This window comes from Trematomus bernacchii, unplaced genomic scaffold (assembly GCF_902827165.1).
Source record: "Trematomus bernacchii unplaced genomic scaffold, fTreBer1.1, whole genome shotgun sequence".
In the NCBI taxonomy this organism is placed as follows: domain Eukaryota; kingdom Metazoa; phylum Chordata; class Actinopteri; order Perciformes; family Nototheniidae; genus Trematomus; species Trematomus bernacchii.
Genome location: NW_022987683.1, coordinates 16,558 through 88,646, shown reverse-complemented (window position 1 = coordinate 88,646; position 72,089 = coordinate 16,558). Strand labels below are relative to the sequence as shown.

Sequence of the window (72,089 nt, the reverse complement as noted above, 5' to 3'; positions counted from 1 at the left end):
CCAATATTTTTAAACGATGTTGGTCATATTCACCCCTTCATACAGTATTATAATCCTCTTTTTCTTTCATATCCTCAGGTCTGTTCCACAGGGCCATAGCTCAGAGTGGAACAGCCATCTCCAGCTGGTCCGTCAACTACCAGCCCCTCAAGTACACAAAGATCCTGGCCCGGAAGGTGGGCTGCACGTACACAGAGACGGCCGACCTGGTCGACTGCCTGAGGCGCAAGAACTTCCGGGAGCTGGTGGACCAGGACATCCAGCCAGCCCGCTACCACATCGCCTTTGGCCCCGTGGTGGACGGAGACGTGGTGCCCGACGACCCTGAGATCCTCATGCAGCAGGTGAGGGTCTACCATGCAAAGAGAACATGGAGAACTTGTTGAAAGAGGTGTGACCTTTCCACAGAGTTAGGGTCTGGCTGTGACATTTAGCAGCTGGTGTGACCTCGCATCCTAAAACGCTGAAACACACTGCCTCGGTGGTAGATTCTATACCCATGGCTCACCACTTATTTGTGCTTGTTATCCCATACATACAAATCATTGTGTACTTGCAAATCCTTTCTTCACAGGTCGTGTGATCCGTTCAATCCACGACTGATTTTCTTTTTCAGCTTAAATGGAGTCATTTTAGGAGGTAAAACCACCCAGTATTACACAAGGACACAGGAAAGATAAGGAATAGTCCAAAAGATACAAATAAAACGTTCTGATTTCATATTTAGTTATTTATTTGTCATTCTTATTTTGCTATTCTTAATTGCTTTTACTTGTAAGCTCTATAAGTTCTTAATACTCACAATTAACGTCAGTTTGTTTACATTTCTATGTCAGACTGCTGCTGCCCCTATTTTAAGTGATACTCCTTCACCTTGTCCCTGTTTTTTACTGAGCTTGTAGTTATTGTCCCACAACAAAAGCTATACATCAACACTATTGGCATAGATATCACATACAAGTAGGAAAAAAGCTGATTTGACTTTACAAATGCACAAAACAAAGTCGTGTTTAGCAGCCTTCATAATTGTACTGAATTCAGCCCTCAACATGTTCTTCCCCTCTTGCACCACCAGGGGGAGTTCCTCAACTATGACATCCTGATAGGAGTGAACCAAGGCGAGGGGCTGAAGTTTGTGGACGACAGTGAGGACAACGACGGCATCACAGCTGCTGCTTTCGACTACACCATCTCCAACTTCGTGGACAACCTCTACGGCTACCCTGAAGGTAGGGACTGTCGACATTGTACTCCATCCAGGCTGTAATGTACTCTCTCTGAGTGTACCACCTCTAAGATGACACCCCCATGTAATGAAACCTTCCTGGGGTCCACACACACACAACTCAAATGAAAGGATAAATTGCCAAAATAAAAATAACTTAAAGTTCTAAAAGTATCAGTTACAGAATAAATGATTAGCACAAAAGTGACCTAAACAATTTAATAAATACTGTACTATTCCCTGGTAGATGAGTGTGTTACACACTATGAAAAAAGGGGTTCATATTCTGTTATTCATCATTACAATGTAGGCTTTCTAAAAAAATAAAAATACAAAAACATCGTCACAACTCCCATTGGAATCAAATGTTTTTAAACACAATATGTGGGCAAAGAATGAGGAAAAGAGATACAATGTGAGCCCGGCAAAGAGCACCAACCAAGACAGGCATGCTAAAGAGATTGCCTATCATCGAGATGATCTTTCACCGTGGTGGGTCTGTGCTTTGGCCTTTGAGACTCCGTGGGCACTAATGCCGTCTCTCATCATCCCCCAGGCAGCTCCCAATCACAGTGCTGTTGTTCTCCACAGATCAGCCTGCAAAGCCCTCACAGCGGGCCACAGTCAAAATACAGACGCATTTTGATAATGCAGTCACGCTTCCTCTCAAGTGCCTGTCACTCATTCTTCTCTACGAGAGGCGTATTTACGCTTTTGCCCTTTGTGTCACTATTTGACTCAGTTTTATCTATCACACATGCATACAAACACTCTTTACCTGTCATTCCAGTTCTTTGTACTTCTATGAAAATCTTCTATCCATGTCAACACTTTTCTCTCAACTTATCACAATTTTCTCTTTTCCCCCCTTCCCCTTGTTTTTCCTGTCCCTTTCCCTTCCCGCGTCTTATCCTCCAGGCAAAGACATCCTGAGGGAGACTATCAAATTCATGTACACAGACTGGGCAGACAGAGACAATGGCGATATGCGAAGGAAGACCCTCTTAGCGCTGTTCACAGACCACCAGTGGGTGGCGCCGGCAGTGGCCACCGCCAAACTCCACGCCGAGTTTCAGTCTCCGGTTTACTTTTACACATTTTACCACCACTGCCAGACGGAGACGCGCCCCGAATGGGCCGATGCCGCACATGGAGATGAGATACCGTACGTATTTGGCGTGCCCATGATCGGTGCTACGGATCTGTTCCCATGCAACTTCTCGAAGAACGACGTGATGCTGAGTGCCGTGGTCATGACTTACTGGACCAACTTCGCCAAGACTGGGTAGGTCTTTCTGATGATTTTGATTTCATAACGGTATATTAAAATGTCTCTTTTTGCGTTGTAGTGCAAATGCAGGATAGACTAGCTAGGGCTAGGGCCTCTTCAGTTGTAGAGTAGTGTCTTTCTTTCTTTCTGTTTACTAACCAGATGTCGGTAGAGTTTCTAAAAGCTAAGTGTCCTGAGTCTGAAAGGTTTTTTCAGATGTCAACACAATTATTACATACTTTGAACCAGATTGATTAAAATATTGACGATATGTCCCCTCTCTCCTCCACTAGGGACCCCAACCTGCCAGTCCCTCAGGACACCAAGTTCATTCACACAAAGCCCAACCGCTTTGAAGAGGTCATCTGGACCAAGTTCAACTCCAAGGACAAGCAGTACCTCCACATTGGCTTAAAGCCTCGTGTTAGGGACAACTACAGGGCCAACAAGGTGGCTTTCTGGCTGGAGTTAGTCCCCCATCTCCACAGTCTACATGAGGAGCTCTTCCCCACAACCACCCGTTCTCCGTCGGGTCCTGGCTCAGGCAGCCAGAGACCCTGGCCAAGAACACCGGGCCCTCGCACCACGCGTCACCCCTACCCTACCTTCCCCTCTGATCCGGAGCCTTATGGTTCGGAGCGTCCGCGGCAGGAGCTTTTCCCCGGAGACACCCGGGACTATTCGACTGAGCTGAGTGTGACAGTCGCTGTGGGGGCGTCACTGCTCTTCCTCAACATCCTGGCCTTTGCCGCACTTTACTACAAGCGTGACAAGCGGCACGAGATGCGACGACACCGGCTGTCTCCCCAACGGGGCGGGCCAGCCAATGATCTGGCTCACAGCCAGGAGGAGGAGATCATGTCGCTGCAGATGAAGCACTCGGAGCACGACCCTCACCACGACATGGAGCCTCTCCGGCCCCACGACATCCTACGACCCGCCTGCCCGCCAGACTACACGCTGGCGCTGCGCCGTGCCCCCGACGACGTGCCGCTGATGACGCCTAACACCATCACCATGATCCCCAGTACCATCACTGGCATGCAGCCTCTTCATGCCTTCAACACGTTCCCCTCCACCGGCCACAACAACACCCTGCCCCATCCCCACTCCACCACCAGGGTATAGTAGGGACTAAGGACCAGAGATACTGGCTCGAGAAGGGAGGCCTCTGGATTTGGGCCTTTGTTCTGTTCTCTTATACTCTCTCTCCAAAAACAACTCCACCTCCTCCATCATGCTGTCAAACTTAGCAGCTCCACTGGTGGCGTGTGGAGAAGCAACTGAACTGCATGGCAGCAGATGATCAGTTAAGGGGTGACTCAGATCTCTCAAAGATACTTTCTTCAAAGGTCTGCTCTTTCTAGACTGAAGCCCCCTGACATTTGTCAGAAGGACGAATGCTTTTTTCGACCCATGCAGTTTCCATCATCTTCTTCTTTTCGCTCCCTGGTGTGTTATGTGCATATATTGTTCTCTTTTCTACATCTGTGTCTCCTTCCCTGCTTTGTTCCTCTCATTCGACATGTGGTCCTCTCCCTCTCCCTAGCGCTCCTTTGCTCTAAGGACTCACAAGCAGCTGAGCTGTAGGAGTGGGCATAGAGTACATACAGTAATCACATAGCTATGAAAACATTGATATCTGATACTTTCATTACTACCAGCATTCTTTGTGCCAAGTATGTACTACTGTGTTTGCATCGAGGGAGAAAAAAACTAAAGAAGATTCTCCAGTATTCCTATTTACTGTCAATGAACAGATGCTGTGTGTTCTCATGACAAAGTGCCAAACTGGCCCTTGATTGTGTTTTATTCTTTCTCACATCTTCTGTTCTCTTTTTTTTTTCAAGCATTTGTTTAATTGTTGTTTTTTTGTGGAAAGATCTTTTTGCTGAAAATATAGATATAGAGAAATGATATTATATATAGTTATATATAAATGTGTACAAAGGAGAAAGTATATAAATGGGTTTTCTCAGTGGGGATCTATGCATGAATTATTTTTAAAGAGGATGACGGGGGCGGGGGGGCGGGGAGGACACTGTATCTGTCAATGCACGTTTCCCAAATCTAATCAAATCATATCGGTCCACTCTGGATATCTTGTTTTATCTCACAGATCAAAAGCAACACAGAAGATCCTGTAGTATCCCTTCACGTCCAAACATTTATTATTAAAAAAAAAAGTAATCGCCACAAATCTCATGAGCTGTTGAACAACTCTTCCAATCATGTTCTCCTATATGACGTTAGTTAGAGGGTTTTTCTCCCACAAGGTGTGAAACCACGCTAACCATCCTACAGGAGCTACTTTTTCTTCCCATCTGTATGAAGACGATCGTTTTTTAGGGTACCAAATCTGTCGTTGTAGCTTGCCTGTACAGAATTATTTTTGTATTTCAGTAAGGGTGAGAAACAAAACAGAAACAGGCAGCCTTTGCTCTTTAGCGTACACCGTCCTCCTGTCTGCACCCCTATTTCCAGCACATGCATATTCTGTTTCATTTGTGCCTGTTGTCAGAACTGTTTAACATGGGCGTCAGTGGGCCCTAATTAAACAGCAATGACATAGAGAGGCAGACAGGCCGGATCCCCCCTGTGGTAAAAAAACGTAGAGCTCCGTCCTGCTGCGTACGCCAACATCCCGCTCCATATCTACAGCACTTACTCCCCTCCCACTGATTTCTTGCACCCATATTGCGGTGATCGCCCGCGACCGACTCCCTGCCGTGACCGCAAAACTCAGAAACACCTGACTTCACTGTGTCAGCTGCGTTCCACACAATTTCTGACCTCAGTTCAGCTCTCACATTCAAGGGTTAATTCACTAAGCGTGTGACTTTTTTGTGTTGTAAATTAAACTTTAAGCACACTGAGGGTAACCGTGGCCTGCATCGCAGAGCTGCAAGATGAAAAAGGGGTTTGGATCTCCTAAACAGGGTAAAAAGCAACACAGTGGACAGCTGCTGTCTCTGATTCTGCTCCTTTCTTTGGAGTAAGAGTGTGCAGGCCAACAGCGATTCCCCTCACCTCCTCCAATTCTCTGCTGGATCTCAAAAATGGGTCATCTCTGGTTAGTACAGTACGTTAATGAACTGTTGTTTGAGCCCACAGGAACACATGGTAGCCTACGTCTAGTATGGGAGAAGTCACTGGTGCTGTCTTTGCTTGTGCCCTAGCTTTAGCCTGTTTGTTTGTTTTCTATTTTATTACTGCCTACCAGGGTAGCGGGGAGGGCTGGAGAGGAGGAGATATACCTGGCTGCTCCTGTCAGAGATTTTGTAAGCCCGCTGAAAAGGAATTGTGCACAATGTAAAACACAAAACAACTGACTTGGGTGTGCTGCCCGTGGATAAATGCTGTGGAACAGATGATGGACAGCGAGGGGAAAGGTGCACGCTGTGGAAAATAAACTTCGGGAGGAAATAGGAAAAAGACTTAGCAGCCTTAAATGTAGAAATCACAGGAGGATGAACTAATCATTAGCAAATAAAGACATTCAAAGGCATGACCATCTTTCTACCCACAATGTTTGACAGGAGGATACCCTGCTCATCGTCCCATGGAGGGACTGATGGGTGTAATCAGACCCATATGAACCCTTTTCTACTCACTGCTGCAGATAATGAGGCAGTGAGTGGTTGTGAGGTTAACCTCACCACAACACAGCTACAATGACACCATCAGAGGTGAAAACAGCAACAAGGTCTTCAGTTTGTCTGTTTTCCCCTGTCTATTTTATAAGCTAACACTGGAGGGCAGCGTTGAGGCGGCTTCACTGCAGTCAACCCACTCTGAGGAAACTGGATGTGTGAAGAAAAGCGCCCAAACTGGACAGCAGGACAGACAGACACTCAACATCTGGAAGAAGATCAAAACTGTACATTTTTATGTGTAAGAATCAAACAGACAAAATATTTGTAAATATTAAGTTTCTTGTTTGTTTTTTCTTTTTTTCTTTTTGAGTGAATGAATGAAATGCTTACTTTGTGACAACAAAAAGACAACAGGTGCAGTTTGCAAAAGAAAGGGCCACCAGCTTGAGGTTTCACATCGACTGCTTGCCGACATCCCTTTCATGCCATTCAAAAATGACCTTTCCCTTTACTTTGTGTCATGTCGCCCATTATCACGTGGGTATCCTGTAGCATCCTGATTCATTAGCAGGAAAGTCACTGTAGCAGAAATTCATCTCCACTGCAGCCCACACACGACAGAGGGCCCCAGACTCTGTAGTTAGTTTGAATATTACAATTTAAAAATATATATAGTTTAAGTCTTGTTTATCTGAGGTTGTAGTAGAGGGGGTCAATTACTCTGCATTTTGTTCTTCTCTTTTTGGTTTAAGCTTTAGCAAACTATTATTTAGGGATATGATCCAACTATTGTCCTGATGAATGTGTGAGGGATTTAACTTCAAAGTATTTATGGAGGCTAAGAGCACTGATAAAAGCAAACTAACCTAGGACCTGGCGTTTGAACAATGGTCAAGACACTAAACACAAAGACAGTTCAATGTTAGCTCACTTCACATGTAGCAGTGTTAACCTGTGGCCCCTAAACACGTGGGCCCACATGAGGGCTTTGATACCAAGATGCCTCACAGAGTAATGAGATCACACAGCTGGGCTGACCTTTTCCCTACACTCACTGTGTTGCATTGTGATCATGGAGGTTGTGTGGACCATTTGATGTAGCAGTGAACAGTTTCATCTTCATAACCGTGAAGAAAGGGAGGACATTTTAAGTAAATCTCAAAAAGGCCAGTGCACTTAGAGAGGTTGAATGTGTGTGTTTAGCGGTGGATCAGACTGGATGTATGTGGACACACCTAGACTCAACAAACTGCAGTCAGCCAAGCAAACCAAAATGACTTCATATGGCCCACGGTAAAGACAGTGACACACACACACACACACAACCTCCATTGCGGAGTTGCACCTGTTGTCTTGTTTTTACATTATTTGTTGAATTCAGAAACCCAAGACTTGAGATGAAGAAAAATGTTAAATAATGGAATTTAAAAAAAGATGATTATTAAAAAAAAGTATAGTAAAACTATATAAATAAATGAGGTGATGATATTTCTGTTTACTTTAGAAGTTATTATACACTGTATGCTGTGATTCTGATCTGGGAAACATTAAAGACATTCATAGCCAGTCTGCAGATTTGGTCTCTTTATTGAAATAGTAAACAGTAGTAAGTATACATGTTAACAATATATGGAATGAATGCTATTATTACGTAAATATGTAGAATCAGATACTTCACAGAAACAAAAGATTATACTTTCTGAGTAAAAGACATATCATATATGATGCTTAACTTGATTAAAACCAACATTTTCCTGTTGGAATTCCAAAATAGATCGAGAAAATAGCCTTGTTACAAAAAATCAGGCCATTTGCACCAACATAACCAAAGTTATTGCAAAATGAAAAGTGAAAAATGACCCATATAGACAAAAACGCCCACAGTGATACCGGAGGGTTAAGTTATTAAAAAATGTAAACATGTGATATCAGATACTTATGTAACCCACATTAAAACGTAGTAGCATAAAGTCATTAAAAAGGTATTTCATTAAAAGATAGTTTAAAATTGGTCAATGATATCATCCTTTAAAAATATAATAAATAAAAGTAGTAGGCCTATGACAAATTACAAGGCAAGGCAAGGCAAGGCAAGTTTATTTATATAGCACCTTTCAACACAAGGTAATTCAAAGTGCTTTACAAAAATGGAAGACATTTTAAAAATGGCATTTAAAATCAGTCATTAAAAAGGAAAGATAATAAAATAAACATTAAAAGAAAAAATACATGGATAAAAGTTAAAAGTTACAGTGCAGTTTAAGATGTGAATAGTTCAATTAAAAGCAGCGGCAAAAAGAAAAGTCTTCAGCCTGGATTTAAAAGTAGTAAGAGTTGCAGCGGACCTGCAGGTTTCTGGGAGTTTGTTCCAGATATTCGGAGCATAATAACTGAATGCTGCTTTACCATGTTTAGTTCTGACTCTGGGGACAGAAAGTTGACCAGTCCCTGAAGACCTGAGGGTTCTGGATGGTTCATAATTTAGCAGTAGGTCAGACATGTATTTTGGGCCTAAACCATTCAAAGCTTTATAAACCAGCAACAATATTTTTGAAATCTATTCTTTGACACACAGGAAGCCAGTGTAAAGACTTCAGAACAGGAGTGATGTGATCCACTTTCTTAGTGTTAGTGAGGACTCGAGCAGCGGCGTTCTGAATTAGCTGCAGCTTTCTAATAGATTTTTTAGTGAGGCCTGTAAAGACACCATTGCAGTAGTCGAGTCTACTGAAGATAAAAGCATGGACAAGTTTTTCCAAATCCTGCTGTGACATTAGTCCTTTAATCCTAGATATGTTCTTTAGGTGATAGTAGGCTGATTTAGTAACTGTTTTAATGTGACTGTTGAAACTCAGGTCAGAGTCCATGACTACACCTAGATTTCTGGCTTTATCTGTTGTTTTGAACATTGCAGACTGAAGCTCAGCGCTAACTTTTATACGTTCTGCCTTGGCTCCAAAAACCATTACCTCAGTTTTATCTTTGTTTAATTGGAGAAAGTTCTGACACATCCAGTCATTGATTTGTTCAATGCACTTACTCAGTGTTTGAATTGGAGCATAATCTCCTGGTGAAATTGTTACGTAAATTTGTGTGTCATCCGCATAGCTATGGTAACTTATTTTGTTGTTTTTCATTATCTGAGCCAGTGGTAGCATGTAGATGTTAAAGAGAAGAGGCCCCAAGATGGAGCCTTGAGGTACCCCACATGTCATATTTGTCAACTCAGATGTGTATTTACCTATAGAAATAAAGTTTTTTCTGTCCTTTAAGTAGGACTCAAACCAATTTAGAACTGTTGCCGAAAGTCCCACCCAGTTTTCTAGTCGGTCTAGTAATATGTTGTGGTCAACAGTGTCAAATGCAGCACTGAGATCTAATAATACTAACACTGAAGTTCTGCCACTGTCTGTGTTTAAGTGGATGTCATTGAAGACCTTTACAAGAGCAGTCTCAGTGCTGTGGTTTGGACGAAATCCTGACTGGAACACATCCAAACAGTTATTTAAATGCAAGAAGTTACTCAACTGTTGAAATACTACTTTTTCAATGATTTTACCTAGAAATGGCAGGTTTGATATTGGCCTGTAATTGTTCATTACTGAGGCATCTAGATTATTCTTTTTTAAGAGCGGTTTAATGACTGCAGTTTTCAGGGCCTCTGGAAAAATACCTGAGTGAAGAGATGTGTTTACTATATGAAGTAGATCTGAGGCCATGCAAGGAAAAACATCTTTGAAAAATCCTGTTGGAATAATATCAAGGCAGCAGGAGGAGGATTTCAGAAGTTGAATAATGTCCTCTAAGTTTTTACCATTAATCTGATGGAATTGTGTCATGGTGTTTGAATTGATATTAGGTGGACATAGGGACAAAACATTTGCTGTACCTGATGTAGAGGCACTGACTGCTTGTCTAATTTTCTGAATTTTGTCAGTGAAGAAGGAGGCAAAATCATTGCACGCCCTGGTGGATAGAAATTCAGAGGCTACTGACACTGGGGGGTTAGTTAGTCTGTCGACGGTAGCAAACAAGGCACGTGCGTTGTTTTTGTTTTTGGTAATGATGTCAGAGAAGAAAGACTGTCGTGCGTTTTTCAATTCCAAATTATAAAGGCCAAGTCTCTCTTTATAGATTTCAAAGTGAACCTGGAGATTTGTTTTTCGCCACCTACGTTCAGCTTTTCGACACTCTCTTTTTTCTGTTCTCACGGTCATGGCCTTTCTCCATGGAGATATTTTCTTGCTAATCACTTCCTTTAACTTAGTTGGAGCAATGGTATCTATAACATTTTTAATTTTTGAATTAAAATGATCTACTAGCTCATTTACTGAGATGTTAGCAGGGGCAAGTGTGGATGAGAAATTATGAGTAAACATTTCCCTAGTATTTTCAGTTAAATATCGCTTTGTGGTTACCTCTTTCTGAACATTTTTGTGAACAGAAATAGAGCTCTCAAAGAAAACACAGGAATGATCAGAGAGTGCAACATCAGTCACCACAACCTTTGAGATATTCAGACCCTTTGAGATAATTAAGTCCAGAGTGTGCCCCTTATTGTGCGTGGGCTCCGCCACATGCTGAGTCAGTCCATAGTTATCAAGAACACAAAACAGTTCTTTAGCCCCTCTGTCCTGGGGGTTGTCAACATGGATGTTAAAATCACCAACAATGACTAAACGGTCAAAGTCAATACACACTATAGACAGCAGTTCAGTAAAATCATCAAAAAAGCTTGCACAGTATTTGGGTGGTCTATAGATATTTAGGAACAGAGCTCGAGAGGAGCATTTCAGCTGAAGGGCCACATATTCAAAAGAAGCAAAGTCCCCATAAGATGTCTTCCTGCATTGAATGGAATCATTGAACAAAATAGCAACTCCACCCCCTTTCTTATGCATTCTTTCCTGACTCATAAAACTAAAGTTGGGAGGGGTTGATTCGATAAGAACAGCTGCACTGTTATTTTGTTCAATCCAAGTTTCCGTTAAAAACATAAAATCGAGATTGTGCTCAGTGATAAAATCATTGATTAAAAATGTTTTTCCTGCCAAAGACCTGACATTTAATAAAGCTAGTTTAAGTTTGTTAAATACACTATCAGTAAAACATTTTGTGACAAGCTGTGGCTGACATGGAATCACTGCTAAATTTGATAACCTCACACAAACGTTTGAGCACTTCCTGTTTCTAAGCTGATTTACCGCTCTTAATCTATTACCTATCAACACAGATATCGGCAAAGCTACTGGCAGGCAGGGCCCCGGCATGTGCTGGAAAGAGTTGAGAGTGCCATATGCCCTTGAGCCTGGACCCAGCACATATCAGTAAAAGTTTGTTGCGTTTTGTACACACACATCCTTATCAGGCTTCGGAGACTGCAGATGCTTTCTTGAAGGGATGGGAGGTGGTTGACATAGGCACAGTGATGAAGACGGGGGAGATGGTGCGCGTCTCTGCTTCGGTGATTTTGGTGGGCGTCGTTGAGGGGCGGGGGTAAAGGACATGCTGCCAACCCTGCATCTCGCCTTCATGCGGTCATCGAACTCCAGGGGGGAGGGCGAGGGTGAAAGGGTGAGCGGAGAGTAGAGAGAGCTGGGAGATGAATGAAGAGTATCCTCCAAGGCGTTGACAGGGGGGGTGACGGGCAGTGGAGACTCCTCCATTTGTGTCATAGGTCTCCCATAATCAGAACATTCCTCAGGCGGGTGCAGTGATACTTCTTCAGGGTTTTCTGCGCAATGTGTTGTGTCTTTCTCCTGTTTTGATTCCTCTTGCCGCTTGTCCTTGGCAGAGGGAACAGATTGCTGACGCAGGCAGTTGAATATGTTAGAGATAAACAATTTCACTCCTGACTTGTTCAGGCAAACTCCATCTGCCTTAAAAAGATGTCTGCGATCCCAGAAAAAGTTAAAATTGTCAATAAAATGGACAGAATGGTCAGTGCAGGCAGCTGAAAGCCACATGTTCAATGCAAACAGTCTGCTGAATCTCTCCACTCCTCTTCTGACTGGCGGTAGAGGGCCACTGATGAACACCTCCGCATTTAGAGAGCTGACAGTTTCCAACAGACATTTAAAGTCTTCTTTCAGCGCTTCTGACTGTTGTTTCACAACATCATTTGTTCCAATATGTAGTACCACATTCTTCACAGTCGGATGTTCAGCCCCAATATGCAGGATCTTCTCAGCCAAGTCAGAGACCATATCCTTGGGAAAACAGAGTACTTTGGTGTTGTTCTTACTACACAGACCTTTTACATCTCTTACAGCAGAATCACCCACAATCAGAGTTTCAGGCCCAGCCGTTAGCTTTCCCTCTAGCCTTTTACTTTTGGAGTAGCTATTGGTCCTTACCCTGCTGTGTGAAGAGGACGGGTTATCCAGGTCATCAGAAAGAGATCTCCGGTTGTCGGTCAGCGGAGCGTATCTGTTCTGGATTGGCACACTTGGTGGTTTAGGAGGATTGTTTGTAGTTCTCCCTTTAGCAGCTGTACAAGGTAGGCCTACTGTTCCTTTAAGGATCTCTGCTCACTGGGCACGTGCAGCGCAGCGTAGCAGGAGAAAAGAGGAAAACGAGCAAGAAGCAGATGAGGAGCAGAGTAAATTATATTAAAAGTGATTCAAGTTTATTTAAAAAAAAAAAAAATACCATCCACACGGTCGGGAAACCCAATAGACGGTATAGAACATTAACCAACGGTGTTTTGGTGAGTCAAACCTTTTCATAGAAAAGTTTTGTAAGAGTGAATAATGTTAGCTTAATTGTTAGCATTTCATGTTGTTGAGCTGTAAGGGAAGCTATGATGAACACAGGGTTGCCAACTTTGGGTACCTGGCTGGAGTGAGATTTTGATATCATGGGTTTAATTTGGTTTAATTACACATATGCGCACGAAATGACTGCTATCGTGTCAGCAGCGGGACCTTGGCATATAGGATATATATACAATATATACAAATACACAATAATGGACACAGACTATAAAGGGCACACAGTTTCATTCACTAATGAAAGTCAAACATGTTTGTTTCCACTGTTTTATTGTGTGCCTGTCGCGATAAGCAATTAATTGACTTATCGTACGATAAATAAAAATGAACTCGATAACTTTTCTGACCTCGATAAATTGCCATTTTCATGAGGATGTGACTAGCAGTTTGAAAGGATGTACTTGAATTATTATTATTAGGGCTGTCAGTCGATTAAAATATTTAATCGCGATTAATCGCATGATTGTCCATAGTTAATCGCGATTAATTGCAAATTAATCGCACATTTTGTATCTGTTCTAAATGTACCTTAGAGGGATATTTTTCAAGTTTTTAATACTCTTATCAACATATGAGTGGACAAATATGCTTTATATGTTTGTTTATTATCATTTGAACAATGACAAATATTCTCATGAATATTAAACACAACAACCTCTGAACATTACAAATATTCGCCTCAATTCAACCTGGAACCTCTCTCATACAATAATACAATACAAAGTGTGTGTGTGTGTGTGTGTGTGTGTGTGTGTGTGTGTGTGTGTGTGTGTGTGTGTGTGTGTGTGTGTGTGTGTGTGTTGTGTGGTGTGTGTGTGTGTGTGTGTGTGTGTGTGTGTGTGTGGAGACACTGTGATGGATCGTTGGAGCTACAGTATGTGCAGCTCAAGGCATATATGCTCGAACGGGAGCTGCAATCATGTTGCGCGTACTATCCGTGCTGAGTGTGCTGACTTTTCGTACAATGTCCCACTGTCTGGCTGCCTGCATAAAGTCAAGTGCTCGGCGCAGTTGTCGGCGAAATGTCATTGAAACAGCTCCTTATATCCGTTAGCGCAGCTAGCTAGCACCAGATGCTAACAACAACAACAACAACACGTAAGGTGTGCCTCGCTCGCGCGAGTCGCCCCACACATACACACCCTCCCGGTCCTCCCGATGGCCAGTCCGGGCCTGCCGGTGAGCGTGGAAGTGTGGTCTGCCACAAGCGGCAATAATTTCCGGGAAAATGTATCCAACAAAATTAATTATTGTGAGAGGCCTATACATGAAACACACACACACAAACAAATCTACAGACTTACTCCAAACTGCCAAATATATTAATTAACACACTCTCACTCTCATATACTCTTTGACTCTATTTTGGCCTAGTAGAACAATAAGCAGCAGACTTTTACTTTTTTATCATTTCTACTGGATCTTAGATCTGCGCATGCGCAATACGGGTCGGCAGTTGCGGCTCCAGAGTATTTTTGTTGTGTAATCTATGGTAGGGCTAACCCATACAGTGGTGGGGCTCAAATCAGTATTTGCAATGTAATTACATACACGCTCCCCCCGACAGTGAAACGCCACGCGTGAGGTTTAGATTATTTCCCTGTCTCAATCCGAATAGAACTGTATGAAATAAAAAGGCACATTTGTCTTGTCGTAAATAAAAAGGGCGACCTGGAGCCAATCCTGCAATTTCCCCACAAGTGAAAGAGTTGACATGCTGAAAACCCAACCCCTGCAGGGGGGTCTGGGGGGATTCTCCCCCAGGAGATTTTTTGAAATACTAACATAAAATACACATTCTGGTACTCTCTTGAGAAGAAAATAAATAAATCTATTACTACACGACATATTTAAAAAAATTAATGCCATTTTAGTTTTTTGTGACTTTGTTCTGAAAGCTGAACCTGCTGCTCCTCACAGAGAGAAGAGGGAAGAGGCTGTGTGAATTACTTTACATTGTGGATAAGGGTGGATAGCCCCCATTGTTCTGTGTGTCAAAATGAAAGACAGCCCACACACCTATCAATCATCAAACCGTGGGGTCTTATTTCATTACGTGTTGATTTCTATCAACACGTAATGTTGTATCGATGTATATAGAGATGTACTACCGCAAAAGTATTCTCCGTCGGGACTTCCTGCAACAACACCACGCCGTTATCGTGATTCTGATTGGCCAGAAGACATTATCAAAGATGTTCTATTGAGAAGACGATCACTACGTGACAAAAGTTTTCAAAACCGTTTCTAGTCTTCGGTATTCTTGTTTTTGGCGTGAGAATAGTTTGGGCAGCGTGAGATTGAGAGTGAAAGCGTGTGTCACACGCCAGATGCGTGAGAGTTGGCAACCCTGTGAACATGGCTTGCAAAGTCATGTATTTGTTATTTTGTTTGGCTGAAACTACGTGGCTTTAATGTGTGTTTTACAAGGGGAAATATGTGTTATTTTGTGTGAACAGGATAAATGAAACATTTAGAGGAGAGTAAAGCTGCCATTTTGAGCCTCATTGTAAGCTGTATTGACAAAAGAGCTAAGTTTACAGTAGTTTTGAAAATGTAATTATGTAATTTATATTGTTAGTTTATATTATATTTATATTCTTTCATGACCTGTAGTACAGGTCAGGTTTTTTGGACTGGATAAGAAAGTTGATCGATCGAGTTGTGCTGCGCAAGTGAGAGGAAAACACACACGTGCTCTGATACAAGATGGTGAGCCAGACCCACGGACTGCGCCAGTGAGAGGACTTGCTGGTTTCTCAAGAGACAATTAGCGCGTTCAGACCGGAGTACTTTTCCCACAATAGTTCATCAGAACTACGATATATTTGCGTTCACACCAAAAAGCCCCAGGAACTAAAGTAGTTCAAATTAGTTCATCTGACCCGCTTTTCAGTCCCTGCTAGAGAGCAGGGACTGTCGTGGGAGAAAATAGTTCATACGTCTGATTGGCTGTGCGGAATGCAAACAACGCCCCGTGAATCTCTAGAATCTTTTTTGAAGGCCGCCATTGTATTTGCTCGCATTAAGCTCAGCACAGCGCACCAACGAGTGGATTACTTTTAATAAATCATCGGAGCGGTGGAGTGATGAGGATGTGTCGGCGCTTCTGGCGATTTACTCGGAGGACGCGAAGCGCCGCATTCAGAAGCTTCTACTGAATGCAGTTTCCGTGGCTCAGCAAAGTTAGCAGACCTGGCAAAGTCATGTCGGGACCAAGGTAAACTAAAATACATGCACTGCACTGTTTTAATCTGCACAATACTGGTCTCAGATGTACTTTTATTTGCTCAGTAGATCGAGCTAGCCATGCTAGAACTGGCTAACATAGGTCCAAGCTGGCTAACAACATCTAGCTAGCTAGCTATTCTCAGCCGTGCCCGCTATGAACACGTTTTGACTTGTGAATAAGTGTGCAATGTTCTGTAATTGCTTCACTAACTCATGCCACTAATCGTGTGTTTCAGGCGAGGTGTTTCTCTCTGGATTGGAAATTAGCTTTTCCCTCCGGTATAAAACGATAATATAACGTTAGCAATTAGCATGCTAGCTGGACATAATGCTACCCCTAACAATACATTGTAGTTGCTATAATTTCATCATTTGCAACATTCATTCTACATGTTAATGGTAAAAGCTTAAACAGTTGATTACCTGCATGCCACAAAGACTGATGTTCTAATATTTTGCACATTTAAGCAAAAATGTAATTGAAATTCAATTTATTTTTCCTTTTTTTTATTGATTGTTATAATTGTCCTCAGCCATGTTATGTTAGATGTCAATCTACTTACACTGTTACTACTCTGGCCTTGAAAGAAGGCTACGCATCTAACTGACAAAGTTCAAGCATACATTAAGCACAAAACAATAAATAAGGGCACTTTGATATTTATTTGATCCTATCTTATCTTCTACTTTACACCTGCATTTTGTACACTGTCCCTGCCTGCACCATGTCCAATGTTGTCTCTGTTGACAAACTACTAGGCGATTAAACTGATCTTGTATCTTGCTTATTTCTCCTTAGGAAAGCAGGCACGGGATGACAATTTCCTTGACACCATCATGGCGATGGACCGCCGTGCCATGGTCAGCAAGGAGAATGAGGACCTGCGTGCCAAGGAGATGCACGACGAACGGCTGCTGCATTCACACAAGGCCCAGGAATCGGACGACCAGCTGCTCATGGTGCCAGGTGGAGCAACAAAATACCTTTCAAGCTGGGCTTCTGGCAGTGCTAAGCGAGCTGATTAAATCCAACAGGCCTTCAATAAAAAATAAATAAATACTTGTCGTCGTTGATAAACTGTACAATGACTTGTTGGGAGGCGTGTTGTGCAGTGGTCTGGTGCGTTGGTGTTCGGATCAGGGGAGCACAGGTTCAAACCCCACTGCAGTCAGCATGTCGTTGTGTCCCTGGGCAAGACACTTCACCCCAAATTGCCTACACCTGGGACAGTTAATTTTGTATTATTGTGATTATATATATATATGCCACTGTTATTAATACTGACACTTCACTTTGCACTAAGGTGTGTCTGCTGATCCTACCTATTGTTATTATATTGTTATTATATATATATATATATATATATATATATGTTTTGATACTACTGACACTTTATTTGATATTGAAAATGTTAACTTCTATTTACATGCATACGACACACCTGGGACAGCGTGATGTTGTTATTCAAAAAGATAATTTCATTGTATTTCAAAATGGTGTCCAACACAAGCACTATTTATTTATAGAAAGAGAAATGGTTAAGTTTGTTATTACCAGTGTTGTGAGTTCAATATTTTAAATTAATTATAGTAAGGGAACATCTTAGGAGTTAGTGTAGTGAGTTTCAGAGCAGTGTAATAATTATTTGACCTAAAACTAAATGTTTTTATGAACATGACATGGGGATTTGCTAACTTTTGATTTCCCCCATTTTACACGACACAAATGGAGGCCACTATGGGCCAAAACTAACACGTAGGTTTCTGTAGGGTTCATGGCAGACGGATGCAGTTGCTCTCAGAAGGATATATAATAAAGGTGTGTTAGCTGCTGAGCCTATTTAGTGTGCATACGACACACCTGGCACAGTTTATTCATTTCTCACGCATGTCGTCGTCCAATCCTTTTGTCAATCCTTCTTAACCGCCTTCGCTTCCGAATCAGCATTGCTATTGTTAGCAATTAAAATCAATGTTAAACAGCATAATTCAGTCTAAAATATATCGTCAGTTTAAAGCTGTTTTATTGTGGAAAAACCCGGAAGTTCTCAGGAAATCAATGCCAAGCTTTTATTCTGAAAATCCTTTATCCGTTTAGCATGTGACTAAATGTTACGTTTTCTGAATGTAAAGTGAAAATGACTTGGAGTGTTACGCACCAAATCGTACGGACTTTAACACTACATCGATAGACGTTAAGATATTATTACTGCTGAATATTAAATGAAGGAACAGTTGATCATGGAGTGTTTACACATTACGTGAGGAGCTATGACGTGCCATAAGAGGTGTTTTTAGGACTTCTAAACTAACGATTACAGCTGTTTATAAGGTATTAAATAGAAAGTCATGACAGAGATAAGGAGGCGAAAATGCTTAAGGAAGTAGGCAGAGAAAACCAAATGTCGAAATCATCTGGTCTCTCGCGATATCGAACCCACAGATGAGAAGGAAGGTCCCACTGTTTGCACAGCGGGGGACAACGAGACGTGCATAAAAACAGAGGACAGAGGACAATTCAGGACTCCTTCTTCGCTGCAGCCACTCTGAAGACAACACCGGCTTTGTCTTTTCCTTTACCCTCTGCTTGTTGTATCATCGTGCCATTTAATTAAACTCACCAATTTGAACCTTTTCGGAGACTCCATTAGTCTCTTCATTCTAAGCTCCTCTCCTGGGCGCGAGAACATCGAATACTTCTAATAGTTGGCAACCACGCACAGGACCTCGCCGAACCGGGAGAACCAACCAAGCCAGCTGTTCGACGGATCCGCAGCCCTCTCGTCAGACAACAAAGAGCTCACACACAGTGGTAAGAAGAACCGGTTAAATCAAATCTTCACTAGCTTATGCAGGAAACTTTAAGTTTGTGTGTTTGATGGAGGCCAGCGGATCCGGAGAATAACTGTGCATTTAATGTTAAACAAGCTAAATTAAGAAGCATAGACAACACGTGGCGCTATTTTAGAGCAAGCAGGGTGAGTCTATTTTTTCTTTTCTTTGTTCACTAACACTGCATGCTTCTAACAAAAATTTGAAAACACTACGGGTGTTAAAGTTGCAGTGATTATACTATTGTGTGTTTTTCCAAGACATTGCGGGTGGTTTACGAAGGGAAGTGCGTTAGATATTAATAGCGTCCCATTTGGTCCCATTAAAGTGCGTGTTTAAACAGCAAAAGATAATCACCAGGCAATAAAGTTGCTAAGGGCAATACATTTGAAAGCGCTAGGGGCGTTAAAATTGCTTAAAAGGGCAATAAAGTTGCTAGGGGCAATATTTTTGCGCTAGGGGCGTTAAAATTGCTTAAAAGGGCAATAAAGTTGCTAGGGGCAATATTTTTAAAAACACTAGGGGTGTTAAAAGTCGTTTCGGACGGCAGTGATTATACTATTGTGTGTTTTTCCAAGACATTGCGGGTGGTTTACGAAGGGAAGTGCGTTAGATATTAATAGCGTCCCATTTGGTCCCATTAAAGTGCGTGTTTAAACAGCAAAAGATAATCACAGACTATAAAGTCAAATATTACGTCATTGGCCGATGATGTAAGGGCTCCTCATGTTAAAATAGGATATTTCTAGGATAAAGCCCATATTCATAGTAAACTAGATAGAAATGTTATTTTGTATATAAAGTGTAGTTTTGTGTTGTATTTTTAAACTTTGCTCTCCTACACCAGTGTTTCCATTATGTCCATTTAAAGATCACTAGCCATTATTTAATCTCATCAGTGAGAACCACATGGTGTAATTTCAACATCTCTTTGTTCTGGGGGTCAGAGTTTGAAATAATCAGTAGCCATCTTGTTTTGACCTCATTTCAAGGAAAAGACAGGGCAGTTGCCATTTCGTGAAATGCAAATTTCAGGACTCCTTTGTTCTTTGTAACCCATGTAGTTTCACTCCCATGAGGCCAAGCCCTTTATCTGACCTCCATCTTGTGAAGAACAAACCATTCTTCTTGTCTCAGTTGGATTTAGTCTTTTGCTAAATCAGGTTATCTATACATATTGTTGTTGGACTTTGGTGGTTGTAAACAAAGATTATTGTATTTTCTCAGACTGGAGTTAAGCTTTCCAATCTGATTTTTTGAAATATTTGTGTTTGCAAATGTGTTTTTGGCTTGCTTATGCATTACTGTTCAAATCATATTGTGTTTTGCCTTCCAATCTGATTTTTTGAAATATTTGTGTTTGCAAATGTGTTTTTGGCTTGCTTATGCATTACTGTTCAAATAATATTGTTTCTCCTTCCCATTTCAAAGGTATTTTTTAGAAAAATAACCTTGTTACATAGAAGTCAGTTTCAGAACAGCTACCCCTGCTGGCAGAAACTGAAAACTACAACAGCGCACTCTGCTGGTTGTACAGAATTGTTGCAGAATTACAATTATATGCCAAAGTTTATTTCCCACGTGTTATAGATAAACACATACTTCATCACACACAGATAAAATTACAGGTGGTTCCTGATTTTAAGATAAGAAACCTTACATAATAGTCTTTCAACCTAGACTATAGAATATTCAACCACCATATTTTTGAAGTAAACATAGATTATAACATTTGCATAATCTCATGCAAACACATTTTTTATCTTTCTACACTTTATAACATTTGCATAATCTCATGCACACACATTTTTTATCTTTCTACATTTTATAACATTTGCATAATCTCATGCACACACATTTTTTATCTTTCTACATTTTATAACATTTGCATAATCTCATGCACACACATTTTATTTTATAATTTTAATTATTAATTTACTTTATTAATTTAAAAAAAAAAAAAAAAAAAAAATGATTTAAGGTTAACTACTGAAGACATAGGATACTTTTATAAAGGAATACAAAGGTACTATTCAGAGGATTAGTAATACATCTTTGATAATTTAGTAATTTCATCCTAGTATTTGAGAAACATGTCACCAAAAGACACTAAGTTAAGAGCATTCGCAGTTCCAGGCTCAACTGCAGATATCAAGGAAAGGGTAAACATCAGATCAGATGCTACAACACATCCAAATGAGAGACAGAAGAGCTGGAAACAACAACAGGAATTGTTGACACAGTGGCAAACAAGAGGATTGATTCCAGCAGATAATCAACCTGGACCAACAAAGGCCCATAGAAGAGCAGTACTAGACTATGAACATGAACAATGCCTACAACAGCTAAATGTATGGAGGGAAGCTGAACAAAGGTTTATAAGAGTTACAAGGCTGATACTCGATCTGGAATATGCCAGCCTATTGACAGACAGCATAAATGTGGTCCGAATAGCAGACCTGCCAGTGAGAGTAGAATTCGCAGAAGAAAGACGACGAGAAAGAGAAACACAAAAGACAGAGCAGGAAGCGCTACAACTAAGACCTTTGAAGATACAGGTAGCGGAGAAAGACACAGAGGCTTGTAGGAACAACACAAGGAGAAGGGAGGAGAAGCTTTCAGAGATAACCATAGAACCAGAGAAGGCAGGCCAGACACCTCCAACAGTTCAAACTCAGGTAGTGCCTGAGATTCAGGTGCAGAATCAACGAAGAGGTGGAAGACGTTTCCGGTTTGAGGGATGTTACTGTTGCAGCCAAATGGGCCATTGGTCCAGAGATTGTCCGCAACACAAGATGCTACAATTACTGGAACATTGCACCACACAGCAACAAGCCCCAAGCAACGGCCCTCCACACAGTTACCCCAGAGAAGGTTTCCATGACTACAACAGAGGCAGGGGGTCCCAGGGATATCAAAGAGGAACAGGATGCCCAAATATGAAGAAGGACATTTTGAAATCCAGCCACATAGAGCCATATCTGTCACCACAGGGAGGAGAGGTGGAATGTTATTTAAAAAATCATGACTAGCATATTGCATTTCAATATAAAACATCCACAGATCACCAGAAGAACATTAAAACATAGTAGAACATTTAGCAGACTATTTTTTGTAATTATGAGAAGGAAAGACATTACGAGTGATGTTGTTCCCCCACACAGAAAACTATTGTGTCCACACAGCTAGTGAGGTCAAGACGATGGGTTTAGCACCAAAAACATGAAGAGGAAAAACCTAGCACTCGCCCAAGAGGGAGGGTCTTTACCAAGTCCTCCTGTTTACACCAACTGCAGTTCAAGGGGCGAAGATACACCTGATGTGGAGCTGTTGAGACCTGAAAACAGAAACCCGATTCTGCTGTGGTGAAGTCTGGCTACAAAGGGAGGTGTTTCGATAGGAACCACTTGTCTCAAACCAGTGAAGAAGTCAACCAGAACCCAGCAGAACTAGAGAGTGACTGTTGGCGGGAGAACAGTGACAGGGCGACAGAAACTGGCACAACATAGATAGACCCCGTCAGAAGACCGGGGCTGTGTTTAAAGGGGGAACTTCATTCATTGTTAGTTGAAGTATAGTTTTTATTTATTTTTTATTTTTTTATGAGCCAAACAATTATGTGAGAATAGTTCGTACTTTCCCTCTAGTTTAAAGAAATATTATTTTGTCATGATATCTTTGTCCAGCAGTCTCAGCCAAGCCTCTAATCCTAGAGCTATTGAGACGCATTAGCAAAACCAAGGGTGTTGTTTTTTCCGCAGCAACAATGATACAGAATACCATGACAAAAGCCATTATAGAACTAACAAGTAAACTATTTTTGTGCTAATGGAAGATTGTTAGTGAATATGCATTTATAACATAGGAAGACGATACATCACACAACATCTTTGTACGCCTTGTGGGGCACACGGACAATTTATATTTATTTACTACAACGTTATGGGTTTTCCATGTCCTATTCATAATAGAGTAATCATTGCAATATTAATTGAGCATGTTATGCTCAAAGGAGGGAGCGTCATGATTATACAGATATATTGATTTCGGTGACGTTGTAGTTAATAAATAACATGTTGTCAACAATGGATCTCATAACAACAAAAGGTATACCAAAGCTTGGGCCTCCTCCAAGGAGTGGAGTGGTCCAGTTTTAGATTTAGACAAATAGAAGTGGATGAATATGTCAGACCTCTGAGTAATATTTTCCAAGTTTTGTCTACACAGGCTAGGAAAAACTGCACAGATACCAGACGAGACATCAGAAGAGACTCCTGTTCGGCCAGGTGATTGGGTGAGGGTGAAAGTTCACAAAACACAGTGGGCTGATCCCCGGTGGTCGGAACCGTGACAAGTTGTAATGAACTTCACACGCTCTCCGGTTTAAAGGTAAAGAAAAAGGAGCAAATTGACACCACCTCACACATTGTCACCCTTCACTGGCAACTTCCAGAAAATTATTGGAAGCTAGGACTGATTTGGCAGAGCTGGAACAAAACAATAAATATAAATACGATTAAGATAGCAACAGCTCAAAAGACGAATTGTCTTTAGATTTTTATAGATTGTACACTAAGTGAAAACCTATTTTGTTTTTTCACCTGAAAAAAGAGTCCAACGTTTTGTTTCTGTTTTCGTATACGTTATTTTTGTACTCATCATTTACATTCTGTAACTGACAAAACCATGGATAAAATAGAGATTATGTCAAGAACAAAGCCAAAGCAATTATGGGGTCCCCTAAGGATAAGAGTCAGAATAGCATTGTTGATTGTGCTCATTACACTTGGCACCTTTCTGGTTGGATGGGGAGTACAATATCATGAAAGACATGGATCCATTAGTTCACTCGTAGAAAATGCCCACATCACTAACAAAACACCAGCTGTGTTTCAGAGACTTTCACTTATCCCCAGAGCCAAAAGATCAGTTGAGCAACAAGAGGAGGAGTTAGAAATACTCGTTCACAAAGATGAGGAGGTTACAATCAAGATCATTCACCCCCCCTATATGCAGTTCTTGTACCAAATGATGAGATGGGTTTAAGTGATCGGAATATTTAAGTGATGGGGATTTACAATTTAGGGGAATCTCCAAATACACTGGATCCATGTTTTAGTCTGTACCAGAAACACCCCCGTTAAGACTATGGACAACCGACTGGTGACCTGAGCACAATTATTGAAAAGTTATTACAGTAGAAACAGGGTACTAACCCACGAGGACAACTGTATGTACAAACTCTATGAACAAAATTCCCCAACAGATTGTGGCGACAGTGCACAGATGTATCCAGTCACAAAAGTTACTATTGCGCTAAGTAATAGTGAGATTTAAACATTCGAGAATATATGGAGACGTCCTTTTATAGTGTGTGAAATATGTGGTGCTTGAAACATGTAAGTATTTCAATTTATAGAAGAAGATGGTTTCCTGAAAGAGTTATTTGGAGTAGATGTGTTACGGTGGCTGAAAGCAATGTTTAGGGATTTAGTAGACATTAATTGTGTTTAGATGGCATTTAACAACTAAAACAGATGGTATGATTAGAAGATAGAGTGGAGAAGGTTGGATTTACTTTACCTCAGTGTGTTAGAATTTCTATAGGTAATGCGTCCCGAGACCTGGACTCTCTCTCTCTGTCTGTCAGACAGCTACGACCCCTATCAGACAAAAGACCTCACTACAGGAGACTCGTCCTCCTTCTCCATCGAACAGACAGAACCAGAGCTGAACCAACAACGACAAGACTGCATCCAGAACCAGAACAGCATGCTGACATAAAGAGGCATACTCTCATCAGGACATGAAGTTCCAAGCTGAGCCACGAGATATGGCACAAGAGCAGAGTGTGGGACATGAAAGCAGAATACGCCCTCCATACAACAGCGAAGAGACTATAAAGAAGGAGATGAAATGCAAAGCAGTTGGGCCACTGAAAAGAGTACCAGCGGAAGGGTTCAAGAGCTGGTGGACTGAGGAGAAGAAGGAACCAGAGGAGAAGACGGAACCTGAGGAGTTGGCATGGTCTAACAGAATGTGAGGGGGTCGTGGCTTGAGACAACATGAGGAGGAGAAAAAGGAAAACGGGAATTAGTGAGTTTATACATAAACACACTTATTCACAAACAAACTTGAATTGACTTTGACGTAAAGACAAAAAGATTTATTAGCCATGAATTAATAGATTGGGAAATTAAAATAGCAATAAAGAGGAAATAATCCTAAAACACACTGAGGGTACTATGAGAAAAAGGGGCAGACATGATGGAAATATTCACTACACTTTAAACAGTGAGTGTTTTGGGACTTAGGAGTACAGAGTAGAACATATTCTTCAATCTTTTCATCATGTAAACGAATTATTCCCTAAGAGATACTTATTCATGGGTGAATTTGGTAGAGATCTAATGTGTTATTATGTCAGTTTTAGTGACCACTCTATAAGAACAGACACATCTGTGTTTGTTGGAAAATGTTAAAGGGGACTTAGTACCAAGCCAAATATAGTATCCCAATCTAAAGTATTGTTTTCGCCATTGTAGCATAGTTATTACCATAGGAGAACTGCTTGTCTCCAAGATGGAGAGTTGGAAAAGACACTGGGCAAAGAGCGATTGAACATTTAATTTTGGAAAAAGCAATATCATTGGGAGTAATACATGCGGGACCTTGGATCACTCATTGCAATGGTGCATATTATTGACAACCCATATCGTTTAGGGAGAAGGGGTCACTCAACCCACCCAGCAGTTGTTTTAAATCTTACTTGCAGCTACACAGGGAGCGCACGGCACCAAATTATGAGTTTAAAAGACAAGCGTCACCACCTCCTAATGGTCATCCATTTAATCAGGGATGACCTGAAATGTAGAGATGTTATTTAAAGTAGAAACATATCCGCCATAAGTGAAAATTCCTAAATTGAACTACAAACCATTGATGAAATAACTACTGTTTTTAAAATCCTTGATAAAGGAGGGAGTAACTGTTACATGCTCGGACACCCAGGGTTCCACACACTGTTAAAGGGGTTAGCATAGTTCTTTAAGTAGACCAGAATTGAAGATAAATTAGTATAATGAGTTATTGATATTCCACCGGTTTTCACACCATTTAAGGAACTTTATCACTGCATTAGAACAGACCACCAAAAGGTAATGAAGTAGGAACCATAAGTGATGAAATTCTCCAATTGTTGTAACTGACCAAAATCTTCTCCCAGAAATGACTGTCTGAAATGCCGTATCCCAGAGTAGATGTTTGATGGTATCATGGAACTAAAACCTTGTACGCAGTCTTGCCACAGGATTGGACGGGGACCTGTGCATTTGTACAGCCAGTGATGTTTTATATGCAGTACCAATGACAGTGGGGCAGTTAATCAACATGGCGAAACACCCCAAAACCAGTAGGGCTAGGAGACCAGTCAAAGGAGGGAGTTTAGGCTCCACAGTGTACAAGGATAGCATAGGGGAGTGCTAGGGGTTGTAGTTGCATTCCATGTACCCGCACCCTAACGTACCGATTGATCACCACGGCCTTTTCTAGAGAACATATTACTTTCATACTTTAAAAAGTATGAAAGGGGGGAGGGTAAATTTCTCATAAGGGAACCGTTTCAATTACTAGCAGAACAAGAAGACCCAACCCATATACAGATATTGATGAAAATGATAACAGTGTGTAAATGATGTTAAATGATATGGATGATAAATGATGAGATTGTTCAAAGAATGTCCAAATGATGTAATATTTCAAATGATGAAATCATTTGAAAGAAGAACCAGCTACAATGCTAATATGAAGGGAATCAATGAAATGTACTATACTATTCCAAGATGGTGTATTCTTTATTACTTTATACTATTCCAAGATGGTGTATTTTTTTATTTACTTTGTACTATTCTAAAAAAAGTTTGTTTCTTTTATACTTTGTAAAAAACAAGTGCCTTAACACTGAATGTAGTATGAGAAGGATTTCTGTGAAAGGAGGGAGTAAGAAATGTTCTGATACCAAGCTAAGTGGTGCTATTCATGATATTGAATGTTAACACTAGAAGTTATGCACAAAGAAAACTTTTATGATTGAAGACCAGCCAAAGTATATTTTTTATTTGTTGTATTTTTTGTATTTTAACGACGGTTACTTAAACCATTCCATTCTGATTGTATGTTTTTGATATGAGTTATGTACTATGCAAAGTTCAGATGAAGAACTCATTAATTTCAGTATTGTGTTCACACCTTAAAAGGTGTGAAAGGAGGGATTGTTAGAAATTTAAAATCAATGTTTACAGATGAAGAACTCATTAATTTCAGTATTGTGTTCACACCTTAAAAGGTGTGAAAGGAGGGATTGTTAGCAATTAAAATCAATGTTAAACAGCATAATTCAGTCTAAAATATATCGTCAGTTTAAAGCTGTTTTATTGTGGAAAAACCCGGAAGTTCTCAGGAAATCAATGCCAAGCTTTTATTCTGAAAATCCTTTATCCGTTTAGCATGTGACTAAATGTTACGTTTTCTGAATGTAAAGTGAAAATGACTTTGGAGTGTACGCACCAAATCGTACGGACTTTAACACTACATCGATAGACGTTAAGATATTATTACTGCTGAATATTAAATGAAGGAACAGTTGATCATGGAGTGTTTACACATTACGTGAGGAGCTATGACGTGCCATAAGAGGTGTTTTTAGGACTTCTAAACTAACGATTACAGCTGTTTATAAGGTATTAAATAGAAAGTCATGACAGAGATAAGGAGGAGAAAATGCTTAAGGAAGTAGGCAGAGAAAACCAAATGTCGAAATCATCTGGTCTCTCGCGATATCAAACCCACAGATGAGAAGGGAGGTCCCACTGTTTGCACAGCGGGGGACAACGAGACGTGCATAAAAACAGAGGACAGAGGACAATTCAGGACTCCTTCTTCGCTGCAGCCACTCTGAAGACAACACCGGCTTTGTCTTTTCCTTTACCCTCTGCTTGTTGTATCATCGTGCCATTTAATTAAACTCACCAATTTGAACCTTTTCGGAGACTCCATTAGTCTCTTCATTCTAAGCTCCTCTCCTGGGCGCGAGAACATCGAATACTTCTAATACTATTGCATTTGACTGGTCGACGATCTGTATTTGTGTTTGCTTAAATAACTCAGGTGAAGCTCATGTCTGAGGTCGGAAGGTAAACAGACGCCTCATTTACAGCAAGTGGGCGCGGGAGGTTTTTCTTCTTCTTTTTCTCTCGTTTTTTTGCGGATTGCAACTTTAAGGTGCATACCGCCACCTACTGTACTCGCCGTGAAGTTGTTTGCGGCCTGCCAGTAAACCCAAAGCAGAAGAAGAAGTGACGTCAGCGGTTCATTTGCCTAATCCACCCCCAGGAACTCATTTTGGTGTGAACGCAATCTGCTTTAGTTCATCAGAACTAAAAGAGCTCTCATGAACTAAAGTTCTCATGAACTATTGTGGGAAAAGTACTTTTAGGCCTATTAGGCGCGTTCACACCACAGTACTTTTCTCACTTTAGTTCCGATATAGTTCCGAAATGTCGCGTTCACACCAAAAAGAGCCGGAACTAAAATTAGTTAATGAGAACCTTTTTACCCCCTCCGTCCCTGCTAGAGAGCAGCCAGGTACTTTCGTGGGAGAAAAGGGTTCCTATGTCTGATTGGCTGGGCGGGTTGCAAACCACGCCCCGTAAAACTCCCAAAAAGTTTTGTGAAGCCGCCATTTTATTATCCTCGCATTAGCATTATTAGCATTAACATTAGCCCAGCGCACAAACGCAGAGAGACTAACTTATGGCAACACAAAAGAAAACATGGGAGCGGTGGAGATGAGGAGGTGTCGGCGTTCTGGCGATTTACTCGGAAGGCTTCAGTAGAAGCTGCTGGGAGTCCCAGCAGCTTCTACTGAAGCCAGTCCCCAACTCCGGGGACTTCCGGCCGGGGACTTCGGGTGGCAGTATACGCCGTGAAGTTGTTTGCGGCTTCCAAAGCAGAAGAAGAAGAAGTGACGTCAGCGGCTTTATTTGCCTAATCCTCCCCCAGGGACTTATTCCGGTGTGAACGCGATCTGTACTTAGTTCATGAGAACTAAAGAGTTCTCATGAACTAAGTTCTGACGAACCTTTGTGGGGAAAGTACTGCGGTGTGAAAGCGCCTAATAGGTGAACTCGCTGCCAGAGTGGTAGGAGTATTGGAGTTTATTTTATTTGATCAGAACTGAAGAAATGATAAGGTTGGAACTGGACTTAAGTTGTACCTGGATTGAAAGAGACACTATATATTGTACTCTAGGTTTTCATTTGTCATATGATTTCATTGATGGTACAATTGTGTTTTTTCATTTAATTAGATATATTTTACCTGTGAAAAGGGAAAAGAAAAATAGTTAACTAGATTAAAATAGGAACAACCTATAAATAATACTTAGTAGACCGGTCTAAACTAAAATGTATTTATCCATACCATTTACTAAGTCACAGAAATCAGAAAACAAGGGAAAGGTGGAAAGATATTCATTGTCTATGTTTAATGTTTTGTCTATTTGTCTATTTCATCAGTAAATTGCCGGCTGTTCTATTCAAACCACCTGGTCTCTGGTCTAATTACTTACCTGTCTATCCACTCTAGTAGATCTCAGAATCTTTCTAGTCAGATAGCATATAGCCCAAGATAAGAAGTGTTACACTTAGTTGAAGAAAAAAACAAAGCCTTTATAGAATTTGAGCAAATACAATTACATATCAAACTAAAGGATAACCTACATGTTGACATTTAGACTGAAATATCTTTAAAACATTAAATATGCAAAAAATAAATGATTGACGAATACTTTGATTATATCAAACATTTATACATGCCGCACGATGCACACGGCTCTGGATCTGTGGGCGGAGCTTTGATGCGCATGTAGCAATAACGCTTCCGCATAGCCTGCACTCGTGTTTCCTCGCGCCCCTCTCTTCTGGAAGCCTCCTCCCTCCTCGACTCCTCCGCACGCATTTAAGGAATCATGACGTCCTTCGACAATCGATTTCCGGGTCAAGTTGAGGATGGATATTGGGATAAACCTTGTGAGTTTTCCTGATAAATCAGTAGACAGATATGATTGTGTTGTCTGTGTGTGGAGATGTTTGATGGTGACAGCAGCAATGGACTGCAGAATCAGTCAGTACACTGTGACGGGAGCTTCAATTGGGACAACTGTAGTTAAACATATTAAGTTATTGTCAATTGCAGATAGTTGCTCTTCTTAATTCACTTTGCATGTCTTGAGGCTACGGTTAAGTTTTAAATTAAATTATTTACTTTAAAATAATGACAGTGCTAACAGTAAATTAACAATTGTCTTTAATTGTCAGGTCCAATTAAGAAATGTTTAAGGTTAAATGTCTTTATGTTTAAAAAAATAACAATTAGAAAGAGAAATCCTGAGTTTAAAGTAGGTGTTGTTGCAATTCATGTCCACTAGATGTCAATAGTCTGCTGGGGTCCATGTTCAGAATGAATAGGTAAAGGACAATTTTCAGTAAGACCATGTGATTGATTTCTTGAAAAATTATATAACTGGCTGAATGTATCTTTAACACTGTTAAAAGAATGCTCAGGGTGGAATACAGGTCAGTCATTTATTCATTATTGTCAACTCCGCTGACCTGAAGATGAAGATAATGAATGACATGGACCGACTTCCCCTTGTTGTGTTTCCATCTATACTTTCTTTATCCAAATGTAATCATGTGTTTTTAATTAGCAAAATATACAGTTATGGGACAAATCAACACAAAACACGAGAAAGCAAAACATGCACACACATCCTTAAAAACATTCTTTACTTCTAGTTTCTTGTTAACAGTTTGAATTCAACTTTAAGTTAATCTGAATGTCTCTCACTTTCAGAGTCTGAACCTGTGATTAGCCGTGGATCAGACTGGATGTGTGTGGACACACCTAGCCTCAGCAAACTGCAGTCAGCCAAGCAAACCAAAATGACTTCATGTGGCCCACGGTAAAGACAGTGACACACACACACACACACACACACACACACACACACACACACACACACACACACACACACACACACACACACACACACACACACACACACACACACACACACACACACACACACAGGGGTTAAATTGGGGATTTGATATGTTGGGGGGTCGAGGATCTCGTTATTTGACCTTAAGGGCTATACTGTATATGAGAGGCCCTAAAGCAACTGCTCCATTATCTGTGTCAAATGCACACGTTGGTGTCACCAAATTACACAATAAAAATAAAAAGTACAACAAATAAACTGGCATTAATTTACATCTTAAATTATTAAGGCACACACTTTTTGTTTTACAAATATCCAACCTTCAAATTGCTATTTTAAATCCAAATTGCTCTGCACACTTGCTAAAGAATATTTGTGTGGAAATCTCAGTTCATTTGTAGGCTGCGCGAGTAAGGCCAAAAGTATGTGAGTAAATCTCACTGTAAACTCTTTAATTATGACCGATCATAACTCAGCTTTATGCACACACATACATTTAGCATGGTTTAGGAAACGGGCTCCGTGTTACAAGACGGGTCGGGTCGTTTGGCGGCACCACCACAGACTCTCTGCGCACACACACACACACAAACACACACACACACGATTCATTGCGGAGTTGCACCTGTTGTCTTGTTGTTACATTCTTTGTTGAATTCAGAAACCCAAGACTTGAAATGAAGAAAACATTTTAAATAATGGAATCGGAAAAAAAGATGATTATTAAAAAAAAAGTATGCTGTGATTCTGATCTGGGAAACATTCATGGCCAGTCTGCAGATGTGGTCTCTTTATTGAAATAGTAAACAGTAGTAAGTATACATGTTAACATTATAAAGCAATGAATAATATTTTTTATTACGTAAATATAAAGAATGAGATACTTCACAGAAACAAAAGATTAGAAGATCTGAGTAAAAGAAAGATCATATATGATGCTGTTACTTGTTGACAGTAGCACTTTTATATTGAATGATCTTTTAAGTGAGTAATACATGTAAATATGTGATATCAGATTCTTAAATGACAGAAAAAAAGTGGTTATAGATTTTGAACAAAGACATTTAAATGTCATACTGGATTAGGTAATAAAAACAACCTGAAGGATAACAGACATGTTGACATTTAGACAAGAATATCTTTAAAACATACAAAATGCAACAAAATAAATATTTACAAAAACAATACCATCTTTATATCATCCTTAACTTGATTCAAACTTGTTGTCATGTTTACATGTTGACATGCTGAATATGAACTAAATGATCCTTTAATTGATCTAAAAATGTTAAAAATGTGGCATTTGAAAATGAAAACTAACATAATACATTTTGAGTAAATATTATAACATGAACATCAAAATGTAAATATTTGGAGCTAAATACTTAATTGGAATACAAAGAAAGACTTTCAGGTTTTTGGTAAGGCAATGCCATATAGCACTCAATAAGGTAAGAACAAAATTAATGTGTAATCTACATGTTGACATTTAGATTGAATGATATGTTAAACATTGAAAATGTAAATATATAAATGAAACAAAATAAGAATAGATTCTAACTCTCTGGGAAACGGTCACATGTCAAACTGAACTTGATTACAACAGACTTTCTGTCATGTTTACATGTTGACTGTACCACCACTAAAACACAATGATTCATTCACTGATTTAAACATCTAAATGTGTGGCTTTTGATGCAGCTGAGAAATGAAAAGACAACAATTATAAATGTGTCAATAAAAATGTAAATAATAAGAACCAGATACTTATTTGAAATAAAAATAAAGACATTGTATAATCTTGATGTTGACATAAAGACTGAATGATATTTTAAAACATTACAATTGTTAATGTGTTTATGACAAAACCACAGAAAAACATAAAAACAAATATCTGTGCATCAGTTACTTTAAGGAAATAAAAACACTCAATCAAATCGAATTTGATTAATTGATACTACAATAACAACCAAAAAAAGAAGCATTTAAAGTCTGTAAATCAAACTGAAATGTTTACAAATTCCTTGTAAGTTGTTGTTGAAATATATGATCAACCTTGCCATCTCATAAACAGCATGTTACTTTTTGTGCTTCTTCATAAAAATCAAGTGTACTCTAAATGTCCATGAGAGGATGATGACTGTAATGAGGAGGACGGGACCCTCTGTGAGCACAAAGCTTGTCGTTTCTCATTAGATATGAAATGACTCTTTGAGGCTTGCCTCTGCTTGCTCAGGTGTGATAAGTTTCCAAGCTAAGGGAATATCAGCAGGCTTTGCCTTGAATGCTGCTGCAAACTGATCATTGAACTTTGCCAGTACATATTTCCAGTAGTCTGATGCCTGGAGGCTTGCATCTGGTGGGATTTTCCAGTCCGGATAGATTTCTTTGTAGCGCTTGTAAGGGTGTAGCACTGCAGTGAAAAGAAATGTCACTGTTTACTAGGGAAGAGCATATGTCAATGCAAAGTTTTTCTGTATTACTCCATCTGCATTGACCCAGACCCTCTGGTCGATGAAGTGAAGTGAAGTGCTCAGTGTGGGCTGTTGCTCCTGCCTCACAGGGCGCTTTGCAGAACGGACACTGTTTACCACAGCCAATCAGTGTGTTGAAAAGCTCGTTCTGAGGATTCACATGAAGGCTCTGTAGTTTAGTTTGGATGTTTGTTTTCTTAAACTTCTCTCTAAGAGTTTGTGCCATCTCCTTCACACACTCAGTGAGCCTGTGAGCAAACTGTTCCTGGTTGGCATTGTTCAGGGTCATGAATGCCCCAAGAGCACCCTGGGAAATGACCAGTTTGTTACCAAGTTCCTGACAGACATCTTCAACAAATGACTTTACGTTGCCACTCTTTTCTGTTTTAGCTTTCTGGATAGCATTATTTATTCTGTTGACACATGACTGGAGATGTTGTTCCTCAAACATCGTAGACCCATCTGAGAAGCGTTCCAATATTTTGTTGAGTATCCATTTCTTTACATATTTCTCATAGGAACAAATAAAGCTCTGGTACTTTTTAAAGTCATCCTCTGAGAGCAGTTCCAGTAAAAGTGAATACTGGAAGGACATTCTTGTGCTGAACTCCTCACTTGTCCTCATTTCACCAATGATATCAGGACCCAGGGAACGGTTGACAAAGTGTTCGACTGCAGGCTTCAAGCATCGGTTTGTGAATTCTTCTGCCTTCTTCTGGCACTGGTCTACATTATGGAACACATCTTTAAAATCAGCAAGAAACTTTCCTTTGTTTTCATTCAGACATATGTAGGGATCCTTCTTTTGGATGAAATCTTCATGCATTTTCTGAAACCTTCTGGCTGCGTCTCCACAGATGTGCTGTTTCAGAGAGACTTCAAAAGTGATGTCTGATTCCTGATTGTTTTCCAGCCTCTCATCAATCTTTTTTAAAATCTCATCGATGTAGGTATCATGGTAATTACTCTTTCTTTTCATTTTTTCACTCACCATCTGTGAGCAAACTGTAATGATGCTGTCAGCTGTTTGTTGTACAGCCTTTGCATTACCTGGCATGTTAAACCACTGTTTAAATGTGTCTACACCTTTATTTAAGAGTCCTTCAACTTTATATTTAAAAGGCCCCTGTCCACATTCTTTCAGGCTTTTTTGACTTAACAAATCACTTGCATGACCTCCCTTGGTTGATAGATTTGTTCTCAGGCGGTGAGACACACTGGTGAAAATGTCATCAACCTTCATTTCTTTAAAGGTTAGTTCCTTCACTGTTTCAGTCCACATCTTGTCAAATTCTTTGTTCAGCTCTTTCTCTGTCATCTTGACTTTTTTCTTCCTACATTCTTCAATCAATGCACAAACTCTGCCCTCTAAGTCCTTTGTGTGGTCCTCCTTGATTTTATCAAGTTCTGTCATCCCCTGTCTGATGGCGGCTGCTGCTGTGAGTTGATTAAACACAGAGCTTTCCATTTCTCGTCGAAGGCTCTTAGCACTGTTTTTAAATTCCTCTCTGTATCCTTCCAACAAGATAGACATGACCCTCTGTTTGCTTGAAGTACTGGTCCAGATTTTCCAGAAGCTTTGTTTCCCATTCAGACAGCTCAGTCAAATATTCATTTTTCAATAGCTCGACAAGTTCTCTCATGTCAGATTTGTTATATTTATCAGCAGCTGTACCAAAATTGGAGATTATTGTTTCAGCTTGTGTAACCAATGTGAACATTTTTTTTTTGAAGTCCCATTCCCATCTGTTGAATTCTGTGCATAGCCTCATGTATGCATCAGCCACGAGACTGTTTCTGAAACTGAAGATGAAGTTTTCATGTTTTACTGCAGTCCACAGGCTCTTCATCCACTCTGTAAACTCCAAGATATTATTAGCTGATGATCCACAACTTCCCAAAATGGTGATTATGTTCTTCTTGAGCTCATAGACAGCCTCGCTGTAGCCTGCATTGACTGGTGCCATCGGTGGGTTTCCATTCCAGAGTCCAGGAATGTACCAGTTTCCAGTGTCTGGACTGTACTCCATCACATCAGTGAAGCTCGGGTTCTCCTTTTTCTTTTCCATTTTGGCTGCTGCCTGGGTCATCTCGTTTAACTGCTGCAGGAGCAGTTCCCTGTCTCGCAGGTTCTTGTCATGGGCTGAAACATCGGACACATTCTGGTGAACAAACTGACATTTGGGCTTCTTTTTGCCCTCCTCTTTCATCCTGAGGAAAGCGTGTACAACTATCTGTAGGATGTCCTTCATTTCTGTTGAATTCTCCATTGCAACATTGATGATGGTGATATCACTCAGCCCCACAACAAGTGTTGCAAGCTCATTGTCATGCTCGTGGCTATTGTCCAGTTGTGCGAGCTCTGGTGACTTTAAGCCCTCAGTATCAATGATCACCATGAAGTCACAGTTGAAGTCTTTTCTGACATCTTCATTGATTTGAATCAGCAACATAAAGGCCCCTCGAGTGCATCGACCACTGCTGACTGCAAACTGCACTCCAAACATGGTGTTGAGGAGAGTGGACTTTCCTGTGCTCTGAACTCCAAGAACTGTGACTACCAGGATCTTGTTCTTAGGAGACACCAAGTCATTGAGCTGAGAGAGAACGTCAGTCACCCATCTGAGAGGTATGTTGGATGCTTCTCCATCTACAAGCTCAAGTGGAAATCCATCAAGCATTAACTCAGCACATAGCTTGGGGAGATGCTGTAGTTGTTGACGTGCTGGGTCTGTTTCAGGAAGGGAAAGGGAAGCTTCATAGATCTGCCCCATTTCACGGAAGAAGTGTTCAGTCCCTAATGAGCTGTTGGTCTATTTTCTTGATCTCCTCTTTGTTCTCAGGGTTTTTGCGTTTTTCTTTGTACTGCTCCCTGAGGTCAAAGAGTTTTTCCCGAGACACGTTATCGAGTTTCATTCGCATCCATTTCAGGAAATATAACCTCTCTATCTTCTTCTTCTTCTTCTTCTTCTCCTCCTTCTTCTTCTCCTCCTTCTTCTTCGCCTCCTCCTTCTCCTTCTTCTTCTCCTTCTTCTCCTTCTCCTCCTTCTCCTTCTTCTCAACCCCTGGGCTTGATATTGCACAGATGAAACATGTCATTGCCGTCGACATGGAATGAGAGTTCTGTTTTTCCCGAAGACGTTTTTTTTGTAGCTGAAGATCACTTTTGTACTTTTCTATATTTTCAGACCCAACATTCTTAAGTCGCAATTCTTCCTTCTCTAAGCAAGTAAGCTCCTTCCATATTTGGCCTTGCAAGGGAAGCTGAACTTCTTTGTATTTAAGAATGTCTTGAATTTCTGCAGTGATGGTATCTGCATTTTTCTTGGCAGTCTGGCACTCTGGAGAGTCTTCATCAACACAGATTCCATGTTCATGGGCAACGTCAGCCATCTTCTCAATTCCCATCTTCACCTTTGTGTTTTCAATTACATTGCTGACTGTTTCACGCAAATCTTTGACAAATTTTGCATCGTTTATGTGCTTTTCTTTCAAAATGATGTTGCTCTTTTTTAAGCTTAACTTGGTTGATACCTTTTTTACAGCATCTAATTTGAAATCTTTGCTTTGACGGTTACCCACCAAGAAGATCTGGGCCTTGTGGTTTTGGTTGGTTAGCAGCTCACACTCAGAGTCCAAAGCATCAAAGAACACAAAAACTGCTGCAGATGTCTGACACAAGAAAGCAAATTGTGTTTCAAATGAAGCAATGTCCCCACGAAGGTTAGCTACAGCAACTGGCTCGCTGAAGACATCCATGTTTTTGTTCCCACAAGGGAGGTACCAAGTCATTTCAACCAATCCATTGGATATTCTCCTTGGACTGTCACCACCCTCCATGTTGGAGTGAACAAAGGTCTCATGGTACTGCTGAGAATTGCTCAGAAGCTTATTGAGGATCTCTGACTTGGACAAGGAGCACTCACCCAGTCTCACAAAAGATATCATTGGAAGTTCAGAGACAACAATTCTCTCTTCAATAAATCCCCTGGACTCTGAAAGTGACTGAGGTCTGTACTTTTTAACAATGTCTCTCATGGCCCAAAGCATGAGTGTGCACTGCTTTGTGTCACAGTTGGGAAGCAACAGAGGCACGGAAAACTGACACATGGACATTTTGAGGGCCATTTCCTGCTGTACAAAACCATCAGAGCACAGGAAGAGAGCTGTGATAATATCAAGGGGATTCAGTGTGTCACCTGAATGTGTACTTTCATCGAGATGATCAAGATCTAAGTGATCATCCAAGTCTGATTCATGTGAAGGTGTACATTTTACATTCCTAGCTGTCACGTTAACGATCATTAGTTTCTTCAGAAAATACCATGGAAGATCTGAATTACACTTGGCAGGTTCATCAGTAATGGTCTTCTTGTCAATCCTTAGAAGTGTGCTTAGGGATAGCTTCTCTTTGTAGTGGTGATCCAACCCCAGTTCCTCCAAAAAACTCTCAAGGTGTGGCTCTGTAGAAAATGAAAGAGAATCATACTAAAAACATTATCCGTTATTCCACCAACCCTAAGCATGGATCAAAATATATTTTAATATTTATCAATTGCTAAAACTATGACTACGTTGGTCATTCAGTCAGTCAGTAAACTGCTTGTCTAATCGCAGCATATAATGAATTGTTGGTTAAAGGACCTTGAAGAGGTGGATAGAGACATTTCTTTGGATCAGAATACGGCAGGTTGATGAAAATCCTCCTGGCACTGAATTGGACATTGGCATTATTCATAGGTGATAATTGAATGAAACTCAAAAAGGGTGCTGTCATCAATAATATTACCTAACAGCAGCATATCCTGGGGAGGGTTAAACCGTATAAACTGTATAAACTGTATACATACTTATGCTCTAGACCAGGGCTATTCAATTAGTTTGGAATGGGGGCCGGTTGATGAAAATGATCCAAAGCAAGGGGCCGGGAAAAAGATGGCTTGAAATATGAGCAATCATATTTAAGAGCTTCAGATACAGTAAATACTACAACAGCATAGTGGAGTGCATATATTGTGTTTAATTCAATCAAACAACATAGCCCCAAGGCCTTTATAGATCTAAATGGCAAGTTCAGAACTCAGTAGGCCTACATGTTTCATTTGATTTCATTTAGGTGAAATGATCTAATCATTCACGCAGAGATGCAATCAATGACAGGAGTTGTCACTAGTATAGTAGGTGGGTTCGAAACCCGAGCCCGTCGAAGTTTTCAGGCATTGTCTACCCCTCTATCTCTCAATGTAACACCCTCTCTGGAATAAAGGCACTATGGCACAAAAAAAAAAAAAAAAAAAAATCTTAAAAAAAAAAGTTGATTACTTTTTAACATTATACTCAAAGGGCCAGTAAATATCACCCCGGGGCCGCCAATTGAATAGCCCTGCTCTAGACCCATAAAAGGTTCAGTTGTTCTTATCCTGACTTAACTATTATGCATTTCATTATACTTTTTAACAGTGTTGAAAAAAGTACTCAATAAATATTGATACCAAAGTGTAGAAATTAAAGTAGAGATGTGTGTACCAAAACTAAAAGCTTTTAACAATTTTAGAATAATATATATTGTAATTAGTAATCTATTAATGTGGTCACAATTTAAATGTTGCAGCTGGTAAAGGTGAAGCTCACTTTTATTACTGTTTTACTTTCAGCTAATCAATGACAATACATCATAATTCAGTAGTTGATTTATATATTTGTATTTTTTAATAAGAACTTGCTAAAAGTAACATAGCGTATGTAAAAAGTCAAATTTGTTAGCATGTTGTGAGGCAGGATCTATAGAAACAGCCAAACGGGTGTCTTTCAGAAGAAGAAATTGGTAACTTTCTTGTATTCAAAGATAAATACTGCAGGGATGGAATCTGGACTTCTTCTTCTGAAGAGTACATCAACCCAGAAGCATGTGCAAATAAAGCCATCTGTCCAATTCCAATATTTATGTTTGAGTTCCCATTACATTACTGATTTCTTTATACAAACCTTTGACGTTGTCTGCAGCCATATGCAATAATGATTTCATTTGACTTACCTGTCTGGGCAGAGGTTTTAGTAGGCTTGCTTATTGTGTCCCGAGGTGATGACTCCCTGCTGACCTGATCGACTGTAACCTGCACAGGAGGGGTAGGCTCTGTGGGAACATATAAAGGTTTCACTGAAACGGAAAATTCCCGTTCTGTTTGTCAGCATTTTAAAGTGCTGCTTGACTGCTAAGTAAAACAGTGTGGTAAAAGAGAAAGCTAAATAAAATAACAACATGGATGTAATGGCAATTTTAGTGTTCCAATGTCCTATATTCTTTTGCCATTACTTCACAGGAGGGCTAGAGAGTGATCCAGACGCAGACACAAACCGATGATTTTCCGGTCTTTTGCTGCAGTTTAGAATGATGTTTTATTTAGCGTTCTACATACCAAGGTTTAATTATACATGCAATAGTTGTGGTGAGCATCTGCCGGGCTGGTGGAATCGGTATGCTCTTTCCTCCTGTGTCCTCGTCCTTTCCTGTCACCTATGACCCTTTTCATACACCCAGTATAACCTGCAGCTAACCCCCGCCACCAAGTGTCCAAAATAATATTGCAGTATAAATATAAATAAAGTAAACTGAGACACCAACAACACCCATAAAATGGCTCCTACAATGGACTTAATTTGTCTAAAACTAACATTTATTACGTACATCAACAGTGTCCCTCAGGAGTTTACATTTTGAGGAAATTATTCACGTTTGCTTTTTAAGGATTTGTTTTTGATTTACCTCTTGCAATCCTGTGCAACAAACCTGCAATGTGAGATATAAACACTATCTGCCATTTGTACGGCGCTATAATCACTTGAATGTAGAAAATACTTATTTTTATAAATGTCCCAACTTATATTCTTTTAAGGTCACAACACCTCAATGCCATCTATGTCACTTAGCTTACTCAAATTGCTGCTTCTCATTTCTGAGCTATGGTTGTGTACTTATTTGTCTTTATTTCTATTTGATTACTAATGTATGCTTTACTTTTTGATTATTTCATGTCTCCTTTTTTTAGCTGCTATTCAACTTTTGCAGAACTTCTTTATCCTCTGAGGATGAAGTTGCTCAGTTCCTGCATTTTAGATCGATTTCAATTGTATCTGACTTTCTTTATTACTTTATTAAATATAACAAAAGACAAACTTGTTTATTAATCATTTATCAGTTTCTCTTAAGGGAATTGAAATGCCCACCACAATGTAATCTGCATTTTTCTCGGCAGTCTCCAAACTCTGAAAGGTCTTTATTAACCCAGAAGCATGTTCACTCAAAGCCATCTGCTCAATTCCAATCTTCATCTTTGGGTCAACATCTTTGACATTGTCTTTATCAACCATGCAATAATGATTTTATTTGACTTACTTGTGTTGGCAGATGTTACAGTTGGCCTGCTTATTCTTCCATTCCGAAGTTTTGTAGAAACCTGTAGAAAGTAACACTCCCCTGGCTTCAGGTTGCTGAATGTCATCTTGTTTGTGTCAGTTGTCTCTTTCATAATGTCTCCCTCACTGCAACAAGTCACAATGTAACTCTCCACTTCACGAGCAGGGGGGTCCCAATGCAGAGACAGTGACTCGCTGCTGACCTGGTCGACTGTAATCTGCACAGGAGGGCTGGGCTCTGTGGGAACATATAAAGGTTTCACTGAAACTGAACATTCATATTCTGTCAAAGTTTGTCAGCATTCTAAAGTGCTGCTTAACTGCAGTAAAATAGTGTGGTAACAGAGAAAGCTACATAAAATAACAACATGGACTTAATTTGTCTAAAACTAATATTCATTACATACATCAACAGTGTCCCTCAGTGTAAGGAGTATACATTTTGAGGGAATTATCCACGTTTGCTTTTTATGGATTTGTTTTAGATGTACCTGTGCTACCATTCACAGTGCTGGGCGCAGCAGGAGGGATATCAGGTGGTGAAATGAAAGACTGCTGGTTAGTATTTACAATAGTTATTGGTGGAGGTGGAGGTGGAGGTGGAGGATCTGTCATAAGATTAGAAAAGTGCATCTCAGTATCTTTACATTACAGCAAATATGAAGTCATTACATTGGATCAGACATTGACAGTCATACTTACAGTTGGACTGTGGTGCTGCTGGAGTGTTCTCTAATTTCCTATTGCTCAGGCAACAACCGCTCAGCACAGAACAGCACTGTGCTAGGACACCTGGATTTCCCTGTGGGGATTAACAAAGTTTCTCTTTTCTTGAACAAAGGAAACTGATCCATAATATGAGAAAAATATGTTTAGATTTGAAATGTATCTACTGATACCATATTCACAGTAGCTGATATCTAACCGTTTACCTCTTCACCAGGGCTCTCCATTGTAGATACTCTTTCAGCCATGGCTCTCCCTCCACATTATTCATACAGCTTCTCACTGAAAGTTATCAAATTAAACTCAGTAACACCATCCACTCCAACACTTACTGTATGTTGCATCAAAATACAATCACTGACAAAAGAATGTGTCACCTACCTTTTCAGATCAACCATGGTATCTCTTCTTTTATCCTGGAGTTTTTATCTATTGTATATGCAATAGTTTTTTATAGGTTAAGTTTTAGTCCTGAGAAGAAAGCTCTGCACTTCTCTGGCAACTCAAGTGCGTAGTGACTCTCTCTCTTTTATTTCCCCGTAAAGGATTATCTAGTTCACACTATAATCAAAAGTGATAATGTTTTACAGCTTTAATGGTTTATCCTGCAATGCTGCAGACTGATCCTTTTATGCTGCTAGGTAAAGCTACTTTCAAATATGTTTTGGACAGTTGATGGATCACGTGGTTTTTGAAAACAAAGATTACAGTCAATTACATTACATTTAGTTTAAAACCCTTTAGATGGCTTCATTCTTTTTTTCAGAATTAGAACAATCACACAATGTTTATTACACTTTTTTTTAGATCAAATTAAATACCAATTCAAGGTTACATTTTCAATTTGACGTTCCAGCAATTCTGACTGATAAATGCAAATCTGGAAAGTTAAGGTCCTTATCGTCTTGTTTACATATCATGATGAAACTCTTTTAAAGGGGACCTATCATGCAAAATGCACTTTTGTACGTCTTTTACACATGAATATGTGTCCCCGGTGTTCCAGGGAACTCACCAAGTGTCAGAAAACACAACCCTCTCTATTTTCCTCCATACCCAAATCTCTAAAAAAGGGGCTGCAACGGATCTGATAAAAACTGATCCAGATTTGAACACTGTCCTGACGTCAGGACGGTGGCGCTACGGCTATTGGGCCAACTCCACCAATCAGGAGGAGACAGCCACTGCCGTTCGAAAGCACTGGAGACGCTGTAGTACATATGCCAGGCCTGTAGATGGTGCTGTTCTCACTGAATCTGCCCTTGCAAAAACAGGGATAAAAAATGTGAAATTGAGCAAAATGAGGCATGGCTAAAATGCATGATCTGTTTGGTATTTAAAAAAAAAAAAAGTATAAATATGCCTTATATAGGTATGGTCCTACACTATATTATTCAAATATAGCATGATAAAGCATCCACTTTAAACATAATTTTGCAAATCATATTCGACCCTATACTTGGGAACCAGCACTGAATGAGTATCCAGATCGTCTGCATACAAAAGACGGTTTATGATAACTCTGCTTTCTATCATTTTAATGTTCATCAGCCTCATAGTTGGTTAGATGAATCATGTGTGTACACGTTGAAGAGGGCTAATGAAAGTACACTCAGTGCTGATATTGATGATATTGATTACTGATGTTTTTCTCTTCAATAGAGCTTTAGACAGCATATTGATCATGTGGTTTCTTGGAAATGAAGATTCTGTCTACAGTTCCAAAAATCTGTGCTATAGCGTAAATATATATTTGCATAAGCTTGTTTTGACAAATTAATAGTTAATGAATAAAATAAGTAAGTTGCCATTATGTTAGTAGGAGCATATAATATACAGCAGTTACTGTATTTGATCCGTCATCACACATAATTAAGATGACCAGATTATTGTTTTATTACAAACAAATAGCTCTTACCATGATGGATAAAGATCTGGAAAGTTGAGGTCCTTATCCCCTTTGCCTCTATATCATGACAAGACTCTTCTGAATGTTGAATTGCAAATAATTTTTGACCCCGTACTTGGAAACCAGCGCTGATAGAGCAGACAGATCGTTGCATAGAAAAGATGGTTTATCAGGGTTTCACCACTCTGTTTTTTATAATACTGTTATCAGGCTTCTAGTCTGATAAATCATTACAGTACCCGTTAAAGAATGCTGATGAAGGTACACTGAAGAGTATTAATGTTTCCAGCCTCAGTGTTTTCTCCTTCAATAGACCCTGAGCCTTGAGCTTTAGACAGTTCATTGATCATGTGGTTTCTTGGAAATGAGGATTCAGTTTACAATAAATGATATCAAAAACTTCATGAAACCCACCTCAGATGGCTTCATGAGCAAAGGTGTGTTCTTTCCTTTTTATAGAATTAGGACACATCGTTTCCTTCAATCAGACAATGATGGTTACACATTCCCAGGTACAATTAATAGCCTACCAAAGTAAAACTATGAATACATTCAAGGTTACATTTTCACATTTATTCAATTTAAAAGGGAACCATTTGCTCTTTCTATCACAATGGGATCTAAGTAAGCAACATATTGCTAATAGAAAAGTGTGCTTTGGTCGACAGCTATATTTTTAGAAGCTTATTTGGTCAAGTCTACAATTTGACAAGACAATGCCTTCTGTATTCACTTTTAAAAGTGACAATTGTGTGATCGGCCGTTTGAAAAAACGAGAGTCAGAGAACAAATGTCTTTCTTTCTTTCTTTTTCTCCAACCAGATTCATGTTTAGCTTTCTTCTTATTACATGGGAATGGTACCTCATTATTTTGTGTTGCCTCAGAATAACATATTGTCCAGTAATCGATATCAGTGGCTCGTCATGAACCATTGCCTACTGGCACGCCCACAAATGTCAGATACCTGTTGTGTAACTTGGCTTTTGGAATGATTTGATTTAGTTTGAAACGCTGTGCATCCTATTTAGTCATTCCTCCAAGAGCTTCTACTTTATCTTGACTGCATGTTCAACCTCAGTATTTGTTTTGTTTTTAAGCACATTTGAATGCAGATAGAAAACTGCATTTCACCAACCATTAAAAAAGGAAAGTTGGAAATGATGTTAAAAGTACTAGTCACTTTTGATATTTGGCAGATATAAACAGATACATCCTTCTCTTGAATTATATTTTAAAGATGGAAACGCAAACAAATGTTACTATCTAATTTTCTGCAGTGGGACAGCTGTGTCAGTTAAATTACCGACAAAGTGTGACGACATAAGGCTTCTCCTTCCTGGGTACACTTGAAAGAATCTTCTGAAGGTAAGTGGGCTCATTACGTGGGTGACCTATATATTTTAGATTCTTCAAAGTAGCCCCCTTTTGCCTTGATGACAGCTTTGCACACTCTTGGCTTCTCTCAGTCAGCTTCATGAGGTCGGCACCTGGAATGGTTTTCAATTAACACGTGTGCCTTTTTGGAAACACTTGCCTTCTTAATGTGTTTGAGACCATCAGTTGTGTTGTGCAGAGGTAGGGTTAGTGCACAGTGGAAAGCCCTATTTGACTACTGTTGTAATCCATATTATGGCAAGAACGATTCAACTCAGTAAAGGGAAACGACCGTCCATCATTACTTTAATAAATGAAGGCCAGTCGATCCGGAAAATGTCAAGAACTTTGAATGGATCCTCAAGTGCAGTCACAGAAACCATTGAACTCTATGATGAAAGTGGCTCTCATGAGGACCCCCTAGAGTTAGGGTTACCTCTGCTGCAGAGGATAAACACATCAGAGTTACCAGCCTCAGAAACTACAAATTAAAAGCACCTCAGATTAGAGCCCACATAAATGATCACAGAGCTCAAGGAGCAGACAAATCTCAACATCCACTGTTCAGAGGAGACTGCGTGAATCTGGCCTTCATGGTCCAACTGCTGCAAAGATCCACCTACTGAGGATGAACAACAAGAAGAAGAGAATTGTTTGGGCCAAGAAACACAAAGATTGGACATTAGACAGTGGAAATCTGTACTTTGGTCTGATGAGTCCACATTTGAGATTTTTGGTCCCAACCGCGGTGTCTTTGTGAGACGCAGAGAAGGTGAGCGGATGGTTTCTGCATGTGTGGTTCCCACCGTGAAGCATGGAGGAGGAAGTGTGATGGTGGGGGGGGGGGGGGGCTTTGCTGGTGTCACTGTTGGTGATTTATTCAGAATTCAAGGCACACTTAACCAGCATGGCTACCACAGCATTCTGCAGCGCCATGCCATCCCATCTGGTTTGGGATTACTGGGACCATCATTTGTTTTTCAACACACAATGACCCCAAACACACCTCCAGGCTATGTGAGGGCTATTTGACTAAGAATGAAAGTGATGGAGTGCTGCGTCAGATGACCTGGCCTCCACAATCACCCAACCTCAACCCAATTGAGATGGTCTGGGATCAGTTGGGCCGCAGAGTGAAGGATAAGCAGCCAACAAGTGCTCAGCACCTCTGGGAAGTCCTTCAAGACGGTTGGAAAACCATTCCAGGTGACGACCTCATGAAGCTGACTGAGAGAAGCCAAGAGTGTGCAAAGCTGTCATCAAGGCAAAAGGGGGCTATTCTGAAGAATCTAAAATATAAATCATATTCTGGATTGTTCATCACTTTTTTGTTTACTACATAATTCCATATGTGTTCTTTTATAGTTGTGATGTCTTCAGTATTAATCTACAATGTAGAAATAATTAAAATAAATAAAAACCTTCGAATGAGAAGGAGTGTCCAAACTTTTGACTGATATATATATATATATATATATATATATATATATATATATACAGTGGAGGAAATAAGTATGTGATCCCTTGCCGATTTTGTACGTTTACCCACTTGCAAGGGGATCAAATACTTATTCCCCACAGTTAAATGCAAATACATTTTTATTTTAGATATAATCTCAATTTCTGGATTTACTCTCACTGTTAAAATATTATTATTAAGCCTGCTTTTAGTATAAGGCTCTCTAACCAGAGGTTATTTGCTTTGTTAGCTAACATCATCTGCTGGTTATGTAGCTACTTGATTTATCTGCTCTATAACATTATAGAAAATGGGGGAACATCTTCAACATTAATATTGTAGAAGCTGGAAATGTTTGGCAATTGGAGCTAAACAACAACTTTCTGTTAACCGATTAATCGACATTCAGTATCATTTTTACAGTAGTGTTCAGAATTACTGCTGGATTTGCAATTTGTTGCCGTTTCCTTTTCACGTTGCAAGTCTTGAAGCAACAATAGTGTTTGCCACGTACATTTTATTTATTAGATGACATGGCTGTTCCAAATATAAATGACCAAGGAGTCTTTACATTTAGGAAAGATGTGGGGCATATGCAAGTGTTTATAGTTTCATGTCTCTATGTTTTTAAAGAGACACATAATTAGATTCAGTTTCAGGTTAACGGTTGTAATTACATTTGAATTTTTAACACTAAAAATGTCTCTCACTTTCAGAATCTGAACCTGTGATTAGCCGTGGATCAGATTGGATGTATGTGGACACACCTAGCCACACACACACACACACACACACACACACACACACACACACACACACACACACACACACACACACACACACACACACACACACACACACACACACACACACACACACCAAGTATGCTGTGATTCTGATCTGGGAAACATTAAAGACATTCATAGCCAGTCTGCAGATGTGGTCTCTTTATTGAAATAGTAAACAGTAGTAAGTATACATGTTAACATTATAAAGAATGAATTGTATTTTTTATTACGTAAATATGTAGAATCAGATACTTCACAGAAACAAAAGATTATACTTTCTGAGTAAAAGAAAGATCATATATGATGCTAAAAAAAACGGTGTCATGTTTTATATTGAATGATCTTTTAAGTGATAAATACATGTACATATATGATATCAGATACTTAGTTGAAAGAAAAAAAAGTTGTTACAGATTTGTAGCAAAGAAAGTTACATATCATACTCGTTTAGGTAAGAAAATGAAAAACAAAATATTGACCAAATCTAATAGATATAACTTTCTGGAAAACAATCACATATCATCCTTAACTTGATTCAAACGTTTTTTATCATGTTTACTTGTTGACATGCTAAATATGAACTAAATTATCTTTTAACTGATTTAAACATGTTAAAATGTGGCATTTGATACATCCCAAAATGAAAACTAACATAACACATTTTGAATAAAAAGTATAACATGAACATTAAAATGTAAACCTTTTTTAACTAAATTCTAAATTGGAACAAAAACAAAGATTTCAGGTTTTTGGTAAGAAAATGACATTTAGCACTCAAAAAGGTAAGAAGAAACTGCATGTGTAATCTACATGTTGACATTTAGATTGAAGGATATTTTAAAACATTGAATTTGTAAATATTTTTAACTGATGTTTGTATGTATTTACAGAAACAAAATAAGAATATATTCTACCTCTCTGGGAAACGGTCACATGTCAAACTGAACTTGATTACAACAGACTTTCTGTCATGTTTACATGTTGACTGTACCACCACTAAAACACAATGATTCATTCACTGATTTAAAAATCTAAATGTGTGGCTTTTGATGCAGCTCAGAAATGAAAAGACAACAATTATAAATGTGTCAATAAAAATGTAAATAATAAGAATCTGATACTTATTTGAAATAAGATGAAAAAATGAAGACATTGTCTAATCTTCCTGTTGACATGAAGACTGAATGATATTTTAAAACGTTGAAATGGAAAATATTTTTTGGACAAAACCACAGAAAAACATAAAAGCAAATATTTTGCATCCGTTACTTCAAGGATGTAAAAACTCTCAATCAAATCAAATTAAGATAATTGGCTTTATAATAACAGTTATCTATACCAAGAAGTAAGGATTCAAAGTGTGATTTAATCAAACTGAAACGTTTACAAATTCCTTGTAAGTTGTTGTTGAAATATATGGTCAACCTTGCCATCTCATAAACAGCATGTTACTTTGTGTGCTTCTCTTCATATAAATCAAGTGAAATCTAAATGTCCATGAGAGGATGATGACTGTAATGAGGAGGACGGGACCCTCTGTGAGCACAAAGCTTGTAGTTTCTCATTTGATATGAAATGACTCTTTGAGGCTTGCCTCTGCTTGCTCAGGTGTGATAAGTTCCCAAGCTGCAGGAATATCAGCAGGCTTTGCCTTGTATGCTGTATAACTCATCATTGAACTTTGCCAGTACATATTTCCAGTAGTCTGATGCCTGGAGGCTTGCATCTGGTGAGATTTTCCAGTCCGGATAGATTTCTTTGTAACGCTTGAAAGGGTGCGATTGATCATTTGTAGCACTGCAGCGAAAAGAAATGTCACTGTCCACAGAGGAAGAGCATATGTCAATGCAACGTTTTTGTGTTTCAATCCATATTTTTCGACCCAGACCCTCTGGGCGATGAAGTGAAGTGAAGTGCTTCGTGTGGGCTGTTCCTCCTGCCTCACAGGGCGCTTTGCAGAACGGACACTGTTCACCACATCCAATCAGTTTGTTGAAAAGCTCGTCCTGAGAATTCACATGAAGGCTCTGTAGTTTAGTTTGGATGTTTGTTTTCTTAAACTTCTCTCTAAGAGGTTGTGCCATCTCTGTCACACACTCAGTGAGCCAGTGAGCAAACTGTTCCTGGTCGGCATTATTCAGGGTCATGAAGGCCCCAAGAGCATCCTGGGAAATGACCAGTTTGTCACCAAGTTCCTGACAGACATCTTCAACAAATGACTTTAAGTTGCCACTCTTTCCTGTTTTAGCTTTCTGGATAGCATTATTTATTCTGTTGACACATGACTGGAGATGTTGATCCTCAAACATCGTAGACCCATTTGAGAAGCGTTCCAATATTTTGTTGAGTATCCTTCTTTACATATTTCTCATAGGAACAAATAAAGCTCTCATACTTTTTAAAGTCATCCTCTGAGAGCAGATCCAGTAAAAGTGAATACTGGAAGGACATTCTTGTGCTGAACTCCTCACTTGTCCTCATTTCACCAATGATATCAGGACCCAGGGAGCGGTTGACAAAGTCTTCGACTGCAGGCTTCAAGCAGTGGTCTGTGAATTCTTCTGCCTTCTTCTGGCACTGGTCTACATTATGGAACACGTAAAGGGGGGAGACATCACCCAATGTATCCTGTATTTAAGGAAAGAGGTGGAGACATTATAACATTATTGAGGAAGAATATAGTAGCCAAATTTAGCTAAGTACTGAGCGGCGAAGGCTCTCTTATTTTGAATTAAATAATAGCGTATTTTTCGGTGCAGATGTGTAGGTATAGCTGTTTCCGAGCTGCTTCTTACTATAATTGATTTCCAGGGAAAGAAGGCTCTGCAGCTCTGCTTAATAATTAACTGACCAATCTTCAGCCCAAGAGAGGGAAGAGAAAGAAAAAGGGGAGCGCGAGAGGAAAGGAGTGAGTCAGGCGGCCTCTTAACGAGCCACTTGAGTGGTTCAAACAGCACCGGAAAGGCAGAACCATGGAGACGGAGAGAGACAAAGAGGAAGAGGGGGAGGGAGGAACACAGCCAGGGAGAGTGAGAGAAGAAACAGCTAGCACGAAAAAGAGGAAAATGGCTCTCTTGACGTCTCAGATGAGCTTATTCCCAGTCTGGCTTCTTTTGTAGCCCTGTAGCATGCTCTATTCGAGGTGCTTTGGGTCTGTAGTGACGTAATGCCTCAGCCAACTGTATTCCAGTGAGAATAATCAGATGAAAAAGTAAAATTGGAATTTTTTTTTTATAAAGGGTAATTCTTTTAGTGGAAAAAGAGATGTGTGATATTCATATCAAGAAGTCTCTCTTAACAGAGAACGTTTCCATCCTGCCGGCAAAAAACAAACGTGGTGGGAAAAGCACATGACATTTAGAGAGATCACCCAATATTTGTAAACGATGTTGGTCATATTCACCCCTTCATACAGTATTATAATCCTCTTTTTCTTTCATATCCTCAGGTCTGTTCCACAGGGCCATAGCTCAGAGTGGAACAGCCATCTCCAGCTGGTCCGTCAACTACCAGCCCCTCAAGTACACAAAGATCCTGGCCCGGAAGGTGGGCTGCACGTACACAGAGACGGCCGACCTGGTCGACTGCCTGAGGCGCAAGAACTTCCGGGAGCTGGTGGACCAGGACATCCAGCCAGCCCGCTACCACATCGCCTTTGGCCCCGTGGTGGACGGAGACGTGGTGCCCGACGACCCTGAGATCCTCATGCAGCAGGTGAGGGTCTACCATGCAAAGAGAACATGGAGAACTTGAAAGAGGTGTGACCTTTCCACAGAGTTAGGGTCTGGCTGTGACATTTAGCAGCTGGTGTGACCTCGTATCCTAAAACGCTGAAACACACTGCCTCGGTGGTAGATTCTATACCCATGGCTCACCACTTATTTGTGCTTGTTATCCCATACATACAAATCATTGTGTATTTGCAAATCCTTTCTTCACAGGTCGTGTGATCCGTTCAATCCACGACTGATTTTCTTTTTTCAGCTTAAATGGAGTCATTTTAGGAGGTAAAACCATCCAGTATTACACAAGGACACAGGAAAGATAAGGATTAGTCCAAAAGATAAAAATAAAACGTTCTGATTTCATATTTAGTTATTTATTTGTCATTCTTATTTTGCTATTCTTAATTGCTTTTACTTGTAAGCTCTATAAGTTCTTAATACTCACAATTAACGTCAGTTTGTTTACATTTCTCACATAAGGGTAAAAAAATGAGACGGACTGAGGGAAAGTATTATAAAGAAATGCAGTCCTAAGACAAAAAGTGATTTGTTCCAATATACTATTATGATTATTATCATATAATGGATATGGTATAATTGGATAAATGTAATATAAATGTATCTAAACTGGATTTATTTTCCTGGTTTCTTACTTTTATTATGATAAATACTTTATTGCTTTCACAATAGACCAAAATGACATCATCTTAACATGCAACAATAACTCAAACCTGAAACATATGTTAAGAAAGAAAGAAAGAAAAAATTGCATTATTTTGGGAAAATTACATTAAAAGCTCATTATGTCAGACTGCTGCTGCCCCTATTTTAAGTGATACTCCTTCACCTTGTCCCTGTTTTTTACTGAGCTTGTAGTTATTGTCCCACAACAAAAGCTATACATCAACACTATTGGCATAGATATCACATACAAGTAGGAAAAAAGCTGATTTGACTTTACAAATGCACAAAACAAAGTCGTGTTTAGCAGCCTTCATAATTGTACTGAATTCAGCCCTCAACATGTTCTTCCCCTCTTGCACCACCAGGGAGAGTTCCTCAACTATGACATCCTGATAGGAGTGAACCAAGGCGAGGGGCTGAAGTTTGTGGACGACAGTGAGGACAACGACGGCATCACAGCTGCTGCTTTCGACTACACCATCTCCAACTTCGTGGACAACCTCTACGGCTACCCTGAAGGTAGGGACTGTCGACATTGTACTCCATCCAGGCTGTAATGTACTCTCTCTGAGTGTACCACCTCTAAGATGACACCCCCATGTAATGAAACCTTCCTGGGGTCCACACACACACAACTCAAATGAAAGGATAAATTGCCAAAATAAAAATAACTTAAAGTTCTAAAAGTATCAGTTACAGAATAAATGATTAGCACAAAAGTGACCTAAACAATTTAATAAATACTGTACTATTCCCTGGTAGATGAGTGTGTTACACACTATGAAAGAAAAGGGGTTCATATTCTGTTATTCATAATTACAATATAGGCTTTCTAAAAAAATAAAAATACAAAAACATCGTCACAACTCCCATTGGAATCAAATGTTTTTAAACACAATATGTGGGCAAAAAATGAGGAAAAGAGATACAATGTGAGCCCGGCAAAGAGCACCAACCAAGACAGGCATGCTAAAGAGATTGCCTATCATCGAGATGATCTTTCACCGTGGTGGGTCTGTGCTTTGGCCTTTGAGACTCCGTGGGCACTAATGCCGTCTCTCATCATCCCCCAGGCAGCTCCCAATCACAGTGCTGTTGTTCTCCACAGATCAGCCTGCAAAGCCCTCACAGCGGGCCACAGTCAAAATACAGACGCATTTTGATAATGCAGTCACGCTTCCTCTCAAGTGCCTGTCACTCATTCTTCTCTACGAGAGGCGTATTTACGCTTTTGCCCTTTGTGTCACTATTTGACTCAGTTTTATCTATCACACATGCATACAAACACTCTTTACCTGTCATTCCAGTTCTTTGTACTTCTATGAAAATATTCTATCCATGTCAACACTTTTCTCTCAACTTATCACAATTTTCTCTTTTCCCCCCTTCCCCTTGTTTTTCCTGTCCCTTTCCCTTCCCGCATCTTATCCTCCAGGCAAAGACATCCTGAGGGAGACTATCAAATTCATGTACACAGACTGGGCAGACAGAGACAATGGCGATATGCGAAGGAAGACCCTCTTAGCGCTGTTCACAGACCACCAGTGGGTGGCGCCGGCAGTGGCCACCGCCAAACTCCACGCCGAGTTTCAGTCTCCGGTTTACTTTTACACATTTTACCACCACTGCCAGACGGAGACGCGCCCCGAATGGGCCGATGCCGCACATGGAGATGAGATACCGTACGTATTTGGCGTGCCCATGATCGGTGCTACGGATCTGTTCCCATGCAACTTCTCGAAGAACGACGTGATGCTGAGTGCCGTGGTCATGACTTACTGGACCAACTTCGCCAAGACTGGGTAGGTCTTTCTGATGATTTTTATTTCATAACGGTATATTAAAATGTCTCTTTTTGCATTGTAGTGCAAATGCAGGATAGACTAGCTAGGGCTAGGGCCTCTTCAGTTGTAGAGTAGTGTCTTTCTTTCTTTCTGTTTACTAACCAGATGTCAGTAGAGTTTCTAAAAGCTAAGTGTCCTGAGTCTGAAAGGTTTTTTCAGATGTCAACACAATTATTACATACTTTGAACCAGATTGATTAAAAATATTGACGATATGTCCCCTCTCTCCTCCACTAGGGACCCCAACCTGCCAGTCCCTCAGGACACCAAGTTCATTCACACAAAGCCCAACCGCTTTGAAGAGGTCATCTGGACCAAGTTCAACTCCAAGGACAAGCAGTACCTCCACATTGGCTTAAAGCCTCGTGTTAGGGACAACTACAGGGCCAACAAGGTGGCTTTCTGGCTGGAGTTAGTCCCCCATCTCCACAGTCTACATGAGGAGCTCTTCCCCACAACCACCCGCTCTCCGTCGGGTCCTGGCTCAGGCAGCCAGAGACCCTGGCCAAGAACACCGGGCCCTCGCACCACGCGTCACCCCTACCCTACCTTCCCCTCTGATCCGGAGCCTTATGGTTCGGAGCGTCCACGGCAGGAGCTTTTCCCCGGAGACACCCGGGACTATTCGACTGAGCTGAGTGTGACAGTCGCTGTGGGGGCGTCACTGCTCTTCCTCAACATCCTGGCCTTTGCCGCACTTTACTACAAGCGTGACAAGCGGCACGAGATGCGACGACACCGGCTGTCTCCCCAACGGGGCGGGCCAGCCAATGATCTGGCTCACAGCCAGGAGGAGGAGATCATGTCGCTGCAGATGACGCACTCGGAGCACGACCCTCACCACGACATGGAGCCTCTCCGGCCCCACGACATCCTACGACCCGCCTGCCCGCCCGACTACACGCTGGCGCTGCGCCGTGCCCCCGACGACGTGCCGCTGATGACGCCTAACACCATCACCATGATCCCCAGTACCATCACTGGCATGCAGCCTCTTCATGCCTTCAACACGTTCCCCTCCACCGGCCACAACAACACCCTGCCCCATCCCCACTCCACCACCAGGGTATAGTAGGGACTAAGGACCAGAGATACTGGCTCGAGAAGGGAGGCCTCTGGATTTGGGCCTTTGTTCTGTTCTCTTATACTCTCTCTCCAAAAACAACTCCACCTCCTCCATCATGCTGTCAAACTTAGCAGCTCCACTGGTGGCGTGTGGAGAAGCAACTGAACTGCATGGCAGCAGATGATCAGTTAAGGGGTGACTCAGATCTCTCAAAGATACTTTCTTCAAAGGTCTGCTCTTTCTAGACTGAAGCCCCCTGACATTTGTCAGAAGGACGAATGCTTTTTTCGACCCATGCAGTTTCCATCATCTTCTTCTTTTCGCTCCCTGGTGTGTTATGTGCATATATTGTTCTCTTTTCTACATCTGTGTCTCCTTCCCTGCTTTGTTCCTCTCATTCGACATGTGGTTCTCTCCCTCTCCCTAGCGCTCCTTTGCTCTAAGGACTCACAAGCAGCTGAGCTGTAGGAGTGGGCATAGAGTACATACAGTAATCACATAGCTATGAAAACATTGATATCTGATACTTTCATTACTACCAGCATTCTTTGTGCCAAGTATGTACTACTGTGTTTGCATCGAGGGAGAAAAAAACTAAAGAAGATTCTCCAGTATTCCTATTTACTGTCAATGAACAGATGCTGTGTGTTCTCATGACAAAGTGCCAAACTGGCCCTTGATTGTGTTTTATTCTTTCTCACATCTTCTGTTCTCTTTTTTTTTTCAAGCATTTGTTTAATTGTTGTTTTTTGTGGAAAGATCTTTTTGCTGAAAATATAGATATAGAGAAATGATATTATATATAGTTATATATAAATGTGTACAAAGGAGAAAGTATATAAATGGGTTTTCTCAGTGGGGATCTATGCATGAATTATTTTTAAAGAGGATGACGGGGGGGGGGGGGGCGGGGAGGACACTGTATCTGTCAATGCACGTTTCCCAAATCTAATCAAATCATATCGGTCCACTCTGGATATCTTGTTTTATCTCACAGATCAAAAGCAACACAGAAGATCCTGTAGTATCCCTTCACGTCCAAACATTTATTATTAAAAAAAAAAGAGTAATCGCCACAAATCTCATGAGCTGTTGAACAACTCTTCCAATCATGTTCTCCTATATGACGTTAGTTAGAGGGGTTTTCTCCCACAATGTGTGAAACCACGCTAACCATCCTACAGGAGCTACTTGTTCTTCCCATCTGTATGAAGACGATCGTTTTTTAGGGTACCAAATCTGTCGTTGTAGCTTGCCTGTACAGAATTATTTTTGTATTTCAGTAAGGGTGAGAAACAAAACAGAAACAGGCAGCCTTTGCTCTTTAGCGTACACCGTCCTCCTGTCTGCACCCCTATTTCCAGCACATGCATATTCTGTTTCATTTGTGCCTGTTGTCAGAACTGTTTAACATGGGCGTCAGTGGGCCCTAATTAAACAGCAATGACATAGAGAGGCAGACAGGCAGGATCCCCCCTGTGGTAAAAAAACGTAGAGCTCCGTCCTGCTGCGTACGCCAACATCCCGCTCCATATCTACAGCACTTACTCCCCTCCCACTGATTTCTTGCACCCATATTGCGGTGATCGCCCGCGACCGACTCCCTGCCGTGACCGCAAAACTCAGAAACACCTGACTTCACTGTGTCAGCTGCGTTCCACACAATTTCTGACCTCAGTTCAGCTCTCACATTCAAGGGTTAATTCACTAAGCGTGTGACTTTTTTTGTGTTGTAAATTAAACTTTAAGCACACTGAGGGTAACCGTGGCCTGCATCGCAGAGCTGCAAGATGAAAAAGGGGTTTGGATCTCCTAAACAGGGTAAAAGCAACACAGTGGACAGCTGCTGTCTCTGATTCTGCTCCTTTCTTTGGAGTAAGAGTGTGCAGGCCAACAGCGATTCCCCTCACCTCCTCCAATTCTCTGCTGGATCTCAAAAATGGGTCATCTCTGGTTAGTACAGTACGTTAATGAACTGTTGTTTGAGCCCACAGGAACACATGGTAGCCTACGTCTAGTATGGGAGAAGTCACTGGTGCTGTCTTTGCTTGTGCCCTAGCTTTAGCCTGTTTGTTTGTTTTCTATTTTATTACTGCCTACCAGGGTAGCGGGGAGGGCTGGAGAGGAGGAGATATACCTGGCTGCTCCTGTCAGAGATTTTGTAAGCCCGCTGAAAAGGAATTGTGCACAATGTAAAACACAAAACAACTGACTTGGGTGTGCTGCCCGTGGATAAATGCTGTGGAACAGATGATGGACAGCGAGGGGAAAGGTGCACGCTGCGGAAAATAAACTTCGGGAGGAAATAGGAAAAAGACTTAGCAGCCTTAAATGTAGAAATCACAGGAGGATGAACTAATCATTAGCAAATAAAGACATTCAAAGGCATGACCATCTTTCTACCCACAATGTTTGACAGGAGGATACCCTGCTCATCGTCCCATGGAGGGACTGATGGGTGTAATCAGACCCATATGAACCCTTTTCTACTCACTGCTGCAGATAATGAGGCAGTGAGTGGTTGTGAGGTTAACCTCACCACAACACAGCTACAATGACACCATCAGAGGTGAAAACAGCAACAAGGTCTTCAGTTTGTCTGTTTTCCCCTGTCTATTTTATAAGCTAACACTGGAGGGCAGCGTTGAGGCGGCTTCACTGCAGTCAACCCACTCTGAGGAAACTGGATGTGTGAAGAAAAACGCCAAAACTGGACAGCAGGACAGACAGACACTCAACATCTGGAAGAAGATCAAAACTGTACATTTTTATGTGTAAGAATCAAACAGACAAAATATTTGTAAATATTAAGTTTCTTGTTTGTTTTTTCTTTTTTTCTTTTTGAGTGAATGAATGAAATGCTTACTTTGTGACAACAAAAAGACAACAGGTGCAGTTTGCAAAAAAAAGGGCCACCAGCTTGAGGTTTCACATCGACTGCTTGCCGACATCCCTTTCATGCCATTCAAAAATGACCTTTCCCTTTACTTTGTGTCATGTCGCCCATTATCACGTGGGTATCCTGTAGCATCCTGATTCATTAGCCACTGTAGCAGAAATTCATCTCCACTGCAGCCCACACACGACAGAGGGCCCCAGACTCTGTAGTTAGTTTGAATATTACAATTTAAAAATATATATAGTTTAAGTCTTGTTTATCTGAGGTTGTAGTAGAGGGGGTCAATTACTCTGCATTTTGTTCTTCTCTTTTTGGTTTAAGCTTTAGCAAACTATTATTTAGGGATATGATCCAACTATTGTCCTGATGAATGTGTGAGGGATTTAACTTCAAAGTATTTATGAAGGCTAAGAGCACTGATAAAAGCAAACTAACCTAGGAGCTGGCGTTTGAACAATGGTCAAGACACTAAACACAAAGACAGTTCAATGTTAGCTCACTTCACATGTAGCAGTGTTAACCTGTGGCCCCTAAACACGTGGGCCCACATGAGGGCTTTGATACCAAGATGCCTCACAGAGTAATGAGATCACACAGCTGGGCTGACCTTTTCCCTACACTCACTGTGTTGCATTGTGATCATGGAGGTTGTGTGGACCATTTGATGTAGCAGTGAACAGTTTCATCTTCATAACCGTGAAGCAAGGGAGGACATCATGTTAAGTAAATCTCAAAAAGGCCAGTGCACTTAGAGAGGTTGAATGTGTGTGTTTAGCGGTGGATCAGACTGGATGTATGTGGACACACCTAGACTCAACAAACTGCAGTCAGCCAAGCAAACCAAAATGACTTCATATGGCCCACGGTAAAGACAGTGACACACACACACACACAACCTCCATTGCGGAGTTGCACCTGTTGTCTTGTTTTTACATTATTTGTTGAATTCAGAAACCCAAGACTTGAGATGAAGAAAAATGTTAAATAATGGAATTTAAAAAAAGATGATTATTAAAAAAAAGTATAGTAAAACTATATAAATAAATGAGGTGATGATATTTCTGTTTACTTTAGAAGTTATTATACACTGTATGCTGTGATTCTGATCTGGGAAACATTAAAGACATTCATAGCCAGTCTGCAGATTTGGTCTCTTTATTGAAATAGTAAACAGTAGTAAGTATACATGTTAACAATATATGGAATGAATGCTATTTTTTATTACGTAAATATGTAGAATCAGATACTTCACAGAAACAAAAGATTATAATTTCTGAGTAAAAGACATAGGCTATCATATATATGATGCTTAACTTGATTAAAACCAACATTTTCCTGTTCACTTGTTGACAATACCACTTTTATATTGAATAGTCTTATAAGTTATTAAAAGATGTAAACATGTGATATCAGATACTTATGTAACCCACATTAAAACGTAGTAAGCATAAAGTCATTAAAAAGGTATTTCATTAAAAGATACACGTTTAAAATTGGTCAATGATATCATGCTTTAAAAATATAATAAATAAAAGTAGTAGGCCTATGACAAATTACAAGGTACTGTTCTTTTAAGGATCTCTGCTCACTGGGCACGTGCATCGCAGCATAGCAGGAGAAAAGAGAGGAAAACGAGCAAGAAGCAGATCATGAGACAAGCAGAGTAAATTATATTAAGTGATTCAAAGTTTATTTTAAAAGATACAAATACCATCCACACGGCCGGGAAACACAATAAACGGTATAGAACATTAACCAACGGTGTTTTGGTGAGTCAAACCTTTTCATATAAAAGTTTTGTAAGAGTGAATAATGTTAGCTTCTTTGTTAGCATTTCATGTTGTTGAGCTGTAAGGGAAGCTATGAACATGGCTTGCAAAGTCATGTATTTGTTATTCTGTTTGACTGAAACTACGTGGCTTTAATGTGTGTTTTACAAGGGGAAATATGTGTTATTGTGTGTGAACAGGATAAATGAAACATTTAGAGGAGAGTAAAGCTGCCATTTTGAGTAGTTTTGAAAATGTAATTATATCATTTATATTGTTAGTTTATATTATATTTATATTCTTTCATGACCTGTCGTACAGGTCAGGTTTTTTTAACTGGATAAGAAAGTTGATCGATCGAGTTGTGCTGCGCAAGTGAGAGGAAAACACATACGCGCTCTGATACAAGATGGCGAGCCAGACCCACAGACTGCTTTGATCTTCGCGCCAGTGAGAGGACTTGCTGGTTTCTCAAGAGACAATAGGCGCGTTCACACCGCAGTACTTTTCCCACTGTGCACGAGCACAATTACGTAATTTCATTATTCTTAGTACCTTGGACTTAAAAACAGGTATTGGCATTGATAAAGACCAATACACGCTAGATTTCTTTTTTTATAACCAGTCATTCTCCTCATCCATTTTACCCAACCGACTAAGTAACTAGAATGTTGCGAGCAGTACTTAACATCAGCAAGAGTGTACATGTAACCAACAAGTTCCTGTACGAGGGAATACCAAGGGTGAGCAGGAATGTTGCAGCCAGGATAATGAGACTAGCAGGACATAGCCAGAGCCGTATAATAGAAGAGTTACGACATCTCCGTTCACTCCAATGGACCAGTTTTTTTACAGCAATGGCGGATCGTGGAGCCGTCAATAGTTCCCCGGAAGTTAGCTTGCCGCTGACTTCCGGGGAACTATTGCGGCCAGCAGCACAGTAGAGTTGCAGCATAATAGACCGTTCGTGATGGACTTTTAAAGGTAAGAAGACGTTTAAAGATTTATATTGCGGATATTATCAGCACATCTGAGTCAAATGAACATGTGTATTAAAGGATATTAGTGGATTATCCCTAAATCAGTAGATTTAGGGAACGTTTACAGATAACAGAATAGGCTAGGATACCGGATAAAGTTAGCAACACACGTTAACCATGAACAGCTATTAATCCGTTCTCCTAATGTTAATTCATCCAACGTTGTGGAATTAGAGAAAAAGGGCTTCTAAACGTGATTTTTTTGTGGGGTGGAGGAATTTAATATTAGTTAAATATAACATTGGGGCACGTGTGATTGTAATGAGTGGAGGTGGAGAAATTACGATCTCCATTTTGGAGTAGGCCTACAAACTAGTATAATAAAGTTAACGTTACACAATAATAAGGAAGAGAGATTTGTGTGATACATCGCTATTGATATTAATTTAGAGTGCATATTTGAGACTTCCAAACAGTAAACAAAAACGTAATTTATGGGTGAGTCTTTTTAGTGTATTCTGTTGATTATTACCTGTCTGTATTATGTTGCAGCTCAGCTGATTTTTAAATGATGGCAAAGTGAGAGTGAAAACACAAGGTACATTTAATACTACTGTTGTATATAAGTAAGCATACTAAACATGTATTCTATCACTGTATTATATAAGTAATCTTGTTAGTGTATATTAGTAACCTACTGTATGGCAGGTGGAGGGGCAGTGATGTTACAGGTGGAGGACTTACTGGACATGTATACACTCATTACATACTGTACGTAAAATACGACCAAGAATGTGAGACAACTTTATACAAATTCATATCACATCCATTACTGATGCCATTTGTCATACTTTGTTAAACTCACAAATAATAAAGTTCCATAACTTCAGTTGGAAACAAAGACCACACCTTATCTCCCCAAGGCAATTTCCCATCCAATAGGTGTGCTTTATAGGTGTGTATAACCCATTCTCCTGTCTGTTTCTCCCTCATTCAGCACAAGAACCAGAGGGGGATTCAATAGAGCCTGAATACCTGCACTGAGACCCTCACCCTGCACCCTGAGTCTCAACTCTCAGAGTTTTTCAAGCCTTTCCCTGTTATTTGTATTAAACCAAACATTAAGCTTCCCAATGGTGTGGTCTTCGTTTTGTGAAAAAGTGCAAATGCAGTGTTTGAATATGATTACCTCACATATTTTGTTGCGGCTGTCTGTTTTGATTGTTAAATTGCTCCTGCTGACTTGAGCTAGCCATTTTTCCCTCCTCTCTGTGTCAGTGGGGAAGCCGTACATTCAGATTCTTACTCCTTTCTCTGAGCGATTGGAGCATCCCCAGGCAGCACAGCAAACCATGGTGGAGACTATATGCCAGGACAACACGGAGGAAAAGGCACAGACAAACTGCATGACATGCTATTCAATGTTTATTGAATTCCATGTATTTACAATGGATGTTCCTAAAACAACACTTTTAACGTCATAATCATGTTGCTGCTAGTCCATTGATAGTCACCTGTTGGTCTCCTGTCCTTTCTGAAAGTCATAAAGAGTACATTAGTCATTTAGATTACTTATGTCCTCAAGTACCATGGGATTACTGAAACCACCATGAATTAAAAAAATGGTAGAAATTAATCTAATCTAAATTTTGAAGCATTCCTTGCCATCCCCTCCCTCTCAATATATCAATAAACATTAGGAAGTGATGCTCCTGACTACCATACCTGTTTAAGAAGATAATATTTGTTTTAAATAATTCAAAGCAATACACAACAGCAACAGGCTCTTTAACCAAGGCAACCGCCTAACATGTATATGTTAACAAGTAAACTAGCTGTTCACACTATTCCTAATATTATCCATAAATATTAGCAGATTCTATTTATTTTTTAAAACATATTGATGTAAATATTAAGGAATAATTCTTCTAGATATCTAACCTTTTGCTCTGTGACGTTTTATGATCTACTCTGACGTCTGTTATCTCCTTTAAGGAAAGGCCTTGGTGCCATATGTGTTGTTGTCACCAGTTTGTGACCGGTCAACTTGTCTGGCACGAAGGGTAATTGTTGTGAGAACGCTGAGGCACTTCTTTATCGGTGTTTGTGGACTCTAAGATGTGAAATCCTTTAGGCCATGAGTGTCGGACGCAGGTGGTTCAGTGTTCCCAGCTGTTTAGTCTACTCCTTCAGAGATGTTGATTTCTCTCTGTGAACCCGTTAAAAGGGCTAGCATAGAGAGAGGCTCTTCAGAATTGACGTGGCAACTCTACCGGGTAGTCAGAACCTCTGACTCTTTGATTTGTGATGTGAATCCTCCGGCCGAATACTCTGAATAAACCCATCAGTGTTTGACATCAAAGCTCCAACTCTCACCGTGTCTCCTTCCTGAGTCGGTGACTCCATGCATTGCTACACAGAAGTTTCCTCCACAAATTGGCATTGTCGGCAGGATGATTCGGACTAAATTGAGCTGGATGAGCTGTTGCTGTCGCACTGGTGTTTATTACGAGTTCATGTTTGTTTGTCTGATTGTTTGTATCGGGGGTCTATATTGGTTTGTCTAACCGCCGTCTTGTGTATGTTTTGTAACAACTAATAATGAATCAGTCCATAGCCAGGGTAAAATAAACTAAGCTTTAGTTAACTCACCAAAAGTAAATGACTTGAGAAAAAAATTAATAATATATAAATGTAAAGCAAAATTCTGGTAGTATAAATGTGCTGCAAAATGAAAATAAATAGCAAAAGAGTGTTTTATGTCCTGCATCTGCGTGTGCAGAGGAAATGTAAACAAGAAGCACACTGTTCAGGGTGTGCGCTGTAGGTGTAAGAAGAAAATAAGATTATATTACTTTAAGAATACATTTTCAATTGTATTGCTGTTATGTTATTCTTATGTTTCTGACCTTTTATAAACCCTATGCCCCGTCCTGCACCCAGAGACCCTCAGAGGCATCACTGCTAGTCGTAAACAACCTGCCTGAGGAGGTCAGGGTGGCAAAATCTGTCTGCTGTTTTAGGTCAATGTTGTATTATTTGTTTCATTTATTCTTAAATCTATGTATTGTATGGTAATAATGAAAAAAAAAACGTAATGTATTGAACACATTCCGAAACAAAGCTGATAAGACAGAACTAGACTCAAGACATAATACAAATTATTGTTGAAACATTTTGCGCTGTTGCTGCAAAATGGAAACTTTGTTGATTATCTGTTCCAACTGGCCACTGGAATCGGATAATTAATATAAGTTAAAGTTTTAATTACAGTTTTAAATATAGTTTAACATTCTTTATTAAACTGCTTCAAATGATTTCTCGTATCAACCAATTGGTCTCCATAGACATTACTAAAATTATAATAGTTGTTAAACTACTGACAAGTTTTCTGAAACCGAGCTTATGAACAAAAGAGTAAAGGTCGCTGGTTAAGCCAGGATCAATATATTTGTTGACGTTTTCATTACAGTGTGCATAATAAATGTGTTAAATGAATTGAGCAATTCTTTAAAAAGTATAATGTTGCAATCTCTTTACAATAAGTAATTACAGTTAAAAAAAGTAGATGTTTTCCAAGGGCCTCTCCTTCACAGGCCTACACTTTAAATCATGAGACTTTCAAATCATAACAGACAGAGATCGGTATCACTTTGTGTTGCAAGCCAAATCCATGTAAAGGTTCTACTTGAGCCCAATTTAAATACCATAAAGAAAGTATTGAACCCAGCTCAAGCTAAATGTCAAATGTATTTAATTAAGGTGCAAGTGTTTTGATTTATTTAAAATGTTCTAATCTCAGCTTCTTTCGATTTCAGTCTAAGCAACAAATTGTTTCTCATAACATTCTCACTGCTGTCTCAAATGTTTTAACCTTGGGCAGACAAGCTGTTCACACACCCACACACTTTGGATAAGTAGTCACCTTATCCACATTGTAAATTGTTGCCTTCTTTAAAGTTATTAGTCATTTAAGATGAATTATTAAATTAAATGTGGTACATAAGATCAAATAAATAAAATAACTTTGACTTGATCATTTTGTTCACAACATTAGACCTGTCCTCTAATCTCTACTAGAATAAGATAAGTGTGCATGTTTGGATGTTTTAACACTCCTGTAATGTACCTAATCTTGATATCCTTTTCATTACAGAGCTGGGAAAATGGTGTATTGATTAGATTCTGATCCGTGCACGTCCAACTTTGACTGACTTTAGTTCTAATGTTAATGTTAATTTGACTTCAACCCATAAGTAATTATTTAAATTAAATCTAAATTTCACATGATGATGGATTAGTGTTCCACATTTCTTCCACTAATTTGTTTTACAATTAGGCCAAAGGTAAAGAGAGACATTGATGACCTTGTGTCCCTTTTGTTAGTACGTGGTTCCATTTTGTCTATGGCCTTGGACGGCTTCACTAAAAGTCACCCAGTTCTGCCCTGCTGCAGTCCGGCTGAGTGCAGTCACAGAGATGCTATGGCTGCTCTACATGACATTAATGGTCTGATCCGAGAATGGACACCATTTCCTGCTCCCAGAGAGAATGACACTCCTCAAACTGAACATTACAGCCGTTGATACTGTCTCACATGGGTCTGCTCCCCCCCACTGAGCCATGAACTGAAAGCATGACATCTGCTATGAACACTTGGAAGCCTCCCTGTCACACCAGCACCAACCCTTGGGTCAGTCAGATGAGACTAACGGCTTCACTTAGGGCATTTGGTTCAGATACATGACTCTCGTTACCGCAGAGTGGGTTGTTTTTAAGGCTATTCATACTGCTATGCAGAGGATGCCTGTAAGTTGGCGAGCTGGTAAAAGCCCCTACTATTGTTTCAAATAGGCCTAATGTCAGGGGTCTCTTAATGTCTAGTTCTACATGTATTCACATTATATAGACAATGTTTCCACCTGGTAAAACTAAAGGCTGCACAAAACTCAGGCTACAATACAACCATTCTGTTCTGCTCTAATGATTCAATATATAGATTCTACATCAAAACAATTAGCTTTTATTGTTTTCAATGATAACGTCACCTTAAGTGGAGGAATGCAAACCTGTTTTCAAATGTAAGGTTTTGATTTTGTTTGACATTTCTCAGTAATGACACCCTCAGACACCCAATATCATTCATGCTATGCCTTCAGTAATAACTCAGATGTTAAAGGGATTAAACTTTTCCTCCCAAATCAGATATGCTTTGTTTTTCAACAAATGTATCCATTTCCTGCATAATATTTGTTTATCACAATGGCTTTTTGTAAGCTGCACACAGGTGATACTGAGTCTTCTCGATTAATAGATTATAAACTATACCATGCTTAAATAGACTCAGAAGTTATTATTTCATATGTACCATATGTAAGAAAAGGGAGGGAAGAGTCAATTATATTGAGTAAGTTATTTTATATTGGGTAATTTATTTCTCAAACCTATGTTTTATGGAAGAGACAAAATATTTCTGATAAACTAATATTTTATCAAAAGGTAAATGGTGAATTAATATACATTTAGAATCATTGAGAAGGGGTTATATCCACAGGGACTAGCTCACTTTTAACTTACAATAACATGTCTCTGCTATGGACTGATGAGTATATGATTCTTGCATGTTCAATGACTAACACAAACCTTCAAAATGATAATGTGCATGTGTCAGGAAGGCTCCCAAATAATTCTGAGGGGCCTATCCTATTTTTGTAATTAAATGATAATGTATTAATCCATTACTTTGAGTTGTCTTCACTCAGAAAAACATCCCTATCAGGTGTTAACCCAATAACTAGGACAGCTCTCAAGGCCAAGGGTCAGAGAGAGAGGGTCACACTCTCCGGGTGCAGAGAGCACCCCCAGCCACGTGCAAGGAAGCACAAGGTCGTTCGAGATGAGAGGATTCTTCTCTTCACCTTTCTGATAAGAGGGGGTTCTTCTCTTCACCTTTCTGATGAGAGGGGGTTCTTCTCTTCACCTTTCTGATAAGAGGGGGTTCTTCTCTTCATCTTTCTGCTCGGTGGGCTCTAGCAGACAACCCTGCAGGACGAGCGAGGGCTTCAGAGGTTTCTATAATACAAGGTTCCATGTTTCTTGGAGGAGTTTGATGTCTTCCTAACCTCTCCCATCATGGGGGGGACACCTGGATGCATCAGGAATACGCAGTTGCACTCAAGCAGATAGCAGAAGGAATACCAGCAGATGAGCCTCCGTCTCACTGGGGGGTCAGCTACAGTGCTCACTGAATGTTCAGGTAAGTATGGCTAATAAGAATAATTGATAGACTTAATTTGGTACAGATCAGTTGTAGCATTTACAAATGTATGAATTAAAGTTTTAAGAATGTTTAATCTTTCCTTTCCAGGTTTTTACAAAAGTCTTTGAATATTTGCCTAACTTTTCCTTTTCAGATTTTGAACAATGTACTTGACTAAAATGAATGTACTGATTTTACTAAGACTAAGTGCCTTACTCTTGGCTAAAGCGTAATGAAGTAAACGTAAAGTAATCCTAAAATTGAGGACAGTGCAACTTTGCAGATTACAGATTGATCAAATCACCAGCTGTGAATGTTATGCCTTAGCTGGATCTCTTATGATCCTAAGTTTTAAATGCTTTTGACTAGTGATTGCCTTAAAGCAAATCTTTAAGCTGCAAGCTGGTTTTGATTTTATAGTTTGATAAATGACATTAACTAATGGTTTAAATGATAAAAGATATTAGTTTAAAACAAATATTTTGCTATTATGTATCTGTGTTTTATGTGTGTTCATTATTGTACTTATTGACAAAAGATGCTCCAAACACTGATGAGAGATAATTGTTCCTATTATGATTGCCTGTATCAATCATTGTGATTGAATGTTTCAATCTTATTCTACTTTGTGATGTAATTGAATGTAAGGTGAGACCACACTCGAATCTGAAGACGCCTATTGATTTAAGTATTGACCAGAATTATTATTAGACTAATGTTTTAAGGTTATCAAAAATGATAAAAAGAGAGGAACTGTTAAGGAATAATTCTTCTAGATATCTAACCTTTTGCTCTGTGACGTTTTATGATCTACTCTGACGTCTGTTATCTCCTTTAAGGAAAGGCCTTGGTGCCATATGTGTTGTTGTCATCAGTTTGTGACCGGTCAACTTGTCTGGCACGAAGGGTAATTGTTGTGAGAATGCTGAGGCACTTCTTTATCGGTGTTTGTGGACTCTAAGATGTGAAATTCTTGAGGCCATGAGTGTCGGACGCAGGTGGTTCAGTGTTCCCCGCTGTTTAGTCTACTCCTTCAGAGATGTTGATTTCTCTCTGTGAACCTGTTAAAAGGGCTAGCATAGAGAGAGGCTCTTCAGAATTGACGTGGCAACTCTACCGTGAAGTCAGAACCTCTGACTCTTTGATTTGTGATGTGAATCCTCCGGCCGAATACTCTGAATAAACCCATCAGTGTTTGACATCAAAGCTCCAACTCTCACCGTGTCTCCTTCCTGAGTCGGTGACTCCATGCATTGCTACACAGAAGTTTCCTCCACAGTAAATACATACACATATCGGTATGTTGTATAAATATTGCAAATCAAGACCTTTATTCACTACTTATTACCAAAAATCGTAGTTCTATCTCCGGTAATCATGCATTCATATGTCCCGCCACGAACTTCCGGGGAACTATTGACTCTCCCTGAACCACGTGACGATCAAGCATTTTGGACTTCCGCTGTCGTAACTCTTCTATCTATATGGCGCTGGACATAGCCAAAGGCATCAAGAGCTGCCAGCCGGCAAATTGGTGCTGTAGGAACCAACACACGGGCATCGGTCACGAGGACGTCCCACACCAACATACGTGGACGTACTCAAGAATGACGCAGGAGCACAAAGTACCAATGAACTAGCCAGATGTATGGAGAACCGGGATGACTGGAAGCGACGATGGAGGGCTCATCTGAGGACGACCTAGAGAGAGAGAGAACAATATCCAAAGTGGTCTCCGGTGTGTTTTTGGCTTTCGAAAATAGCATTACCTTAGTTTTATCAACATTTAAAATAAGCTTAAGCTCAGGGGAGCTGAGTCTGAATAATATTAAAAAGAGCCTGCAATTTAACAACAGCCTCCGTCGTGGAGGGACCTGCACAATACATCACGGTATCGTCCGCATGAAAATGTAAAGTTGCTCCATCCACATTTTGACCTAAACTCTTGATGTAGATGGAGAATAAAATTGGACCTAAAACAGAACCTTGGGGAACACCATTTGTAATGTTTAAACAGTCAGAAGACAGCCCATCAAACTGAACACATTGGGACCTTTCAGAGAGGTAGTTCACAAACCACCCCACTGCATGGCTGGATATGCCAATACTGACCAGCCTCTGCTTCAGGATATGATGATCGACTCGAACTCACTCTTGACAACATTAAACAAACCAACTTTTAAATTATTTTTTCATTTATTAAGACAACAAATAAAAACACACAAAGACTAAACTAATAACTCAGACACAAATGTATTCATTTAAATAAAATAGAAATAACACAATAATAATAATTGTATTTACCAATTAATTGTTTTAAATTCAGTGTCCTTTATCCACGCATGCAAATAAACCACTTTTATGAACTGTAAATGATTCATTAATACTGACAATAATTATTATCATACCATTATTATTGAATGTGTAAGTTTATTTCAAACACTTGAATGTGTTGTAGAGAAGGATCTCCTCCTTAATCAAAGATATATCTGTTTTACAAAAAATCAAGCAAATGTAACATTTGAAGACTCAGATCATTCTTCAACAGACAGAACAGCCGCAGTATGCACACGGCTCTGGATCTGTGGGCGGAGCTTTGATGCGCATGTAGCAATAACACTTCCGCATAGCCTGCACTCGTGTTTCCTCGCGCCCCTCTCCTCTGGAAGCCTCCTCATTCATCGACTCCTCCGCACGCATTTAAGGAATCATGACGTGCTTCAACGATTGATTTCCGGGTCAAGTTGAGGATGGATATTGGGATAAACCTTGTGAGTTTTCCTGATAAATCAGTAGACAGATATGATTGTGTTGTCTGTGTGTGGAGATGTTTGATGGTGACAGCAGCAATGGACTGCAGAATCAGTCAGTACACTGTGACGGGAGCTTCAATTGGGACAACTGTAGTTAAACATATTAAGTTGTCAATTGCAGATAGTTGCTCTTCTTAATTCACTTTGCATGTCTTGAGGCTACGGTTGTGTTTTAAATTAAATGTCTTTAAATTTAATGTCTTTAATTGTCAGGTCCAATTAAGAAATGTTTAAGGTTCCATGTCTTTATGTTTTAAAAATAACAATTAGAAAGAGAAATCCTGAGTTTAAAGTAGGTGTTGTTGCAATTCATGTCCACTAGATGTCAGTAGTCTGCTGGAGTCCATGTTCAGAATGAATAGGTAAAGGACAGTTTTCAGTAAGACCATGTGATTGATTTCTTGAACAATGATATAACTGGCTGAATGTATCTTTAACACTGTTAAAACAATGCTCAGGGTTGAACACAGGTCAATCATTATTGTCAACTCCGCTGACCTGAAGATGAAGATAATGAATGACATGGACTGACTCCCCCTTGTTGTATTTCCATCTATACTTTCTTTATCCAAATGTAATCATGTGTTTTTAATTAGCAAAATATACAGTTATGGGACAAATCAACACAAAAACACTAGAAAGCAAAACATGCACACACATCCTTAAAAACATTCTTTACTTCTAGTTTCTTGTTAACAGTTTAAATTCAACTTTAAGTTAATCTGAATGTCTCTCACTTTCAGAGTCTGAACCTGTGATTAGCCGTGGATCAGACTGGATGTATGTGGACACACCTAGCCTCAGCAAACTGCAGTCAGCCAAGCAAACCAAAGTGACTTCATGTGGCCCACGGTAAACACACACACACACACACACACACACACACAACACACACACACACACACACACACACACACACACACACACACACACACACACACACACACGATTCATTGCAGAGTTGCACCTGTTGTCTTGTTTTACATTATTTGTTGTATTCAGAATCCTAAGATTTGAGATGAACATCATTTTTTAAATAATGGTATTAAAAAAAGATGATTATTAAAAAAAAAAGTATATTTAAACTATATAAATAAATGAGGTGATGATATTTCTGTTTACTTTAGAAGTTATTATACTCTGTATGCTGTGATTCAGATCTGGGAAACATTAAAGACATTCATAGCCAGTCTGCAGATGTGGTCTCTTTATTGAAATAGTAAACAATAGTAAGTATACATGTTAACATTATAAAGAAATGAACAGTATAAAGAATGAATGGTATTTTTTATTACGTAAATATAAAGAATCAGATACTTCACAGAAACAAAAGATTAGAAGATCTGAGTAAAAGAAAGATCATATATGAAGCTGTTACTTGTTGACAATAGCACTTTTATATTGAATGATCTTTTAAATGAGTAATACATGTAAATATGTGATATCAGATTCTTCAATGACAGAAAGAAAAGTGGTTATAGATTTTGAAAAAGACAATTTAAATGTCAACGGGATTAGGTAATAAAACAACACAGGAAGGATACCCTACATGTTGACATTTGACTGGAATATCTTTAAAACATAAAAAATGCAACAAAATAATATTCACAAAAACAATACCATCTTTATATCATCCTTAACTTGATTCAAAACTTGTTGTCATGTTTACATGTTGACATGCTGAATATGAACTAAATGATCCTTTAATTGATCTAAAAATGTAAAAAATGTGGCATTTGAAAATGAAAACTAACATAATACATTTTGAGTAAATATTATAACATGAACATCAAAATGTAAATATTTGGAGCTAAATGCTTGATTGGAATACAAAGAAAGACTTTCAGGTTTTTGGTAAGACAATGACATATAGCACTCAATAAGGTAAGAACAACATTCATGTGTAATCTACATGTTGACATTTAGATTGAATGATATGTTAAACATTGAAATGTAATATATAAATGAAACAAAATAAGAATAGATTCTAACTCTCTGGGAAACGGTCACATGTCAAACTGAACTTGATTACAACAGACTTTCTGTCATGTTTACATGTTGACTGTACCACCACTAAAACACAATGATTCATTCACTGATTTAAAATCTAAATGTGTGGCTTTTGATGCAGCTCAGAAATGAAAAGACAACAATTCTAAATGTGTCAATAAAAATGTAAATAATAAGAATCAGATACTTATTTGAAATAAAATAAAGACATTGTATAATCTTGATGTTGACATGAAGACTGAATGATATTTTAAAGCATTGAAATTGTTAATGTGTTTATGACAAAACACAGAAAAACATAAAAACAAAAATGTTTGCATCAGTTACTTTAAGGAAATAATTTGATTAATTGATACTACAATAACAACCAAAAAAGAAGTAATTAAAGTATGTTAATCAAACTGAAACGTTTACAAATTCCTTGTAAGTTGTTGTTGAAATATATGGTCAACCTTGCCATCTCATAAACAGCATGTTACTTTGTGTACTTCTCTTCATATAAATCAAGTGTAATCTAAATGTCCATGAGAGGATGATGACTGTAATGAGGAGGACGGGACCCTCTGTGAGCACAAGCTTGTAGTTTCTCATTTGATATGAAATGACTCTTTGAGGCTTGCCTCTGCTTGCTCAGGTGTGATAAGTTTCCAAGCTGCAGGAATATCAGCAGGCTTTGCATTGTATGCTGCTGCAAACTCATTGTTGAACTTTGCCAGTACATATTTCCAGTAGTCTGATGCCTGGAGGCTTGCATCTGGTGGGATTTTCCAGTCCGGATAGATTTCCCTGTAACGCTTGTAAGGGTGCGGTTGATCTTTTGTAGCACTGCAGCTAAAAGTCGTCACTGTTCCAGAGGAAGAGCATATGTCAATGCAAGTTTTTCTGTATCACTCCATCTGCATCGACCC

General features: G+C 39.7%; 3 protein-coding genes across 3 annotated transcripts in view; 2 read left to right on the top strand and 1 right to left on the bottom strand.

Moving 5' to 3' along the window:
* Positions 1–4,490, top strand: part of LOC117487692 (neuroligin-2-like) — an 8,913-nt gene extending 4,423 nt beyond the window's left edge. The window contains exons 3-6 of the mRNA XM_034136336.1: positions 79–344; positions 1,076–1,229; positions 2,144–2,510; positions 2,789–4,490. Coding sequence (XP_033992227.1) covers positions 79–344; positions 1,076–1,229; positions 2,144–2,510; positions 2,789–3,623 — 1,622 coding nt within the window. The 3' untranslated portion in view covers positions 3,624–4,490. The remainder of the gene's footprint in view (positions 1–78; positions 345–1,075; positions 1,230–2,143; positions 2,511–2,788) is intronic.
* Positions 4,491–32,885: 28,395 nt separating this feature from the next.
* Positions 32,886–40,961, bottom strand: LOC117487691 (interferon-induced very large GTPase 1-like). The gene is given in 8 exon segments (XM_034136335.1): positions 32,886–33,397; positions 33,399–34,981; positions 34,983–36,273; positions 36,275–36,439; positions 36,653–37,628; positions 37,806–37,925; positions 39,497–39,595; positions 40,856–40,961. Coding segments are annotated over 8 exon segments (4,557 nt in total). The 3' UTR covers positions 32,886–33,180.
* Positions 40,962–45,949: 4,988 nt separating this feature from the next.
* Positions 45,950–55,304, top strand: LOC117487690 (neuroligin-2-like). Its single transcript, XM_034136334.1, has 5 exons — positions 45,950–46,073; positions 50,581–50,846; positions 51,907–52,060; positions 52,977–53,343; positions 53,623–55,304. Exons 1-5 carry the CDS (start codon positions 45,950–45,952, stop codon positions 54,455–54,457), a joined length of 1,746 nt encoding a protein of 581 aa, XP_033992225.1. The 3' UTR covers positions 54,458–55,304.
* The last annotated feature ends 16,785 nt before the right edge of the window (positions 55,305–72,089 follow it).

Bases quoted from the DNA above. Each gene is read 5' to 3' on its own strand.
- LOC117487690 (XM_034136334.1), top strand. From the start codon at position 45,950: ATGACCTGGCCTCCACAATCACCCAACCTCAACCCAATTGAGATGGTC. The intron at 50,847-51,906 runs GTGAGGGTCTAC...TTGCACCACCAG, and splicing joins CTGAGATCCTCATGCAGCAG to GGAGAGTTCCTCAACTATGA. The intron at 52,061-52,976 runs GTAGGGACTGTC...CTTATCCTCCAG, and splicing joins CCTCTACGGCTACCCTGAAG to GCAAAGACATCCTGAGGGAG.